This window comes from Myotis myotis, unplaced genomic scaffold, assembly GCF_014108235.1.
Source record: "Myotis myotis isolate mMyoMyo1 unplaced genomic scaffold, mMyoMyo1.p scaffold_m19_p_2, whole genome shotgun sequence".
NCBI classification, from domain to species: Eukaryota; Metazoa; Chordata; class Mammalia; order Chiroptera; family Vespertilionidae; genus Myotis; species Myotis myotis.
This window is the reverse complement of record NW_023416324.1, coordinates 45,638,718-45,707,635: the sequence shown is the minus strand read 5'-3', so window position 1 is coordinate 45,707,635 and position 68,918 is coordinate 45,638,718. Positions and strand designations below refer to the sequence as shown.

General features: G+C 44.1%; 1 protein-coding gene and 1 pseudogene across 10 annotated transcripts; both read left to right on the top strand.

Annotated features, from left to right (window-relative positions):
• The first annotated feature begins 20,156 nt into the window (after positions 1-20,156).
• LOC118676467 lies at positions 20,157-21,748 on the top strand (annotated as a pseudogene).
• Positions 21,749-34,668: 12,920 nt separating this feature from the next.
• Positions 34,669-44,361, top strand: LOC118676752. Of its 10 annotated transcripts, none has more exons than XR_004974209.1 (5): positions 34,669-34,785; positions 35,127-35,375; positions 35,563-35,682; positions 35,796-35,866; positions 43,503-44,361. XR_004974209.1 is itself a non-coding variant. In XM_036351163.1 (4 exons), exons 2-4 carry the CDS (start codon positions 35,190-35,192, stop codon positions 43,719-43,721), a joined length of 408 nt encoding a protein of 135 aa, XP_036207056.1. In that variant the 5' UTR covers positions 34,669-34,785; positions 35,127-35,189; the 3' UTR covers positions 43,722-44,361. The 10 variants fall into 10 exon arrangements, 2 of the variants coding, with proteins under 2 accessions (XP_036207056.1, XP_036207057.1); XR_004974208.1 differs by lacking the exon at positions 43,503-44,361 and adding an exon at positions 36,739-40,139; XR_004974212.1 differs by lacking the exon at positions 35,563-35,682.
• Positions 44,362-68,918: the final 24,557 nt, after the last annotated feature.

Below are 68,918 nucleotides of genomic sequence, written 5' to 3'. Positions count from 1 at the left end.
ATCCTCTCAATTCACCATGTATGCCTTACTACCTAGTGAATAACAGAATGTGTTTTTTTTAATATATTTTTTTTTATTGATTTCAGAGAGGAAGGGAGAGGGAGAGAGAGATAGAAACATCAATGATGAGCTCAGCTGGCAGTTAGCTGATGGCTAAGTGGTTGAGCATTGACCTATGAACCAGGAGGTTCAATTCCTGGTCAGGGCACTTGCCTGATTTGCAGGTTTGATCCCCAGTAGGCAGCCGATCAATGATTCTCTCTCATCATTGGTGTTTCTATCTCTCTCTCCCTCTCCCTTTTTCTCTGAAATCAATGGAAAGAAAGAAAGAGAGAGGGTGTGGTGGGAGGAAGGGAAGGAGGAAGGAAGGAGAGAATCACTGATCGGCTGTCTCCTGCACACCCCCTAGGGCAGTGGTCAGCAAACGCATTAGTCAACAGAGACAAATATCAACAGTACAATGATTGAAATTTCATTTGAGAGCCAAATTTTTTAAACTTAAACTATATACGTAGGTACATTGTTATTAACTTAATTAGGGTACTCCTAAGGTTTAGAGAAGAGCCACACTCAAGGGGCCAAAGAGCCGCATGTGGCTCGCGAGCCGCAGTTTGCCGACCACGGCCCTAGGGGGATCGAGCCCAAAACCTGGGCATGTGCCCTGACCGGGAATCCAACTGTGACCTCGTGGTTCATAGCTCAATGCTCAACCACGGAGCCACACTGGTCAGGCTATCAGAATGTATTTTAACAGTCAGTTTCCCTCTCTCCCTCATTAGATTCTATATTCCTGAGGGCAAGAAAAATGTTCCATACCTAGTAGGTACTTAGCTAGATGAGTCAAGCTGTGATTCTGTTTGGTTGTAAGGGTGGCATTCATACACATGGATGGACCCAAGGAGTGAGTTTGCCTTCACCTGGTGGTTTTCCCAGACTCAAGATCTACAAGCTCAGCCTGACTTCAAGCCAAATAGAGGAAAGAAGTCCTTTTATCATGAGGCCCCAGGACCCTCAGATCTACCCTCAGAGAGTGCCCAAACCCAATACAGCTTTGGAAATTGACTACTCCACTCCCCAAGCCCACTCCCCTCTCTCCAACTCACTCTGGCATCTGACCCTAGCACTAGGAACCTGTCAATCCAGGTCTCTGGCTGCAATAGAGAATAAATAAGAATGGTCTGTCTTTGGCAAATGTATGTGACACTTGATAAGGGAGGGAGGCATATATTTCATTATGTACTTGACTGGGAGAGAAAACACAAAAGTGCTAATAATTATCTCTGAAAGGTGATATTGTGGATGATTTTTATTTATTCTGTAGAATAGGTTGCATTGTCTAAATTTCTACAAAGAGCATGTTTGACTTGTATAATTGAAAATAAAGACGCGTTATGAAGAAAATAAAGCCCCATCATAGCACTCTAGGGACCATAAAATTCAATTGCTTAAAAATGTGGGGTCTTGGTATTGTGAGATTATTGAAATGACTAAGGCAAGCTAGAGCAGCCAGCCAGGGGAATTTTGGGTTGTTGATTGCCATCCACATCTGTCCCTGCCTGGTTGTGGTTTGGCACTTCCTACTGGGGATGGACAACAACAGCAATTTGCAGACAATTCTAATTAGCTGACCCTCATGTTTTCAACATGAGGGCACCCTTTTCAAAATGGAGCTATCTGTCTTCCTATACACCTCCTCAGGGGAAAAGTGGGGAGATGTTGCAGGAAGTGGCAGGCAGGGTCAGTTGCATCATCTCTGAATTTGTGTTATGGGAGTTGTGGCTACCACAAAGGAGCATCACTCAGATCTCCCTCCAAGGAAGAAGTTGCTGCTCTGCTTCAAGGAGTGCAGTTAGCTGAGAACTTGCAGTTAGCTGATAGCTTTTGAGCTCCTAGCCAACAACTAAGCATGGTAGGAATACTAGGGCCTGACTGTTTTTGCTCATTGTGGGACTCTTCTAATGGGTGATCCTGTTCCAGAGCTTCCCAGTGGGTCATCCAAGACTTTTCAGATCTACATCATAGTCTGAGACTCTGCCTGCACAATCCTGCTTCTTCCCCTTTTTATGTTTTATAGGCATTATCTGCCACAAACCTCTAGCATCATAACTCTGGCTCAGAGGACCCTACTATATATATATATATATCTCCTATCTAATAAAAGAGAAACATGGTAATTAGCCGTACCTCCACTACCCTTCCCATTGGCTAATCAGGGCGATATGCAAATTAACTGCCAGCCAAGATGGTGGCCGGCAGCCAGGCAGCTTGAAACTAACATGAGGCTTGCTTGCTTCAGTGACAGAGGACTCCAACGTTCCCTGCCTGCCACTGCCGGCCTCTGAGCTTGCAGTTTGAAACATTGTTACAAATATAGAAGCTAAACAAAACCCCAGAAACCTGCTTTCAGCCAGCCGGGATCTCAGAGCTGGAGTTGAAACAGTGTTTCGATTATAGAACCCAAACAAACCAGATACCTGCTTTCAGCAGCGGAGGCCTAAGAGCTGGAGCCAAGCCTCAGAGCTAAAGCTGGCCCAGAATTAAAAAAAGAAAAAGAAAAAAAGGAGCAGTTGGGAGCTTCAGTCACCCGCCAGCCTGAAAACAGCCCTCAGCCCCTCACCCAGACTCGCCAGGCACCCCAGTGGGGACCCCCACCCTGAAGGATGTGTGACCAGCTGCAAACAGCCATCATCCCCTCATCCAGGCTGGCCAGGCACCCCAGTGGGGACCCCCACCCTGATCCAGGACACCCTTCAGGGCAAACCAGCTGGCCCCCACCCATGCACCAGGCCTCTACCCTATATAGTAAAAGGGTAATATGCCTCCCAGCACCGGGTACAGCGGAGCCGCGAGGCCTCCCGGCACTGGGATCAGCGTGACAGGGGGCAGCGCCCAAAACCCCTGATTGCCCTGCGGCTCTGTGTGTGACAGGCTGTGGTGCCCCAACCCCCTGATCGGCCCTGCTCTGTGTGTGAGAGGGTGTGGCGGCCCCCCACGGGCCCTGCTCTGTGTGTGACGGGGTAGAGCCATAACCTCCCCATCGGCCCTGCCCTGAGTGTGACAGTGGCAGTGCCCCAACCCCCTGATTGGCCCTGCTCTGTGGGTGATAGAGGGCGGTGCCCCAAACCCCCCCCCCCGCCAGGTGCTGGGGTCCTGCCCCAGCAGGTCCAGGGGTCCCCAAAGGTGTGGACGGAGTCGGCAAAGAAGGAATGACATGGAGGCAGCGTTCAGTTGATCAGCAGCCTAGCCAGGATCTCCAGCCAGGATCTCCAGCCAGGATCTCCAGCCAAGTTCTGGTCTGGATCTCCAGAGAGGTTCTGCTTCAGATCTCCAGCCAGGTTCTGTATCCATGTTCTCTTGCTAGGTTCTCCAGCCAGGTTCTGTCCAGGTTCTCCAGCCAGGTTCAGTAGCCATGTTCCCTCGCTAGGTTCTCCAGCCAGGTTCAGTCACCAGGTTCTAGTCAGGTTCTCTTGCCAATTTCTGTAGTCAGGTTCAGTCCAGGATCTTTTGCCATGTTCTCTCAATCTAAGTTCTGTGTTCTAAGTTCTGTGTTCTAAGTTCTGTGTCTTGCTGTCTTATTACATCTGTATTTATACCAGTTGATTCAATCCTATCAATCTCTATTACAAAGGTTAGGGCGTTTCTTATCTCCATTCCAGGGAGTAAAGATTATGTAGCTTAAGCATGATTGTTCATAGTTAAAGTGATTAATTACCCACCTGGCACTTAGTTAAGAGGTTTTATTCCCTCCCTAACTTCAGGGGAAAATCCCTACCTGGGGAAACAACCTTTCTCAGAGACCTTGGTTAAAACACATAGTGCCAAGAAGGTGAGCAAACATATTAAGAACAGTATGCCATATATGCCAGGTCCCTTGAAACAGCAAGCATGGACCGGCTCCCGGCAGCCAGGGGCCCTGCTCTGTGTGTGATGGGGTAGAGCCATAACCTCCCCATCGGCCCTGCCCTGAGTGTGACAGGGGGCAGCGCCCCAACCCCCTGATGGGCCCTGCTCTGTGCGTAACAGGGGGCAGCGCCCCAATCCCCTGATGGGCCCTGCTCTGTGCATGACAGGGAGTGGCGCCGCAACCTCCCTATCGACCCTGCCTTGAGTGTGACAGGGGGTGGTGCCCCAACCTCCAATCGGCCCTACCCTGAGCATGACTGAGGGTGGCATCACAACCTCCCAATCCACCCTGCTCTGTGCATGACAGGGGGCAGCGCCCCAACTCCCCAGTCAGCCCTGCTCTGAGCCCGACCAGGGGCTGCACCTAGGGATTGGGCCTGCTCTCTGCCACCCGGGAGCAGGCCTAAGCCAGCAGGTCGTTATCTCCCGAGTGGTCCCAGACTGCGAGAGGGCACAGGCCGGGCTGAGGGACCCCCCCTCTCTCCCCCGAGTGCACAAAGTTTTGTGCACCGGGCCTCTAGTATGTATGTATGTGTGTGTGTGTGTGTGTATATATATATATATATATATATATATATATATATATATATATATATATATATATATATAAAATAAAAGACAAAAATGGTAATTGACCATACCTTCGCTACACTTCCCATTGGCTAATCAGCAGGATATGCAAACTAACTGCCAACCAAGATGGCAGCCAGCAGCCACGCAGCTGAAACGAGCAGGAGGCTTGCTTGCTCCAGTGATGGAGGAAGCCAAGGTTCCCCACCTGCTGTGGCCCGGCTCTGAGCTCCGTAAGCAACCTAAGTTTCAATTATAGAAGCTAAACAAACCCCAGATACCTGCTTTCAGCAGGCCATGGCCTCAGAGCTGGGAGCGAGCAGGAGCCCGGCTCTTAGCTCCAGTGACAGCAACAAAGTTTCAATTATAGAAGGTAAACAAACTCCAGAATAAAAAAATAAAAATAAAAAAAGGAGAGGCTGGGAGCTTCAGTCGCCGGCCAGCCTGAAAACGGCCCTCGGCCCCTCATCCAGACTGGCCAGGCACCCCAGTGGGGACCTCTAACCTAAAGGGGGCTTGGCAAGCCTGAAAACAGCCATCAGCCCCTCACCCAGGCTTGCCAGGCACCCAAGCAGGACCCTCACCCTGATCCGGGACACCCTTCAGGGCAAACCAGCCAGCCCCCACCAGTGCACCAGGCCTCTATTCTACATAGTAAAAGGGTAATATGCAAACTGACCCTAACAACAGAAAGACTGGGAATGACTGGTCACTATGACACACACCGACCACCAGGGGGCAGATGCTCAATGCACGAGCTGCCCTCTGGTGGTCAGTGCACTCCCACATGGGGGAGCTCTGCTCAGCACAAGCCAGGCTGATGGCTGCCAGTGCAGCTGTGGTGGTAGGAGCCTCTCCTGCCTCCTCAGCAGCGCTAAGGATGTCTGACTGCAGCTTAGATCTGCTCCCCGCTGGCAAGTGGACATCCCTCAAGGGCTGCCAGGCTGCCAGAGGGATGTCTGATTGCCAGCTTAGACCCAATCCCCTGGGGAGCAGGCCTAAGCCAACAGGTGGTCATCCCCCGAGGGGTCCTAGACTGTGAGAGGGCACAGTCTGGGCTAAGGGACCCTCCCCCCCTCCACCGAGTGCACACATTTTTGTGCACTGGGTCTTATATATATAATTTCAGAGAGGAAAAGAGAAGAAGAGAGAGCATTAGAGCATTAATAGTCTGTCTCCTACTGGGGACCAAGCCAGCAACCTGGGCATATGCCCTAGACTAGAATTGAATCTGGGACCCTTCAGTCTGCAGGCTGACACTTTATCCACTGAGCCAAACAGGCTAAGGACCTGGCAGAGTTTTACACAGACACACTCACAGATATAAGACCCATGAGTATGGCTAATACTCAAGCCATCTATGGAGCTTGGAAGACCCTACTCATGTGGCTAACATATGTTAAGTACCTACTCTGTGCAGGAACATTAATCCTACACTTAACAAAGCCTTCTCTAATGGGGGAGACAGAGAAAAGTAGATCAGCAAAATACATTGTGATAGCTTTGTGTATACAAACAGCTTTGGAAGTTGACTACTCCACTTCCCCAGTTTCTAACTGTTTAAGTAAATGAACACCTCTAATGAGTTCCCAGTGTTCTCTCCTACTGTTTTCTTTAGTTGAGTAAATGTTGCTCTTACAATTTTGTTTATTATTTTGCTTTGCAGAGCCTTTTGCTGTTGACACAACAAAGTTAAACTGGAATACACATCCAATTGAGAAATTTTAATGAATTCTAAATTGGGGATTTGAAATTGTGAATTCCTGAATAACAGAGTTGATTTTTTTATTGTCCTTAGCATTCCAGTTGTTGGGTTTTGGCCTTGAAATGACAGATGATCAGCAGACCTAATAATGACAGTAATAACCAACATCCAGGAATAATAGAACTTAAGCCATTGCCATATTCAAGCCAAGAGTAGCAATGAGCCTCTACCCATACATAAAGCCTTGGCTCACTCATTGTACCTGTAACCTAAGAAGCTACAGCCAGCAACTTCTGAGAGGAGAACCAGGAACACGACAGAGGAGCCAGTATTTTCTAGCATCACAGTGGGGTTGTCTCTGTTCTAAGAAATTCTAAAAGAATTGGTTGCCACCCTGGGGGAGTTCACAGGGAGGCAGAGGTTGGGCCTGATATTAGTTTTCTGAATCACTTATAAAAGGGCCAGAATTGTATCTTTGTCACAGATGTATCCAAGCATACCAGCCCTCTGGCAGATATATATCTGTTCTCTAGGCTATGTGGAAGTCCAGTACCCCAAGATTTATTGGGGATCCTCCTAAGAGAGTGGCTAGAAGTCTTCCTTCCATGGCTCACTCAGCCTCTCCGCCACCAGCTTGATCCCTCTTGGCCCGCCCCCCCCCCCCCCCCGGCCAATACACCACCAAGCCTCCTGAGACTGCTCTTTCTGCCCCTCTGCACCCCTGCATGCCACATTTTTCTTCCCCTTCATCTCCACAGTGGTACCAACACTAGGCTATTGTAAGTAACAGACACCTACTGACTGTGTAAGAGTAACAAAAGCAGGTACAAGACAGCACAAACAGGAGTCAGCTAAAGAATTCCTCCAAATCCTATATAATAAAAGGTTAATATGCAAATTGTCCCCTAGACCAGGAGTTCCACCAGGGGGTGGGGCCATCCAGCCAACCACCCACAGCCCCTCCCCTCAGCCCACCCAGCCCCTGATCAGCCCCCCCACCCCAATCATGGCGGGCTGACCAGACCCCACCCATGGTGCACGAATTCATATGCCAGGCCTCTAGTCAATAATAAAAAGACAACCTGTTTTTTTTTTAAAAATGGGGAAAAGCCTTGATTTCAAAACAGATATTTTAAAAAAGAAGGTTATGGATCACTAGCAAGCACACAAAACAGTATTCATTGGTGTTCACATAAATACCATGTCAATTTGTATTACCATTTCTCACTGACTAGATTGACTAAATTTTATTTTATTTTATTTTTTAATTTTAATATATTTTTATTGATTTCAGAGAGGAGGGGAGAGGGAGAGGCAGATAGCAACATAAATCATGAGAGAGAATCATTGATCAGCTGCCTCCTGCAGGCCCCCTACTGGGGATCGAGCCCGCAACCTGGACATGTGCCCTGACTGGGAATTGAACCGTGACCTCCAGGTTCATAAGTCAATGCTCAACCTCTGAGCCATGCCAGCTGGGCCTGTTCTCTATTTTAATTATCATGGCGGTCACAAGGAGATAAACAATTGCTAAAACTCATTGAACTATACACCTAAGATATGTGCAATTTATTGTATATAAATTGTACTTTTAGAAAAATCCTAATGCCTACAACACACTGTAGTCCAATTAAGTCAGTCTCTGTGGGTAGAATCTAGGCACAAGTATTTTTTTAAAGCTTCCCAACAGGGGCCTCATCTTCCACAACGAAAAACTCCACCATGGTGTTTCCATTTAAAAAAGAAAAAACAAAACAAAAAACCTTTATTGGGGACGTCTCCACACCACACGCGCTTGTGTGCCTCGGGACATCAGTCAGCAGTGTCAGGGTGATCCGATCCGCTGTGGTGGTATCACAGTGCTCATGTTCAAGCCCCTCCTATTTTACTTACTACAGGCCCCGAAGCGCAGGAGGACTGATGCTGTAATTCGGACATGCCCAGGAAAAGCCGGGAAATGCTTCCTTTCGGTGAAAAGATGAAAGTCCTCGACTTAATAAGGAAGGAAGAAAAGGGTGTGCTGTGGCTGCTGACATGTACGGAGCCTGTACCGGTGATATTTTTAGGGAAGAATATTGACTGCCATCCATCCCACTGTTGAGTGTTGACCTAGAACTACAGCTGGTATCACAGAATAGCAGTCATGCATGGGCTTTGGAGTCAAATAAGGATTTACAAAGATTTCACCCCAGAACTGCCAGTGTCCATCTCTATGACCTCAAACAAATAACATCACTCTTTATATCTTAGTTTCTTCATATTTAAAATGGAAATAATAACTTGCAGGATTATTTTAAGAGCCGGAAATATTATAGGAAGCAGCAATGAAAATGGGAACCCCAAGAGCTTGAGGAACCCACAGCTTGAAGGTGACTTAGATGCCTGGGAATGGAGGAAAGAAGCACTTCAAAGGGATTGGGGCAGAGCCAGAAGCAAAAGAAAGAAATGACCAGAGACAGAAACAATAAGATGGACAAAGAAAAGCAGGAGCAGAAAGGTTAAGAAAGTGGCAGACAGTGATAACAGAAAACCAGCAGAGGCAAAGGGACCTGGGTGGCAGCAAATCCTTCGGCAGAGCAGTGCTGGGAGGCCAGGCTTGAAGCTGCAACCAGCCTGCAGGGGGCGCTTGAGCCACACCCTCCTTAGCACCCCCTGCAGGCAGCACCGGGCCTGGTAAAGTGTCACACGTGGAAGTGACCTTGTTTCTCTTTTCATTAGAGAAAATAAAAGGCTCACTGCCATTACTTGTCCTCTGGGACTTGGTGCACCCCTCCTCCCACGGGTGCCCCATCTTCAACGCTACTTGAAGTGCCTTTTTCGCTCTTCTAGATAAGTTGTAAGTCCCTTCTCTCTGCTTCTGCACTTCTTCCCTTACACCTGTACTAAGACACTGTACTCATGTGTTTCCCCAGGATCCATCTATGAACTTGTGGAGGGCAGGCCTTCTTCATGACCTCAGCGCCTGTGACTTGATCTAGCACACCCCATTCTCACCATGATGCTTAATGAAAGTGGTTGAGAAGGTAGGGAGAATCTTCTGAGATTTTGCAATTCTAATGGATCAGTACTTAGATGATTAAGACAGGTATTCCAAGGACCCACTTAATTCTGAGTGTGCCAGACTCTCCTCTGGACAGTGGGGAGCATTTCAAGTCTGTATTAAAGTTGATGATGACAATGGGTAACACTGGGTCACGCCTGCCCTGGGCCAGGAGCTGTGCTATGAGCCTTACATTTACTGTTAGTTCATCCTCACAGCAAACTGCCCTCAAGGAAGGCAGATAAATACATTACTAATAAACAACAGATAAATTATAATACAATGCAGCAGGCAATATAGAAGCATGGGAACTAAGGACTGGGGCTGAGCAACTTAGCTTCTTTGCACTTGGGGAGGTGTCTCTGTAATTTTTAAGTTATTTATTTGGACACAAATAGTCCAAATAAACTGGGAAAAGTCCGTCCCACTCTCCCCCCCCCCCCCCCCCCCCCGCCCCACAAGCCCCTACGGAGTGTTAGCCTTGCAAAAAGCAAATTAAAGCCCAGCAGTGTATTTTCTCCCACTGAAAAGCAAAAGCTCCGCGTTACAGTCTCATTGTTTAGGAAGGATTCATGAATTGCTTAAATGTGCAAATATTATTTATGATGTATATATTTAACTAGGGTGATAGTATTACTTCCCTTATTTCTCTGTTTATTATAGATTGGTACTAAGGCATGATGATAAAGCTCTTTGAATAAATCATTTCAATTGCCTGGTTAAAAAAAAAACAACTTTATTTTTGTATCCTTTAAAGGAGCTAACTCAAACCAGAACCAAGTTAAAAAATAATAATTACTGTTTCTCCCACTCCATTCATCTTTTTTAAAAATATATTTTTGTTGATTTTAGAGGGGAAGGGAGAGGGAGAGAGAGAGAGAAACATCAATGATGAGAGAGAATCATCAACCAGCTGCCTCCTGAACACAACACACTGGGGATTGAGCCTGCAACCTGGGCATGTGCCCTGACCAAGAATTGAACCATGACCTCTTGGTTCACAGGTAGATGCTCAACCACTGAGCCACACTGGTGGAGCCACATTTTTTAATGGATCATCTACATTAACAAAAGACAAAGATGCTAATTGTCCATACCTTCGCTACACCCTAAGCCACGCCCACCAGCCAATCAGAGTGACTATATGCAAATTAACCCAACCAAGATGGCGGCCGGCAGCCACAGAGCTGGAGCAAGCAGGAGGCTTGGTTGCCCGGGCGATGGAAGAAGCCAAGCTTCCCGCCTGCCCTCAGCCAGCTGTGGCCTCCACTCATGGCAACAAAGTTTCAATTATAGAAGACAAATAAATCCCAGATACCTGCTTCCAGCCAGCCTCCACTGGGAGCTTGGATGGCTGGGGGTTGTGCAAACAGCCATCAGCCCCTCACCCAGGCTGGCCACACCCTCATGGGGTGAGGGTCCCTGCTGGGGGGCTTAGCCAGACTGAAAACGGCCTTCAGCCCCTCACCCAGACTGGCCAGGCACCCCCAGGGGGATCCCCACCCTGAAGGGGTTGTGGCCAGCCTGAAAACAGCCATTAGCCCCTCACCCAGGCTGGCCAGGCACTCCTATATAATAAAAGGGTAATATGCAAATTGATCCTAACAGCAGAACAACTGGGAATGACTGGTCACTACGACACACACTGACCACCAGGGGGCAGATGCTCAATGCAGGAGCTGCCTCCTAGTGGTCAGTGCGCTTCCACGGGGGGGGGAGCTCTGCTCAGCCACAAGCCAGGCTGATGGTTGCCAGTACAGTGGTGGTGGTGGGAGCCTCTCCCGCCTCCTCAGCAGTGCTAAGGATGTCCGACTGCAGCTTAGGCCTGCTCCCCACTGGCAAGTGGACATCCCCCGAGGGCTCCCAGGCTGCCAGAGGGATGTCTGACTGCCAGCTTAGGCCCAATCGCCCAGGGAGCAGGCCTAAGCCAGCAGGTGGTCATCCCCCGAGGGGTCCCAGACTGTGAGAGGGCACAGGCTGGGCTGAGGGACCCCCCCCCCCCAGTGCACAAATTTTTGTGCACCAGGCCTCTAGTTGACAATAAAAAAGGAAAGAAGAGAACTCACATTTATTGAGCATTCACCATGTGCCAGGCACTATATACTTTATACTAATAATCTAATCTTTGGAACAATCTTTTTGGTAATTATTATCTCCATTCTGGAAAAGAAGTCAAGTCCAAAAAGGTAGGTAATGTACTAGAAAATATTTTTCCTTTAGTTCTGGGAATTTTTAAATTATTTCTTTAAAATTTCTGCTACTCCTATTATTTGGAATACCGGACTTCTTGGATTAATCCTTTTATTATTTTTCTATTGGCCATCTTTCTTCTGTTTTCTGGGAGATTTCCTCAATGTTATATCCCAATCCATTTACTATGTTGTTATGGTCCTTTTCTTTCTTCTTTTTTTTCTTTTTAAATATGTTTTTATTGATTTCAGAGAGGAAGGGAGAGGGGGCGAGAGATAGAAACATCAATAATGAGAGAGAATCATTGATCGGTTGCTTCCTGCATGCCCCTTACTAGGGATTAAGCCCACAATATGGGCATGTGCCCTGACTAGGAATTGAACCTTGACTTCCTGGTTCATAGGTCGACACTCAATCACTGAGCCATGCCAGCCGAGCATAATCCTTTTTCTTAAAAAAAATTAAAAAAATGTAAAGAGTGCTTTCATGTTCCCTGTTTTTTCTTTTTCTTTTAAAATGTTTTTGTTCTCTCAATTCTTTTTTTTAAAGATTTTAAAATTAACTTTTAGAGAGAGGAAAGAAGAGGAAGAGAAACATTGATATGAGAGCAAAACATTGATCGGCTGCCTGCTGCATTGAACCAGCAATCTTTTGGTGCATGGGATGACTCTCAACCAATTAAGCCACACTGACCAGGGTTGTACCTGACACTTTTTTGTGTGTTAAATATATTTTTATTTATTTCAGAGATGAAGAGAGAGAGAGAGCAATAGAAACATCAATGATGAAAGAGAATCATTGATGGGCTGCCTCCTACACACCCCTCACTGTGGATTGAGCCCACAACCCCGGCATGTGCCCTGACTGGGATTGAACCATGACCTCCTGGTTCATAGGGCAACACTCAACCACTGAGCCACACCAGTGGGCTTGCCTGACACTCCTGATCCTGAATTCTGGAGGCTGAGAAGTCCAAGATTAAGGTGCTGGCAGATTCAGTGTCTATGAAGGTCTGCTTATTAGCTCTTAGGTTGTTATCTTCTAGCTGTGTCCTCATATGGCAGAAGGGCACCAAATTTTTTTTATTAATGTATGGCAGAGAATAAAATTCAAGTTTTTTGACTTGTAAGGTTTTGTATTATGCTCACACAGACACTTTTTAGAATATATGACACATAATAATTTGAAAAAAATCAAGCTTTGATTCTTAGCTGCTCTAAGGCATCAGCTTTTGCATTGTTTGTTCTGTGAAGATCACACCGTTAAGATCTGGGATTTCTTGTCCTGCCACACATAAGGAGCGTTGTGATTTGGCAAGCAGTATGTGGCTTTCACCACAGTGAGTCTGAGATTTCATATCTCAGCTGATCATTGTGAGGCAGACTATTTTCTCATAGAAACAGCATTATCATTGGTGGTTGCATTCTTGAGCTATGTTCTCAGCACCAAATAAATAAAAGGGACAAGCAGTGATAAAAACAAACATAAACCTTCATAATCATTTTGAACAATCAAACTGTGCTTTCCAGGATATAAAATGATCACAATCTTTTCAAAGGTCCCTATGGTGTTCTCATAAACTGTACACACAACATATATGTAACATACAAGTCTAGGTTATAATAAAATAAATCCACAATTAATAACCTAGCCATAACATATATTAATTACACACTTAAATAATTATTTTGCTGATATTTTCAGAATTTTAGAAGGGTTTTAAAATATGGTTTAAATGAATCATAGCTCTGCAAATTTTCAGTTACCAAACAGGCTTATATCTACAAGCTTTTGGACACATCTTGATAGAGGGATGGAAGGAGCAGATGAAAACATGTGTACAAGATGAATGTCAATAAAAGACATTGCAACAAATACTTATTGAGTCATGCACTGCATTACACATTCTACTTGTGTTATTTTATTTAATTCTCACAACTTTATAAAGAAGGCACTATTATGATAATTTTAAGATGAAAAAATTAAGGTTCAGAGAAATTATATAACTTGTCTAAGGATGCAGAGTTAAGAAATGACAAGATGAAGATAAAGGCCAAGCCATTGTCTAAAGCCCTTGCTTTCCCAAATAATGATGACTCACTTTCCGGGGCACATACTCTGTGCTGGGCACTGTTCTAAGCACATTGTTTAACCATTTAATCTTTTCAACTGTCTTATAAGCCCACCCGGTGTGGTTGTGGTTGAGTATCTACCTATGCACCATGAGGTCACTGATTCAATTCCCTGTCAGGGCACATGCCCAGGTTATGGGCTCCATCCCCAGTAGGGGCTGTGTAGGAGGCAGTCGAGATGTTTCTTATTTCTCTCTCCCTTCTCCCTTTCCCTTCCTCTCTCTCTAAAAATCAATAAAAATATATTTTAAAAACCAACAACAGTCCAATGAGTTGGGTACTCCATCAGCCTAATTTTATGCAGAGGAAAAGGAAGCACTGGTAAGTCCATGTGTATCTAACTAAGCAACCATTTCTAAAGAATGTTAATTGCTGATCACAGGCAACCAAGGGGGAAGGTCTCCAATAGCATGCCACAGTGATCTGTTTCTGCCCTGAGCTTTTAGTTCAGACTTTTCTTGGATATAGACTGTGATCTACTGCCCAAATATGGGAAAGCATAAATATGGTAGGATACATTACACTGAATGGCAAACAAATGAGTATGTAAAAAAGGTCTCAGTAGTCTGAAATAATGAGCTGAATCTAACAAGATGTAACTGGAAGAGAACTAACCATAAAGTCCTAAGCAAGTTCATAAAATAGATCAATTGGAGGTTAAATAAATTAACAGTGATATGTGTAAAAGAGTTGTATAGAGTTTAAATGACAAAAAGTATGACTTGAGTAATGGATGATAATTGAGTGCTATCCCTAGATATTCACCCAACCCCTGCATGTGCAGTCACATGTGCACACACGCACACACACACATGCTGCATTTGGAAATTAAAAATAAGAATGCCTTTTCAGAGTAAAACTATAAAATAAGTAATGGATCAGAGCAGACAAAGATAGCATAAGTAGAGACAGAAAACTTACTGGCAAAGATTTTAATTTAAAATGTATTATCATATCTAAAAAGAAGAGTATGGCCCTAGCTGGTTTGGCTCAGTGGATAGAGCATCAGCCTGTGAACTGAAGGGTCCTGAGTTTGATTCTGGTCTAGGGGGCATGCAGGAGACAGCCAATCAATGATTCTCACTCATCAATGATGTTTCTATCTCTCTCCCATCGCCCTTCCTCTCTGAAATCAACAAAAATACATTAAATAAATAAATAAATAAATAAATAAATAAATAAATAAATAGAAGAGTATGGCCATCATAGGATGATTGGTCAACAACTAAAGCAAAGATATAGGCAAGTCACAGAGTAAAAGGTCAAAGGATCCTAGATGCATGAACACAAGCACTTGGCTCTTGTGATACGTATATCTTTGTATGGGAGATGAATGTGGAAAATTACCCTGACTGGAGGTCAATGCTACTGTTAGCAAGACATTCCAGTCTTTAGGAGGAATTTAAGGACATGCTATTCTATCCCCAGAGAAGGAGTGTCTGACATTACCAAGAGTAAGGAATATTTGGGGGCTATGGTGTTGCATACTAGAGGAACTGAGAGGGTTAATTTAAATGCAGTAAGCAAATAATTAAAAAGTTATTGTGATTCTTAGGCAACATGATCTTGTATATAATTAATTGCAAAGGGAAACCTTGTACACTGTTGGTGGGAAAGCAAACTGTTATTACCACTATGGAAAACAGTATGGAGGTACCTCAAAAGATTAAAAATAGAACAATCATATGATCCAGCAATCCTACTTCTGGATATATATCCAAAGGAAACAAAATCATTATCTCAAAGAGTTATCTTTACTCTCATGTTCATTGCAACAGTATTCACAAGAGCCAAGACGTGAGAACCTGAGAACTACCTAAGTGTCCATCAGAGATGAATGGATAAAAAATGCCATATATATCCTATATAATAAAGGGGTAATATGCAAATTGACCCTAATGGCAGAATGACCAGGAACGACTAGTCGCTATGATGCGCACTGATCACCAGGGCGCAGATGCTCAATGCAGGAGCTGCCCCCCTGGTGGTCAGTGCGCTCCCACAGGGAGAGCTCCAAGGATGTCCTACTGTGGCCATCAGTTGGACATCCCCCAAGGGCTTCTGGGCTGTCAGAGGGATGTCTAACTGCCAGCTTAGGCCCAATCCCCCCAGGGAGCAGGCCTAAGCTGGCAGGTGGACATCCCCCTAGAGGTCCTGGACTGCGAGAGGGCACAGGCCGGGCTGAGGGGACACCCCCCCGCCCTGAGTGCACAAATTTTTGTGCACCAGGACTCTAATATATATATATATATATATATATATATATATATATATATATATATATGATGTATATATGTAGATATATGTATATATGTACATACTTAATGGAATATTATTTAGGCTTTAAAAAGAAGGAAATCCTGCCATTTGTGATAACAGAGATGAACCTGGATGGCATTGTGCTAAATAAAATAAGCCAGACAAAGACAATATTGCACAGTATCGCTTATAAGTAGAATTTTTAAAAAGTTATAAACAGAGACAAAAACTAAGATGGCGGCATAGATAAACACCGGGAAATTGCTGCCTCCCACAACAACTTCAAAAAAACAACATAAAGACAAAACTGATATCATCCAGAACTACAGGAAGGCTGGCTGAGTGGAAATTCTACAACTAGAAGGAAAGAAAAGCACACTGAGAGCCAGAGGAGCTGCGGAAGTAAAGTGCAGAGGTACGGAGGCTCGCCCGCACGTGGAAAGGGGCTGGTACCTGAGGATTCGGCTGTCTGTTTGAATCGGGAGGGAGTCACAAGCTCCTGACTGCTCTGAACTCCGGTTCCGGGAAGTCTCTGGGGACCCAGGACTCATACGGGGAGAAACTGGACTGTCTGGCAGCGGGCAGAACTCGGAACTTGAGGTCGGCTTTCCCTCAGAGGTGCTTGCAGCAATTACCGGGACACTGAGACACGCGGCCCCTTAGGGCAGGGCTGAGAGTCCGCCATAGTGGCTTGCTCCGCCCTTTGATTCCCTGAGACCCCGCCCCACCCAGGCTGCAGCAGAGGCTTTTGCATATGAATGCCCTGGCCCTTTGCAACCTGAAAATTACCTAACCGCAGCTGGACCAGACAGACCCAGAACTTCCAAGAGAAGGCCCAAGGCCCCACAGCAGCTTGCATTGCTTCACAGCTGGGCCTCATCAGGGTACCTCCAAACTCCAAAAAAGGAAGGGGAATCTGCAGTTTTCTTCGTAGCTCCTGCCGGGTAACCTCAAGCAGAGGCTAAATTAGCACCTCCTTAGATCCAAGAGCCAGTGTACCCAGTGGTCAGAGGGGGACCATCCAGATTACAACTCTTCAGATCCATAAGGGACACACTCAGGGTGCAGACTCAGTGAGCACCAAAACCCCACTGAAGCAAGTCTTGCCCCAGAAGGGTGTCTTCAGCACAGAAGTTCTCCCACTGCAGACACAGCTGATTCTCACTGCCAATTGGCCTAGAGGTCAATTCCTCCCAGTGATAACTACAACAATCAAGGCATAACTACAACAAGACTGTGCACAAAGCCCACAAGGGGGTGCACCAAGAGTGTCCACCTCAGGTAACGGGGGAGGCTGAGCCACTGGGCCCTACAGGACACCTAGCACACAAAACCACTCTACCAACACAGGGAAGCATAAAAAATGCGGAGACAAAGAAACAGGTCACAAATGACAGAAATGGAGGAAAGAAAACGACTGGATATAGAGTTCAAGGCCACATTTATAAGGTTTTTCAAGAATTTTATGGAAACCGCCAATAAATTTAGTGAGACCCTCGATAAATCTAGTGAGACTCTCGAGGATATGAAAAAGGACCAACTAGAAATTAAGCATACACTGACTGAAATAAAGAATAATATACAGAGATCCAACAGCAGACTAGAGGATCGAAAGAGTCAAGTCAAAGATTTGAAATACAAAGAAACAAAAAAGACCCAACTGAAAAAGAAAAAAGAAAAAAGATTCCAAAAATATGAAGATAGTGTAAGGAGCCTCTGGAACAACTTCAAGCGTACCAACATCAGAATTATAGGGGTACCAGAAGAAGAGAGAGGGCAAGATATTGAAAACCTATTTGAAGAAATAATGACAGAAAACTTCCCCTACCTGGTGAAAGAAATGGACTTACAAGTCCAGGAAGCGCAGAGAACCCCAAACAAAAGGAACCCAAAGAGGACCACACCAAGACACATCATAATTAAAATGCCAAGAGCAAAAGACAAAGAGAGAATCTTAAAAGCAGCAAGAGAAAGAAACTCAGTTACCTACAAGGGAGTACCCATACGACTGTCAGCTGATTTCTCAACAGAAACCATGCAAGCCAGAAGAGAGTGGCAAGAAATATTCAAAGTGATGAATGCCAAGAACCTACAACCAAGATTACTTTATCCAGCAAAGCTATCATTCAGAATAGAAGGTCAGATAAAGAGCTTCACAGATAAAAAAACGCTATAGGAGTTCATCACCACCAAACCAGCATTATATGAAATGCTGAAAGGTATTCTTTAAGAAGAGGAAGAAGAAAAAGGAACTCTTACCATTTGTCACAGCATGGATGGAACTGGAGAGCGGATAAATACCACATGATCTCACTCATTTGTGGAATATCATGAACAACATAAACTGATGAACAAGGACTGATCCAGAGATGGAGAGGCATTGATTGGACTGTCAGGCCTTGGAGGGAAGGTAGGGGAGGGTGGGGGTAAGGGGGAAAGATCAACCGAAGGACTTATATGCAAGCATATAGGCCTAACCAATGGACACGGACAACGGGGGGGTGAGGGCATGAGCGGGGGGTGGGGAGGGTAGAGGGTAACGTGGGGATAAGGACACATATGTAATATCTTAGTCAATAAAAAATATATTTTAAAAAAAAGATATAAACAGAGAGTATAAAAGTGGTTGCCAGGGGCTAGGGAATGAGGGGAATAGGGAGAGGCTCATAAAAGGGTACAAAGTTTCAGTTATAAAATGAATAAGATCTGAGGATTTAATTTTTAACATGGTGACTATAGTTGAAAATACTGTATTGTAAAACTGAAACTTGCTAAAACAATAGAACCTAAGACTGTTAAAAAAATATGTCTTTATTGAGTTTTTAGATAGAGAGGAAGGGGAGGGAGAGAGAGAGAAACATTGGTCGGTTGCCTTCTGCATGCACCCAGATAGGGAACCAAACCTGCAACCTGGGCATCAACCAGGAATCAAACTGGTGATCTTTCAATGCTCAAATATATTAGCATTTATTAATTTACTAGAGGCATGGTGCACAAAAATTTGTGCACTCGGGGGTAGGGGGTCCCTCAGACCAGCCTGTGCCCTTTCACAGTCTGGGACCCCTCGGGGGATGACCACTTGCTGACTTAGGCCTGCTCCCTGGGCGATTGGGCCTAAGATGGCAGTCAGACATCCCATGGCAGCCCGGCAGCCCTTGGGGGATGTCCACTTGCCAGCGGGGAGCAGGCCTAAGCTGCAGTCGGACATCCTTAGCACTGCTGAGGAGGCGGGAGAGGCTCCCACCACCACCACTGTACTGGCAACCATCAGCCTGGCTTGTGGCTGAGCAGAGCTCCCCCCTGTGGGAGCGCACTGACCACTAGGAGGCAGCTTCTGCATTGAGCATCTACCCCCTGGTGGTCAGTGTGTGTCATAGTCATTCCCAGTTGTTCTGCTGTTAGGGTCAGTTTGCATATTACCCTTTTACTATATAGGATAGAGGTCTGGTGCACGGGAGGGGGCCGGCTGGTTTGCCCTGAAGGGTGTTCCAGGTCAGGGTGGGGGTCCCCACTGGGGTGCCTCGCCAGCCTGATGATGGGCTGATGGCTGTTTGCAGCTGTTCACACCCCCTTCAGGGTGGGGGTCTCCACTGGGGTGCCTGGCCAATCTGGGTGAGGGACTGAGGGCCATTTTCAGGCTGGCGGGCGACTGAAGCTCCCAGTCTCTTTTCTTTTTCTTTTTTAATTCTGGAATTTATTTACCTTCTATAGCTGTCACTGGAGCTGAGAGCCGACTCCAGCTCTGAGGCCGTGGCTGGCTGAAAGCGGTATCTGGGGTTTGTTTAGCTTCTATAATTGAAACTCTGTTGCCATCACTGGCGCTCTAAGCTCTGGGCCCACTGCGGGCTGAAAGCAGGTGTCTGGGGTTTGTTTAGCTTCTATAATTGCAACATTGTTGCTTTCGGGCTCAGAGACAGGCCACAGCAGGCGGGGAACCTTGGCTTCCTCCATCACTGGAGCAAGCAGGCCTCATGTTCGCTTCTGCTGCATCACTGCCAGCCGCCATCTTTGTTGGCAGTTAATTTGCATATCCTGCTGATTAGCCAATGGGAAGCATAGCGGAGGTATGGTTAATTACCATGTTTGTCTATTATTAGATAGGATTAATTAAATGTTATTTAATTAATGTTAAATCATAAAATATATTACAATTATATTTGTCTATTATATCTCAATATGGCTAAAAATGGCTTTAGTTGCAAAGAATCTACAAAAAAACTACTAGAACTAATAAGTGTGTTTAACAAGGTTGTAGGATACAAGATGAATATACATAAACAATTGTATTTTGTTTTTTCACAACATGTTTGCACAAGAACACAGGTGTTGTGAAAACCACCACTAAATCAAAGCCAAAATGGGAAAGGAAAATACTCATGTCAACACTATTGTTATTGGGCACAAACCCATAGATTCTGGCAAGTCTGCCACTACTGGCCATCTGACCCACAAATGTGATGGAATTGACAAAAGAACCATTGGAAAACTTGAGAAGGAGGCTGCTGAGGTGGGGAAGGGCTCCTTCAAGTATGCTTGGGTTTTAGATAAACTGAAAGCTGAACGTGAGCGTGGGATCCCCATTGATATCTCCCTGTGGAAATTTGAGACCAGCAAGTATTATTTGACCATCATTTATGCCCCAGGACAGAGACTTCATAAAAAATGGAACAGACTGACGAATCTCAGAGGGAAGGTGGGGGTGGGATGGGAGAGAGATTAACCAAAAAATTTATATGCATATATGCATAACCCACAGACACAGATAGTAGTGTGGTGAAGGCCTGGGAAGGGGGGTGGGTGCAGGGTAGAGAGAGCTAATGGTGGGGGGGACATCTATAACACTTTCAACAATAGAGATAAATTTAAAAAACAACATTACAGGTACACCTCAGATTGACTCTGCTGTCCTGATTGTTGCTGCTGGTGTTGGTGAATTTGAAGCAAGCATCTCCAAGAATGGGCAGACCCTCTGTGAGCATGCCCTCCTGACTTACACACTGGGTGATAAACAACTGACTGTTGGTGTTAACAAAATGGGTTCCACTGAGCTGCTCTACAGCCAGAAAGATACGAAGACATTGTTAAAGAAGTCAGCACCTACATCAAGAAAATTGGCTACAACCCTGACACAGTAGCATGTGTGCCATTTTCTGGTTGGAAGGGCAGTAACACGCTGAAGTCAAGTACTAAGATGTCTTGGTTCAAGGGATGGAAAGTCACCTGTAAGGATGGCAATGCCAGTGGAACCAGCTGCTGGAAGCTCTGGATGGCATCCTGCAACCAACTCATCCACATGACAAGCCCCTACATCTACCCCTCCAGGATGTCTACAAAACTGGTGGTATTGGTACTGTCCTTGTGGACCGAGTGGAGACTGGTGTTCTCAAACCCGGCAGGTGGTCACCTTTGCTCCAGTCAATGTTACAACTGAAGTAAAATCTGTTGAAATGCACCATGAAGCTTTGAGTGAAGCTCTTCCTGGGGACAATGTGGGCTTCAACGTCAAGAATGTGTCTGTCAAAGATGTTTGCCATGGCAGTGTGCCTGGTGACAGCAAAAACTACCCACCAATGGAAGCAGCTGGCTTCACAGTTCAGGTGATTATCCTGAACCATCCAGGCCAAATCAGTGCTGGCTATGCACCTGTGCTGGGTTGTCACCCAGCTCACATTGCTTGCAAATTTGCTGAGCTGAAGGAGAAGACTGATCATCATTCTGGGAAAAAGCTGGAAGATGGCCTAAAGTTTTTGAAATCTGGTGATGCTGTCATCGTCAACATCATTTCTAGCAAGCCCAAGTGTATTGAGAGCTGCTCTATCCTCCTCTGGGCTGTTTTGCTGTTTGTGACTTGAGACAGTTGCTGTGGGTGTCATCAAAGCACTGGACAAGAGGGCAGCTGGAACTTGCAAAGTCACCAAGTTTTCCCAGAAAACTCAGAAGGCTAAATGAACATTATCCCTAATACCTGCCACCCCAGTCATAATCACTGGTGGAAGAATAGTCTCAGGACTGATTGTCTTAATTGGTCATTTAATTTTTTTTTTTTTAATACTAGAGGCCAAGTGCACAAAAATTTGTGCACTGGGAGGGGTCCCTCAGCCCAGCCTCTACCCTCTCACAGTCTGGGAGCCCTTGGGGGATGTCCAACTGATGGCTTAGGCCCTCCCCGACCCCCATTGATCCCCATCACTGCCCCGCCACTGTCAGTGGCCTTCCTCTGTGGGAGGCAACCAGGGACACGCTGGCTGGCGAGTGGCCAGACCCACCCCCCATCACCCTCCCCCCGCTGCCAGTCACCCCCCCCCCATAGCTGTCCCCTCCCTCTGCTGGCTGGCACCCACCCTCCGCCAATTGATCATTCCAACGTTCAGTTGATTTGCATATTAGGCTTTTATTATATAGGATATTTTTATTGGTTTCAGAGAGGGAGAGAGAGGGAGAGAGAGAGAGAATCATCAATGATGAGAGAGAATTATCGATCAGCCACCTCCTGCATGCTCGCCCCACCCCCCACCCAGGGATCGAGCCCACAACCTGGGCATGTGCCCTTGACCAGAATTGAACCTGGGACCTTTCAGTCCACAGGCCAATGCTCTATCCACTGAGCCAAATCAGCCAGGGCGGTCATTTAAGTTTAATAGTAAAGACTAGTTAATGATTACAATGCATCATAGAACCTTCAGAATGAGCCCTGGCTGGATAGCTAAGTTAGTGCATTGTCTCAGTACGCCAAGGTTGTGGGTCTGATCTCAGGTCAGGGCATATACAAGACTTAACCAATGAATGCATAAAAAGGTGGAGCAGCAGATGGATGTTTCTCTCTCTTCTTTTCCCCTCTAAAATCAGTAATAAGTAAATAAATTTTTTAAAGCTTTCAGAAGGAAAGGAGAATGTTTTGTGGGCCATTTGGGTGTGTGTGTGTTGGGGGGGGGGCGACAGTTTTTAAGTTATTAGTTTTTTAAAATCAGTACTTTTCAATGTAAAGAACTTGACCAAAAATCTGTCACAGAACTTTGAGACCCACTTTAAAACAAAGTTTAAATGAGAGAGAAAAAAAACAATTTTGTTTTCATAAACTACCAATAAACAATTTTACAATAAATTAAATTAATTCAATTATAATAGCACCACAAGAATAGAATACTTAGGAATAAATTTAACAAGGAAAGCACACAAAAAATCAAGTAAATAACATTGCTGAGTGAAATTAAAGAGTATTTATTTAAAAAATGGGGAGATAAACAATGTCCATGAGTTGGCTGATTCAATGTTGTTAAAATGGCAATTTCCCCAAATTGATGTATAAGATTTAATGTAATACCTATCAAAATTTCATGGGCTGTTTGTGTGGAAATTGACAACCTATTTCTAAAATTTATATGAAAGTACAAAGAACTTAGAATAGCAAAACAATTTTTAAAAAGAAATTGTTGGAGGGCTTCATTTTATTTTAAAACTTAGTACAAAGCTAGAATTATCAAGAAAGAATAGATATTTATATGGATAGAAGAGAATAGGAAGTCCAATAAAAGAGCTGGTCAATTGATTTTCAAGAAAGATGCCAAGTAATTCAACGGGGAAAGAACAGTCCTTTCAACAATAGGTGCTCAGACAATTGGATAAACACCAACAAAAAGATGACACTCAACTCTTACTTTACACAACTTAAAGAAAATATAGGATGAAATATTTGCAACCTTGGACTAGTCAACGAATTCTTATGTATGACTTCAATAAGTATGAACAATCAAAGGCAAAAATCAACAAATAAAATTTATCAAAAATAAAACATTTGCTCTTCCAAAGACACAATTAAGAAAATGAAAATACTTGCAAAACATATATCTGATAAAGGACTTGAATCCAGAATATATAAAGAACGTTTATAATAGAACAATAAGAGAACAAACAACTCTATTTTAAAAAAAGGAGCAAAATACTTGAATAATTACCTCACCAAAGACAAATAAATGGCAAATAAGTACACAAAAAGATGCTTAATATCATTAGTCATAAGAGGAATGCTAACTAAACCAAAATGAGATACCATGACACACCTACTAGATTGGCTAAAACAAAAAAGGCTAAGTGTTGGTGAGGACATGGAGAAGCACACACATTGCTAGTGAAATGTAAAGTGGAACAGCCATTTTGGAAAACTGGCACTTTGTAAAAAGTTAAATATACACTTACTATTTGACTTAGCAATTAAACTCCTAGGTACCTATCCAAGAGAAATGAAAACCTATGTCCATCCAAAGACTTGTATACAAACATTCATAGCAGTATTAGTCAGAATAGCCCCTAAACTGGAAACAAGGTCTATCAAGTGCTGAATCAATAAACAAAATGTTGGGTATCTGTAGACTGGAGTATTACTCACAATAAAAGCATTATACTACATGGAAGGAGGCTGACACAAAAAAACTACATATTGTATGATTCCATTTATATGAAAATTTTGGAAAAGACAAAACTGGAGAGACAGAAAAATCAGGGGTTGCCTAGGGCTGGGGGTGGAAAAAGAGATGGATTGCAAATGAGCATAAGGGAACATTCTGTGGTGATGAAAATGTTCTAAAACTAAATTATGGTGATGGTTGTAAATTTCAACAAAGTTTACACTTAAGGTGCATGAATTTTATGGTATCTAAATTAAACCTCAATAAAGATATTTTAAACAAAACAAAACAGAAACCTATTGGCATCCTCCTGGCATCCTGTTTGGCTCATCTTTGAAATATCTGGTGCCTGCACAACTCTGTGGTAAATTCTCCTTGAGCTCTCTTCTCTGCACCCTCTGGAGGCCTTGCAAGAGACCCAAGGTAGACATTTTAGTAAGCAATTCTAACCTTGGGGCAGGATCTTCTTTCTCCTGGCAGAGGTAGCAAGAGAAAACTAACAAACAGGAGGACATATGGAAGAGCACGATCAGGCTGGTGAAGACCTTAAAATCATATCTTAATCATTCATTACTGTGGCTATAAAATAACGAGTGTTACAGCAAGGTTCTTGCTGTGATGGAGCTAATGTTCTAGTGGTGTGAAACGAATGGATGGATGGATGGATGGATGGATTTTTAATTGTTTTGATTGATTAATTTTAAAATATATTTTTATTGATTTCAGAGAGGAAGGGAGACGGCGAGAGAAATAAAAACGTCAATGATGAGAGAGAATTATTGATCGGCCACCTTCTGCATACCCCCTACTAAGGATTGAGCCCACAACCTGGGCATATGCCCTTGACTGGAATCGAACCCAGGACCCTTCAATCTGTAGGCCGACACTCTATCAACTGAGCCAAACTGGCTATGGCTATTTATTTTTGTTCATCCTCATCTAAGGATATTTTTTCCATTGATTTTTAGAGAGAGTGGGAAAGGAGGGAGGGAGGGAAACAGAGAGAAAGTAGGATTGATGTGAGAGAGACTCATCAATTGGTTGCCTCCTCATGCACCCTGACCCCAGTGGGGATAAAACCTACAACCTAGCTATGTGCCCTTGACAGGGAATCAAACCTTAGACCCTTTGATGTGCAGGCTAACACTCTAACCACTGAGCACACCAGCCAGGGCAATAGATTTTTTTTTTTTTAAGTAATAAGGAAACACCTTAATTACTACTCTGAAGAGAGTTAAAAGGGCAATATCAGGGAATGACTGAACCAAACTCTAGGGAGAGGAGCATCCTACACACCTTTTCTTTTTTCCTTTACTGTCTCTCGCCCCTGGAGTCCTTCTATTCCCTCTTAGCTTAAAATTTAGGGTCAATAAATGTAATCACCCCCAGTAAACTCCCTTGATCACCTTAGTTCTGTCACCAGACTGCTGGCAAAATCACAACCCCAGTAAAATCCAACTTTTCATCTACATTGGTCTGATTTTAAACCTGTCACCCAGAACGTAACGAGACCCTTACTATTCCCCAGCTAACATCCTACATCTCCCTGGCCCACTCACTTGCCCACATTCCTATATTCACTTTCTGCTAAAGGACTGTTTCACCCCTGGTCCTCTCTTTTCCCTCATCCTCACTTTCCACTGGTGATGGCTCCTCTTTCCTCTGAGAAACTCAAGAACCAGAAGGGAACTTCTAGTCACTCTTACCACATCCATGTGTCCATACTGGTGTACCCAGACCCTGCCTTACATCCTGCCTGTCAGGCGGCACTCTTGAGTGCTCCTATGTAAAAGCTTTCACTTGCGAATTGGATCCCACTCTCTTGCAGACTCAAGAACTTAAGACCAGTCACTTCTCCCTCTCCATTCTACATTATGAATTTCTCTTCTACTGGACCTTTTCCATTAGTACGCAAACAAACCATTCCAAGCACTTTATTGTTGTTGTTAATCCTCACCTGAGGATATTTTTCCATTGATTTTTAGGGAGATTGAAAGAGAGAGGGAAAGACAGAGAGAAACATTGATGTGACATCAATTGGTTGCCTCCTGCACAAACCCTGACCAGGGCCTGGGCCAGGGAGGAGACTGCAACCAAAGTACATGCCCTTGACTGAAATCAAACCCAGGGCCCTTCAGTCCACAGGCTGATGCTCTATCCACTGAGCCAAACCAGCAAGGGCCATTTCAAGCACTTTAAAGAAAAGTTAAACTCTCCCCTTGACTCTATTTTGCTCATTTGGTTATCATTATATTTTTCTAACCCTTTGTAACCAAACAGTTGTCTATACTATCTGTTTCTAATTCCTTTTCTCCTGTTCTCTCTCAAATTCCCTCCAATCTAGCTTTTGTGCCACCATTGATCTGAAACTGGTCTTTTCAAGACCAACAAACCAAACCAAAGTAAAACCCTACCAGAAAGGAAAATGAATGAGGCGGTCGTGAGTACTAGTAAATGATGATGTCTGAGACTTTGCTGCCTATGTTTTCTTCTAGGACTTTTATAGTTTCATGACTTACAGTTAAGTCTTTTATCCATTTTGAGTTTATTCTTATGTGTGGTGTAAATTGGTGGTCTAGTTTCATTTTTTTTTGCATGTACCTGTCCAATTTTCCCAACACCATTTATTGAAGAGACTGTCTTTACTCCATTGTATGCTCTTTGCCTCCTTTATCAAATACTAATTGGCCACATTGGCATGGGTCAATTTCTAGGATCTCTGTTGTGTTCCATTGGTCTGTATGTTTGATCTTGTGCCAGTACCAGGCTGTTTTGATTACAATGGCTTTATAGTGTAATTTGATATCCAGTACTGTGAGCTCTCCAACTTTGTTCTTCTTTCTCAAGATTGCTGATGCTATTTGGGGTCTTTTTAGTTCCATATACATTTTTGGAATTTTGTGAAATATGCTGTTGGTATTTTAATAGGGTCGCATGAATCTGTAGATTGCTTTGGGTAGTATGGACATTTTAATAATGTTAATTCTTCCAATCCATGAACATGGTATATGCTTACACTTATTTGTATCTTCCTCTATTTCTTTTTCTTTTTTTCTTTGGTTAATCCTCACCCAAGGATACTTTTCCATTGATTTTTAGAGAGAGTTAAAGGGAGGGGGAGAGACAGATAGAAACATAGATGTGAGAGAGACACATCTATTAATTGGTTGCCCTCTGCAAGGGCCCCAACCAGGGCCAGGGATCAAGCCTGCAACTGAGGTATGTGCCCTTGACCAGAATTGAACTTGGGTCCCTTCACTGAGCCAAACTGGTTAGGGCTATTTCCTTTTCAATGTCCTCAAGTGTCCCTACAGGTCTTTTACTCCTTGGTTAAGTTTATTCCCAGGTATCTTTTCTTTTTTGTGTTGCAAGTTTGTGAGACTCTAGTTTTAATTATGAAGAGGTGTGTCCTGGACCATACAACTAAAAATTCAAACATTAAAGCAACAGCCACTGTGACTGAATGCACTAATGAAAATTATGTAGAGGACATGTGGAAATTTTCCACATCATCTCACTAGGCATGAGCAGAAGCAAGGGAAGCCCAGAGCACTTTAGAGAGGAGCTTCCATGTACAAGATTAGGTGACGAGCTTAAAATTTAGTCTCTAAATTAAATTACCTTCGGAAAGACTTTAGACTTTACAAACCACTTTTACTAACTTGATCTCATTTGAGTCTTTTTTCCATTCTTTGTAGTAGACAAGACAGGAAGGAGGCAGGCTTCAATGATCCATCCAATTTAAGCCAGGATCCCAGCTCCCCGCTGGGAAAAAGAATCTAGCTCCATAGCCTCAGGGGGAGAGTTCACAAGGGTGAAAAATTTTGTGGGGTTCCAGCCAAGTAAACTGGAGTTCAGGGCAGAATTCCAGTTCCAGGAGGGAGAATGGAAAGGATGAACAGGAACTGGGGAGTTATTAAACAAGGCACACAGGTGGCCAGGCCCATCCCCAGCACATGGATTCCAAACTCCCATCTGCACTGTTCCAGAACCCCATGACTGGCTTTTGAAGAAGCAGCAGAAGATTAGCATGTGGATAAGGAGCAGGGTGGAGAAGTTATCAAGCACTTAACCGTGGCATGAAGAAACTAGTGTGAAATGGCATAAGGAGGCTTGCCAGATAAAATACAGGATGTTTACTTACATTTGGGCATCAGATAAATAATGAATATATTTTAGTCTAAGTATGTCACATGCAATATTTGAGACACATTTAGATCCCAAAAAGTGTTGTTTACCTGAAATTTAAATTTAACTGGGCATCTTGTATTTTTATTTACTAATCTGGCAAACCCTACATATGAGTTATGGAGGATGAGGCTGGAAAGTTTGGCAGAGCAAGATCACAAATAGTTTTGTGTGCCATGCTATTTTTTAAGTGAGGGAATAAGATAATCGGGTTTGCATTTTAGAATCATCATTGCCATAGTCCTTGGGAGGACAAAGCAGTTCAAAAACACAGGAACTGAGAAACCAGAAAGGTATTGAAATAGCCCAGACCCAAGGAGAATTGAATATAACTGCTCACTTCACAATTTTACCTAACGCTAGAGAGAGTCCCTAGTTCACTTGGCTGTAGAGACCAAACTATTCTTTCAAGAACTGCTCTTTGTTTTGATGGGTGGGGGGTGTCACTTGCACACTTTTGAGGCAGCTGGAAAGATGTATTTATCAGTCTCCTGCAAATAAGCTGAATGTCTTGTTCACCACTGCATCCCCTAGTAGGTAATCAATAAACACTTGTTGAATGAGTTTCTTATGGGCAAAGTCTATGTCTTCATTATTTTTGTTTCTTTAGCACCTGACCCAGGCCTGGGACTAAATTTCTCAGAAATGGCTCTTGATTAAAGTGGTCTAATTAATTAACAACTAGAAGTGCTTCTTATTAACTACATCTTCCAACAGTACCTCAAAGTACAACCTACATATTTTTCACACACATGCAAAAGAAGCCTGACTTTTATACTGGGCCAGAAAACTGTTTCTAAAAGCTGCAGAACGACACTGATTAAATGGAGTTTTAAAAGTAATCTCATGTATGTGAAAATGTGAGCATTTTTTGTCTGTTTGGGGGTTTTCCTTGGGCATTTTCCTAACTACTTCCATGAGCTTTGTCATTGCCTGGGTATTAGAAAATCTAGATCTTAATTAAATACTTCTCAGGTAGGTCATCATAAAGTGGTACAAACCAAGTGCTTGTCTTCAGTCCACCAGCATCAGTAACTTACATATGTGTTTTTTTCTGAGGCTAAAGTGCGAACTTATTGAGGACAGAACCTATTCTTTTTTTAAAATATATTTTTACTAGAGGCATGGTGCACGAATTTGTCCACAGGCGGGGCCCCTCTGGGTGGCCTTCAGGGATCGGGCCAAAACCCACAGTCCAACACCGCCTGCAGCTCCTATCTGCCGCCCCCGCTCATACCGGCCCCACTGTGCCTGCCATGGGCTCGTGCCCTATCAGTCGCGATCAGGAGAGGCTCTCGCTGCCACAGCAGCACTCACAAGCTATGAGCCCTGCATCTGGCGCCCTCCCAAACAGAGTGCCTGCGGGATCAGGCTGAAACCGACTCTCTGACATCACCCAGGGGATCCCAGATTGGGAGACGGTGCAGGCCAGGCTGAGGGACCCCACAGTGCACAATCGGGGCCAGGGAGGGACCACGGGAGGGCTCCAGGGCATGTCCGGCCCATCTAGCTCAGTCCTGATCGGCTGCACCCCAGCAGCAAGCTAACCTACCAGTCAGAGCATCTGCCCCCTGGTGGTCAGTGCATGTCATAGCAACTGGTCGACCAGTTGACTGTCTGCCCCCTGGTGGTCAGTGCACATCATTGTGAGCAGTTGAGCAGCCTTAGCATATCATTAGCATATTACGCTTTGATTGGTTGTTCTGCCATTCTGTCTATTTGCATATTACCCTTTTATTATATAGGATTGATTTCAGAGAGGAAGGAAGAGAGAGGTAGAAACATCAAATATGAGAGAGAATTATTGACGGCTGCCTCCTACATGCCCCATACTGGGGATCAGCCTGCAACCCAGCCATGTGTCCTTGACCAGAATTGAACTTGGGACACTTTAGTCCACAGGCCAATGCTCTGTCCACTAAGCCAAACCAGATAGAGCAGAACCTATTCTTATTTATTTCCATAGGCACAGAACTTTCACTAATAGTATGTTTGTTGAATGTTCAAGAGCAGAAAGCCAAAAGGGATAGACTAATTATAGGAAGTGCATGGGGCAAATAAAAGCACAATTAAAAAATTATTACAGCTATTCATTAAAGATTATGCCATAAGTATCATGCTAGGTCTTTCTAAATATTTTATTAAACTTCAATCCTAAAAACTTGAGCAAGGTGTTATGCTCATTTTATGAGTAAAGAAACTGAGAATCATTTTATGAGTAAAGAAATTGAGAATCAAAACTGATAAATAACCTTAGCTGGTGTGGCTCAGTGGATAGAGCGTTGGCCTTCAGACTGAAGGATCCCAGGTTCGATTCTGGTCAAGGGCATATGCCTGGGTTGCAGGCTCGATCCCCAGTAGGGGGCATGCAGGAGGCAGCCGATCAATGATTTTCTCTCATCATTGATGTTTCTCTCTCTCTCTCCCCCTCTCCCTTCCTCTCTGAAATCAATAAAAATATATTTTTAAAAAACAAACCTGATGAATAGCTTGCCTGGGATGACACAGCTAATGGATTGACACAGCTGAGATTAGCACCTGATTCCAAAGTCCATGCTCTTACTAGTATACACCACAAATTGTCATTTTTCAAGTGTGTATTGGAGAGCTAGAAGATTGTTGGAGTGCCCTTAACAACTCTCTTTAAACAGCAGCTAGATGATACCCCCCAAAGCAGTGGTCACCAACCTTTCAGGCCTCATGGACCACTGGTTGGCGACCGCTGCCCCAGAGAACCAAAGTTTGATCTTTTTTGTAATGTGTGAGGGTGCATATCTGGAAGACGAGAGCCCTGGAGGTATTTCCTATATTTTTGAGCAATGTTCCTTTTATCTCTGTTCAGCATTGTATTTAAGGGAGCATAGGACTTTACATATAATTAGGTTTCATCTCCACCTTACTGGAAGGAGATATTGTTACACTTAAAATTATCAGATTATTATTACTTGGGATGAATATAGGCTCAGTAATGTTATGATCAGTGATACCAACTTCATCTGTCCTACCCAAAGGAATACATGCAGTTCGTGTTCAAATATGCAATGGAATCTCATTGGTCTGGATGTGTATGAACCAATGTGTGACAATCCAGACCCTTCACCGAGCTGTAAGTAAAACTGCAAACATCAGTTATTCTCCAGTCTTTTAAAGTTGCAAATGAGCTGTTTGGGTCCAGATGTTGACATCTTTTCAGTAGCCCTCTTCAGCTTGCCTGTCAACTAACTGCCAGCCTCCTCACTTAGTTCACAGGGTTTCAGAAGGAATCAGTAAGAATGCTGCCTCACCCTAGCCGGTATTTCTCAGTGGTTAGAGCGTCAGCACTTGGTCACAGGATTGATTCCCAGGTCAGGGCACATGCAGGAGGCAACCAATGGATGTATGTCTCTCATATGGATGTTTCTCTATCCCTCTCTCTCTGCCCCCCTCCTTCCATTTTTCCTTCCACTCTCTCTAAAAATAAATGGAAAAATCATCAAGTGAGAATTAAAAAAAAGAAAAAAGAATGCTGCCTCTTGCCCTGGCTGGATAGTTCAGCAGTTTAGAGCATCGTCCTGATATGCCAAGGTTTCAGTTTGATCCCCAGTCAAGGCACAAGTAAAAATCAACCAATGAATGCATAAAAAAGTGGAAGAACAAATCAATTGATGTCTCTCTCTCTCTCTCTTTCTCTCTCTCTCTCTCTCTCTCTCTCTCTCTCTCTCTCTCTCTCTCTCTCTCTCTCTCTCCCCTCTCCCCTTCCTCTCTCTAAAATCAATCAAAAATTTTTTTAAAACAAAATGCTGCCTCTGATCATTTGATTCCAGGATGGGCAGGATTAAATCACAGCTAAACTTCACCAACCTTTTGGAGTCTAAGAAAGCAAAAATCAAAGGGCAAGTGTTGGCGTTACTAATTATATGAATTCAAAGGAATCTGAAGAAGAGCAACCAAACATGGTAAAAAAATAAATACATAAATAAAAAGGGAGGAGAGAAAGCACTTAGTTTAAAAAAAATTAAGAAAGCAAATTATGTTTTGCTTGGCCCTGTGAATTAGAAGCCTGCCAAAAACGGTCTGCAAAGGTGCAAGAACCAGAAAGCTTCTCGAGTGTTCTGCCTTCACCAGAAACATGGAAGGAATTTCCTACAGATGGTCAGGATGGAATTACGGGGGAAAAAACACCCTCATCAGGCCTTTGTTTGCTCATTCATTGCCAGGCAGGGTGCTAGACATGGGAGATATAAAATGAACACGGCATGGCCCTGGCCCTCAAAGCTTACCCTCTAGTCCAGAGAGATACAACAACTATTCTGCACACTCAAGTGTTGAAGTCACCAGGAAATAATATTCAAAGGACACAGTGGATGCACAAACAGGGAGCGGTCCATTGTGATTCTAAAAAAAAAAAAAAAAAAATTCAGCAGGGCTGCAGTGGCTCAGTGGTTGAGTGTTGACCTGTGAACCAGGGGGTCATGGTTCATTCCCAGTAAGGACATATGCCTGGGTTGCAGGCTCAATCCCCAATGGTGCAGGAGGCAGCTGATCAATGATTCTCTCATCATTGATGTTTCTATCTCTCTCTTCCTCTCTGAAATCAATAAAAAAAATATTTTTAACAATAACAAAATGAAACAAATCATGGCAATCATGTAGGGCTGTTCAATGAGATGACAAACTTTCCCAGGAAAGGTAAAGTGGAATCTGAATATATAAGAAATATATGAGTCAAACCTTAAGATACCAGGTGAGTGGGGCCCCATCTGAACTCCACTCTAATCCAAAGTGACCTTGAGCAACTCCCATCACTACTCAGGGCCTTGGTTTCCTCCCCGGTAAAATGAAGATCCCTGGTGAAGTCTCAAGTCCATTTCTGCTCCGAATTATGAAATCGAGACAAGAAACAAGAAAGGGAACTCAAGAGAAACAAAAGTGAAAGTGCCCAAAGGAAACACAGTAGTAAACAAATGTACAAAGTGTTATATCTCACTGAAAAACGTGGCAGAGTTCCCAAATACTTTTTACCCCCAGCAACCCCGGACAGGAGACTTGGGAAAGAATGAAATGTCTGTCACGCCCTCGGAATGTGAATAAGATCAGTGTAACCCGAATCCACCTTGCTTCATGCCACTGCCTTAAACAACGCTCCCGACCATTTATTAGAACTGTCTTCCAAATCAACCAGTCTTTGATGTATGTATGGTCCGTTCCCATATAACACCCCCCCACCACCACCACCATGGAACACCACACAAGGGTGTGTCCTACTTTGGGAAGAGAAAGGGGGGTAAAGAAAGAGGGAAGGATTAGATGCTGCCTTGCCTGGCGTGGCCACGCGGTTGTCATCAACAACAGCATCGAAGCAAACTATTTTAAAACTTGGGAAAGACGTATCATTTCTTTCCTTAGGTAATAGCGAGACTTCTCTGAATGTAACCCAAAACGGTACCCTCGCTCGGGAGCAACAGCGCGAGCTCTGGGATGGACCGGCAAGTGGAGGCCGCCAGGAAGGACCAGGCTGACAGCTCCGCCGAGTCCGTGGCGGGTGTGAGACCAGAGCAGGCGACTGCCAAGGCTGACGGGTGCGATCTGGACCCACCGAGGGTCCCCCGGCTCACTAGGTTGGAGGATGCGCCCTGTCCGCTGCGGAGTCTCCTTTCACCGAGCAGAGGAGGGAAGGGAGCACACGCGCGCGCACGTGTACACACACACACAGGCACACGCACACGCACGCACACACACGCGCGCACACCCTTCCCTGGGAGTTGTGTCTCGTCTCCCTTTTGTTTTTCTCCCTTCTCGGTCATGAGACCCGGAAGTTTGTGTGTTTTTGAATCCCGTCTCTCTCCCTTTTCCACCCTCCTCCCCCTCCCGCCCCGGCCCCCCCAATCTATCACATGCCAGAGATAGAATAAAAACAGAAAAATGGCGACGGTCACGTTGTGGCGAGCCTTACTGCGTCATTAGATAATCCTCATGCAAATAGCGGGGAGAACAAAGGAAGGGGGGCTCGGGACCCCGGGGGCGCAGGTGGGGGTGGGGGTGGGGGTGGCGGGCCCGGCGCGGGGGCGGCGGTGCCTGCGGGGGCCGGGCGCCGGCGGGAGGCGCGTGGCTGCCGGGCGCCGCGCCGCCGAGTGTCTGCGTCCGTGTGCGCGCCCTGCGCCGCCCGCCGCGGAGCGTGGGCCGTGGGCGCCGGAGCCCGGCCGGGGGCGCAGCGAGCGGCGGGGGAGAGGCGAGGCGCTGGCGAGGCTGGCGCGGCGCGTGCACACGCACACACACCGCGGGGCCCGGCGGCTCGGCGCCCGCGCGGGGGGCGGGCCGAGGGCGGGCCCGGCGGTGGCGAGGGCCGCGGGGTAGCCACTGCCTGGCGCCCGCTAGCCTTCGGCCACCTGGGGACCGCACGCACCTCGTCACCTCGGGGTAGGCAGCGGGGCGGGGGCGCGGGGCGGGCCGGGGCTCCGCACTCCGGCGCGGACTTGGAGCGTGTTGCTGGGCTGGGTTTGTTGTTGTTGGGGTGTGTTTTTCTTCCTGCGGGTTGGGGGGGTGGGGGGACCTCGCCCACGGGCATTTCCGCGGTTTCCCTCGGCCCTTGCCGGGACGTCGGGCACCGCGCGGAATGGAGTGGACGAGGGTGCCCACGGCCCCCAGGCGCCCGGCCCCGGCCCCCTGGAGGGGAGCGGCGCGGAGCGGCGGGGCGGGGCGCCCGGGTGTGTGTGTAAATGTTGCGCACTCGCTTTTCCTCGGCCCCCGCCTCCTCCCAGGGTGCTGGCGTGGGTCCCTCGCGGTCCGGCGGCGACTGTAAATAGAGCCTGGATGTTGTTTACATGAAGGATCCGGCGGGAGGAGTCTGCGAGGAGGAGGCGGAGGAGGAGGAGGAGGAGGAGGAGGAGGAGGCAGAGAGGAAGACCGGAGTCCCCGCCGCGGCGGCGGGCCAGGGCGAGGGTGAGCCCGCGCGCGGGGTCCGGGGACGGGCGCTACCACGAGGCTGAGACGAGACGCTGGACCCTGGGGTAGGAGAGAGAATGGGCTCGGAGCGGAGAGATGGGGGCCTGTCATCATGGCATTTGTAGCTTGCAACCTGCCACGCAGATTCTCTGGGCTTGGAGGGAAGTGGGTGTGTAGGGAGGGCGGAGAAGCCTCAATTTCTCCCGAGCGCGTTCATTCTCCCATCTCTGGTCTCTTCCCGCTTCTCTTCAGGTTCACCTGTTTATTTTCATCAGCCGGAGCTTGCAGTGTTTTACGTAGTCTTGAGAGGCTGTTTCTTTTATTAGAAGCATTGGGGATGGGGCCGTATTGCTGTAATTTATGCCGGTCCAGGTCGGTTTTCAAGAAGGGGGAGGGGACTTGGCGGACACCGCCTGCTCCTGGCCTTAGCTGACCCCAGGCTGCTCCCTGCCTTCCCGGGCCAAAGAATCCTTTCCTTCGCTCAGCCGCCTGCTCGCCAGAAGCCACCTTCTTGGAGAAGGACCACACCTGTGCTTATTCCCGCTTTGGAGGAGAGGTGAGCCAAGAAACCAAGGAATCCTGTGTTCCCCCAGAGCTTTTAGCCAGCCCCGCATCCCGGAATTGGCCAGAAAGTGCTGCTTTCACCTGTCGGTTGCACTGGGCACATCCATCCCCTGCCTGGCAAGTAGTGGTCTACAGATGTGTTGGGATTTCCTTTTTCCTGTGGACCTGCACCCCTACCAAGGAGCAACTACCTACTGCGTTTAGATTGAGAGAGTGAGGTCCCCCCCCCCCCCACGCACCCCTCTTGGCCCAGTGCTGTTATTTATTCCGAACTGGGTCTTCTAATGGAATCCTCAGCTGTCCCCTTCCAGTCCCCGTCATTCTTCCTCTAAGAGCTAACCCAGAATCAGGCCTGAGCAGTCTCTGGCTCTCTTTCCCTCGGCCCCACCCTGGCCCCTCTTCCTTTTCCAGAGCCAAACAGGCCTCCCAAAGCAGAAGGCACACCCAGCCCCAATTCTAACCATACAAAAGGGAGGAGAAAACAGTGGAAGGGAAGAGACCCAAGGGTGTCCCTTCTGTCGTGAATATCCCCCACAGTGTCTCCCTCTTCAAGTTTCCTAGGTCTGTCACCCCTTTATTCTCCGCGGTGCCTCCCACCCTCTTTGCCCCTAGCCCTATGATAGATATTTGGGGAGGTGGGGATGGTGGGTGGAGAACGAGGTTGTCACCCTTGTTCCCTGGTTTGAGCCAGTTTCCTTCTCCCAGTCTTTTCATTTCTGAGATGCTTAAAGAGTATAATATGTAAATATGTTTTCGTGCCTATTTGAACTTGTTTTGTTGCTGGCTAAGGAATAGCTGGGACTCAAAAGGGGAGGGAGGGGAAAGAGATGAGGAGTGAATATTCCCCCTAATTTCCACCATCAGAGCATCCCTGGAGTTGCCAGAGAGGACCCTTCTGTAAAAGCCAGCGTCTCCCTTCCGTGACATCACACCTAAGCCCTTCCAACTTTAGCTTCAGAACAGGAAGAAGGCTCAAAATAGAACTACCTTAGGAATCCAGCGCCTTTAGAAGATCAACTTTTAAATCAGCTGCAGGGGGAACACTGAACTTGGACATGGGGAGAGAATGCTGTAGTGTTTGTAATTGGTTCCTTTGGGTAAGGGTGGGGGCATGTATATTCAAAAAAGCTTTTCTCAAGACAACTTAGGTACCTAGACCAATGAATGATTAATAGGATGGTTCGAGATTCATTTATTGAATTATTCATGTTTCATTACGTCAACAACAAGCACTGTTCAGAATGAAGTAGGGGGGCTCCTGGAATGTGGGCTAGAGAGGATGCTAGAGATAAAGGAGGTTGTGGGGCGGGGGTAGAGTAGGCAGGAGCACTTGAGGAAGGTGAAGAACCCATGGGTGTGGTGACAGCTACTGTGCGTATGGAAGTCCAGAAGCTCAATATAAACAATGGCCATAACTTTGAAGGGTGACTAACCTCCTGGACAGAGAAGTAACAAATGTTAGTCAGGATTTTCCACCTTTACCTCCAAAACAACGCCTTTGAATATCTTTGAATCTCAGTGTCTCCATTCTTTCTTTGAATTGAGATGTGTCTTTCTCCCTGAGCTAAAAGAGTTGTTCAGTCTTGGGAAAAGTTGCTTAATAAATGACCATCACTGAAATATTGACAATTTAAGTAAGGATTAGTAGTTGGGCAGAAAGTATTTGGCATAATTTGAGCACCTGGTGGGTGATGTAGAAGGAGTTGCTGTTGAATGGGGTAACTTCTTTTAATCTGGTTCAGGTTTAAAAGAAGCCAGGTAACAAAGACAGGGTTGGCTATACCTGCATTAATGCAGTAACCACTTAGACAGGTGGCTGTCAAGCACCTGAAATATGGCCATGGTGATGAGGAACCTAACTTCAAATTTTATATCATTCTTAAAATTGATATTTGATTCAGGTATTGGAAAATTTAAATACATTTGGAAACAATTTGGGCACATGCATGTACTTTTTAAACTGTAAATCTTAATCCAAATAAGGATTTCTGATGAAACTTAGTGTTCAAATTGAGATGCATTATAAGCATAAAATATGCTCCATATTTCAAAGATTTAGTACTAAAAAAGAAAGTGAAATATCTCATGAATAATTTTAAGTTGTTTACATGTTCAAATGATAATATTTTGGATATACTGAGTTTAAATATATTATTAAAGTTAATTTCATCTCTTTATTTTTTAATGTGGCTATTAGAATATTTTAAATTACATATATAGATTACATTTTCTTCTGTTGGATGGTGTGGGCCTATAACATCACTCCTTTTGATCCATGGATTAATTACAAAAGAAGTGACTGCATGACAGTTATAGCAAGTTTGTCAGTCATCTACTTTTTTCTGTCTTTTTCCTTGTGGAGATTTGGGAACCCCCAAGAATTGTTATTATAATACGTGAGACCTCATAGTGACTGCTTTGCAGATTGTTATTCAGGATGTGTGCTCTAATCAAGAAGGTCAGTAAAACGTGAAGGGTATGAGAAGGGTTAGTGGAGGCAGCATGGGAAAATTTAGGCACCCACACATCTGGCTATAGCTGCTTTTGTAAAAGACTCCTAGGCATGCCAGAATATATCCAAGAACAGTGTGAAGCACAGAAACAGTTTTGACAGCTGGTGGCATCTTAGTGATCCCACTCACCACTCACCTTTGTTTATTTTCTCTTCCTCCTTCATTTACTTTCTATCCCCAACCACCATCAGAGCTCCATTGGTGTTAATTGTGCCCAGAAGGTTGTTGGCACCCCTCCCCCCCAAAAAAGTACGATGCTGATTGGAATAGAGAGAATGCTATATTGGGGGTTTGGTTTTGTTTCATGAATTAGTATTGGTACAGGGAGGGACTTATGGGACATTTAGTACTATCCCTTTATTCTATCATTGACAAACTGTCAAGTACCTTGTCTAAGAGCATACCTACAGAGGCTGGAATTAAATACACACTTTTGTTGATAACTTGTTTAGAGAATCCCTGGGAAATAAAGAGGTTCATCAATTAATCACATGTTTGTTGAGCTTGCATTGTGTGGAAAGGACTGTTACTCGTGTTGTGAAAAACATGAAAACAGCCCCTGACTTTAGGAACAGTCCTGTTGATTTGAGTAAATAAGTAAATAGTGCCAAATTAAGTTGCAGGATACGATATAACACTTAATGATGAGTGCAACCCCACTGTGGCATATGTTACAAGTAGAAATGTGTTCATTTCACAGATTTAGGAATAGAAGCTCTGCGAATGGTAGACTCTGCAGAAAAGGGGAATATGATTTTGTTTCTGGAACAGCCCATGGCTCTAGAATTGGAGGTCAGCACAAGGCTTTGGTATTGCCCCTTTAGCTCTCTATTAAGGGAATTTGAGGATTTCAGACCCAGCGTTTTTAAATGGCATGGCTGCACTAATGAGGAGATAATGGATTAATTGGAGACTGTCAAGGCTTTTAGAGACGGTTAACTAGGGGTGTATCATTTTGACTAGTTATTCTAAAAGGATAGAATGCTGAGGTGAAATTAGAGTAAAACTGACTTGTGAGCAGACCATAAAACCTAACCTCTGGGGAAAAAATGGAATTTAGAGCAAAAGCAGAAAGTAAAATAACGGTGGTGTAGACAGACTATAAAAGTATGTATGCTGAGTGAATGTGTAAGGGGTAAAGGCCTGTGTAACAGAATTTATGGGCCAGTCCACTTACTTGTAAAGTTTAGTCTCCTGAAACCTTTTTGGACTAAAACCCCAGTCAGCATAAGCAAGAAAGCACGTTCTTCTTTCTGTCTCTGCATTACTGTGTGCGTACTTTCCTATCATAGATCTTTTCCTCTAGGTGGGCCCACATGCTAAGGAGACCATTTAGCCGTCAGTGCTTAAAGTAAGTAACAGTGACACCCCCGGTTAATGCTTCTCTGGGAGAATCAGGGCAGACTTTGCGCAGACAGTGGTCCTTAGCTTTTTCTTGCCTTTCAGCCAATTTCTTTCTCCTTTAAAAAGTTTCCTACCAAACTTTGGCACCAGTTCTTAAACACTCTTAATATAGCAAAGCTTTGCAATAAAATGCTAATATACATTCGTTGTACCTCTGACAAAGCAGTAGTTGAAATTTGAGCATTTTTGGTTGACAGTACATTCTTATAATATCACAGTTTGATCAAATTTGCATACATTATAATGTCACTGAGTTGGATTATGGTTTTCACATGGGGGGGGGAGTCGCACCTCAGTAAAAGACTGGTGGATTTTTTTTTTTTTTTTTACATTTTTTTTTTTTTTACATTTTTTTTTTTTTTCAAGACTGGTGGATTTAAATTAACCTATTTAAACTATTTTTGTTTAAAAGTATTTTCAAATATTTTGTATTGCCAGCAGCTTATTAATACCTCTACTTATTTAATATGTAATCGGGTGCTTAAAGGTTCAAAATAATTGTATTTTCATTTTCTATTCATAGATAAGAGGGACATGACATGGTTTTTGGGTGTGTGTACTACACAAGATTTAAAAGCAAATTCTTTAGTATACTAGTTTGTCAGAAGTACTCAGTTTTCTTGAATCTAGGTAATATTTGGTGCATGCATCATGAAGAAATTATTCTCAGTTGTATCATAGAACTGAATTTAAAAACAATTTACTCTCTAGAGGAAAACATTTTACATCACTATCTCCTCTCCCTCTCTTACTGTGCAGTATGCTTTTCATGCTGTGGCATGAGCACCTGCATTTACTTGTTTTAAAATCAGAACAATTTTATATTTGTAAGAAAGTTCTATGGAAAAAGAAATGTTTTGGATAGATTTTGTTTTTTAAAAAATACACATTCATAAGGAATAATTTCTAAGAAGAAACAAAACTTACATTTGTGAAGCATTTATTACTATTTATGAAATACTAGAGTCCCGATGCATGTAATTCATGCAAGAGTAGGCCTTCCTTCCCCCGCCTGCCGGCACCAGCCTCCCTCTGGCACCTGGATCCGGACTTCCCTCACAGCCCTGGCTTCGTCCGGAAGGATGTCCAGTCTAATTAGCATATTATGCTTTTATTATTATAGATAATTCTGAAAACCCATATTTTTCTTGAAACTGCTTTAGAATTTTTCTGAGAGAATATTAATTTCAATAACTAGTCACAGAATAACAATTTGCTTATTACTTGGTCTCTTGTTTTTTAACCCCCAATTTAGATAGAAAAAAAATGGAAATGAGGGAAAAATAAAGAAATACGCTTTACTTATTGTACCAAAAATGTTCAATTGTCTGGTTTTTTGGTCTTAGCTAATAGAGTGAATTTCACCTTTGTAGTGCATTACAAACATTAAGTTCATCTTTGTATACTTAATACTTATTTTTTAAAATATATTTTTATTGACTTCAGAGAGGAAGGGAGAGGGAGAGATAGAAACATCAATGATGAGAGAGACTCATTGATTGGCTGCCTTCTGCACACCCCCTACTGGAGATTCAGCCTGAAATCCGGGTATGTGCCCTGACAGGGAATCGAACCTGAGACTTCTTGGTCCGTGGGACAATGCTCAATTTACTGAGCCACCACAGCCGAGCAGTATAGTTCATGTTTAGATACTCAGTTTCACTAGTATTTAATCATAGTGAAGAACAGTCTAATAGCTAATAAGTGGATCAAAATTATTTATTTGTTCCCATACTTACCCTCCCTGGAGTACTTCAGAGTGAGTATTCATCTTTTCCAAAGCAGATAGAACTTGTGGCCAGAAGGTGTTTAGGTAGTAATCTTTTTATCCTTTTTGATGGATTAGCTATCTTACATTGTATTCTCAAATAATCATAATATCTTTGTTCATTTAACAGATGTTTATAATTTGGGTGAAAATGTGCAGCTATTTCCAGGAATCTTAGGTTATGGGATCCAACTTTTTCTTTTAAAAAAAATCTTCATTGCCCTCTCGTGTTTCAACTTTGTATTACATCAGTTGGCTAAGACCTAGGCAATGACCTCTAACTTGTAGATATTTTTGCACTTTAGAGAATGAATGTTGTTTTAATTTGTGTGTGGGTGGATTATTTCATTGGATATGACTTTTCTGAAGATAAGGTCAGTTTCATAGTACATAAATGTTAATAATTGAGCTAGAATCGTTGTACTCTATTTTTTTGACTCCTGCTGATCAAAAGAATTTATTTTTCTGACTTATATGAAGTACTGTGCTAAGATCTAATTTGCATATAATGAGTCTTTGAAACTGAGCAAATGCCTAATTGAAACCATAATTATTTTTCAAATATCTGTCAAGTTTCACTCATATTGAAGTAGCTTGAGAACTTATGGCCAACATGGAAAAAAGCCAAGTGAATCATAGTTTTAATAAGTTGGTATTCAAAAAGACTGAATTCCAATTTCAGAATTTTTTTGTCCTTTTTATTTAAAAAATACATCTCTGAAATGACTTCAGGGTGTACATCTCAAAGGTACAGATAATTTCAAAGCATATGTTGATTTTTTAAAAAGGCATTCTAAAGTTTGTTAATGATTCTTGCACCACCATAACCATAGGATTGACATTAACTTGTGTGAAAACCACCCCGCAGGTATGCTAAATATGTAATCACCAGTGTCATCAATTTGAGTACATTCTTAGCACTCAGAATAAGAACAGTGTCTTTTTTTATATATAAATGTACATTTCTTCTTAAAACTCCCACTAGTTTCTGCTTTATGATCTGAGATACTGAGAAAAGTAAGAATCTTAAGCAAAAAGTATATGTTTTCAGAAATCCTTTTGTTTGTGTAAATTGTGTAATCTGAATATCTACTTGATGGAGTTGGATGGCCAGATTGAGGTAGAGAAAAAAAAAGCACTGTCATTAGACATGGATTTGAGTCCGGGTTCACCATAATCTCAAGTAAATCACCTAACCTCTCTTAGGTTTTTATTTTCTATCTGTAAAATGGGCTAATGATATCTAACCCATTTCCAGAATCCTGTTTTGATGAATTAATGAATAATTCATTGACAACCCTGTAGGGTTCTTATGGAAAACCAAATGAGGAAGCACATAGAAAATTCTTGAATGTCAGGCAGAAGTGAAATATTGCTGTTTGATAGGGAACATTTGGAGAACAGGGACCATGTTTTACATATCTTAGTTTCTTGAACGTCTAGAAGAGGTCTTACAACATTGTAGTCCAGTCTGCATAGTTCAGTGGTTGAGCATTGACCTATGAACCAGGAGATTACAGTTCGATTCCAGGTCAGGGCACATGCCTGGGTTGTGGGCTCGATCCCCAGTGTGGAGCATGCAGAAGGCAGTAGAAGATCAATGATTCTCTTTCATCATCATCTCTCTCTCTCTCTCTCTCTCTCTCTCTCTCTCTCTCTCTCTCTCTCTCTCTCCCTCTCCCTCTCCCTCCCTCCCTCCCTCCCTCGCCCTTCCTCTCTGAAATCAACAAAAATATATTTAAAATAAAAAAATAAATATCTGTTTCACCAGTGACTGAATCAAGAGGATAGTGTCAGTGAATCTATGCATGGAAGAAATACACCGTGAAACATAGATGGAAAGCTTACTGCCTAAACATGTTTGCTCATCCTCGTTAATGTGTATAAATCATGTGTTTGTCTTTCATTCTATTGTAATTCAGCTGGGCCTCTTACTATTTCAGCATCACCATGCGCTGGGCTATGACCCCACTTTTCCTTCTGCTTCTCCACACATTGAACCAGAAGGGGATCTTTCAGTCTTTCACTTCATGGGGAGCCTTCTGAGGGAGTCGTGCGGTCACCCGGAAAGGACGCCACCAGCCCGCACAGAGACTGACAGGCTGCCCTGGCTCAGTTATCACAGTGCTGATGCTGTCCATTCTAAAGGTACAGTACTGTGATAACTGAAGGATGGCAGCCAACTTGCCTTCCATCAGAGGATCGAGTCCCAGCGTGGCCAAAGGAAGACAGTTGAAAGAGGCACGTGAAATAGGTGCGGGAACCCCAGGACCCTCCTACACTGTCCCTCTATTGTACCTTCTCTTGCAGGTAGAGAATATTGTTCTGTCTTTGCCTTATTTTTTAACATGGGGATCAAGGGAGTTGGGTGGCTGTTTGCATAGCAGCATGAAGACTTGTACCAAATGGACATGGAGTAAGATCTTTGACATTTTTAAGAGACTGATATTTTGGACGTTTGTTAAGATCTTTGAAACTTGTAGGAGACTGGTATTAGATTAGTAGTGAGTGTGAATTAGTATTTTTGGAGTGATTGTGCCGTTTTTAGAAATGTAAATGGTAATCTAACTAGAGTAGCTTGGCACTTGTCAATATTAGATGTTCAGAGTGAAATTCAACTGAAACAGGGAGAGAGAAAGCCCTACATGTTGAACAGCATTGATATAATTCAGAGATTTTCAACCCTTTTCATCTCCTGGCACATAAACTAATTACGAAAATTCTGCGGCACACCAAAAAATCTTACATTTTTTGCCGATCTGACAAAAAAAATAGTTATAATTTTGATTCATTCACATCAGATGGCTATTGTGTTGGCTGTTGTCATTTTATATTTGACAACCTATGGGAAAAGAGGTTAGTGCCCCTAACTAAATAGTCAGGTATTGCATGGTTTAAAAATTCTTGTAACACACCAGTTGAAAATTACTGATATAATTGCATGAATAAAATTACATCTTTGTATTTAAGGAATGGATAGGGGCATAGCATTTTGTTTTTTAAGAACATGAATATTAAAATGGAATGTAATTTAAAAAATGTTTGTTGAATGTCCATGTTATTGCTGTCAGCGTCACCTTTACATGGAAATTTAATTTTTTCAACTAGTTAAGGAGCACACTGCAGTGTCATCTAGAAAAAATCAGTTTTACAGATATGAAGCTATAAATACCAAACCAATGGAAGATGTACATAAAAGACTAGGAAATTTTAGAGAGCACACATTTTCACCTTGCTTCCTACTTGAGAGAGTATTGTTGGGGTGGGGTTATTAAAGAAGCCAGGGTTTCCCCCATCCCTCCAGACTCCTAAGGAAGCTGTACCCATGGAATAGCAGATGAGAATAAAAGTGCACAACTTCATCATATGTTAGATCACAGTTGGCTGCGAGGCTCAGGTAATTTCATGTTGTTTAGGCTCAAGGCCTAAAAAGGACCTCTTACCTTTTCCCAGGTACATGTCTATATCTGGGAACCTTACCACTGGATGACTGACTGTTGAGCATCCTAAAGCAGTGATGTTACGCTCGGGCAAAGAATAAGGCCTACTAAGGGCAGGCCCTACTTGGTTCTGCTACCCCAGGGTGAGCAGCCAGGGTGAAGGAAAACAGTATGTGTGATGTTTTAACATACAAGTGTCCTGGTACCTGCTAATCAGCACAGCCCTGTCATTGTCTTAGACTTGGGCCATCTATAATAATAAATGGGTAATATGCTAATTAGACAAGACATCATTCCGGACGTCCTTCCTGACGAAGCTGGGGCCAAGGGAAGCCAGCCCAGGTCCTGGGTGCCAGCAGCCGGGAGAAGGAAGGCCTACTTTTGCATGAATTTTCATGTGTCGGGCCTCTAATGTGTATTATAAAGCCCTTCATTGGAACAGAGTACAGGAAAAGGGAATGGGAAGCATGTGGCAAGGTAAAGCCATGCCTCCCCGTCCAGAGAGGCTCCGTCTCACCTTCATCCAGTCCTCAGACATTCCTGGTCATTGCTCCTTTGCTGGTTCACACAATTCTCTTTAATCTCTTTCCCCTTCTGCACCCAAAGAAGTAACCCCTTGAACCACACCTTCTTGGCCCTGAATTGTTATTTTTCATATGCCATTGACCACATTATGGACAGTACCTTCATGTGTCTTCCTATATTTAGAATTTCTCTAAACTGCAGGCTAGACAATGTTGTTGTTGTTTTTGGTTTTCTTTTTGTTTGTTTTTTAAATTTTTCTATAGATTTAAGTTATTACATATGTGACCTTATCCCCATGTTACCCCCCAGCCCCCCACTCATGCCCTCACCCCCCTATTATCTGCGTCCATTGGTTAGGCTTATAGGCTTGCATATAAGTCCTTTGGTTGATCTCTTCCCCTTACCCCCACCCTCCCCTACCTTCCCTCTGAGGTTTAATGGTCTGATCGATGCTTCTCTGTCTCTGGATCTGTTTTTGTTCATCAGTTTATGTTGTTCATTATATTCCATCAATGAGTGAGATCATGTGATACTTATCTTTCTCTGACTGGCTTATTTAACTTAGCATAATGCTCTCCAGGTCCATCCATGCTGTTGCAAATGGTAAGAACTCCTTCTTTTTTACTGCAGCGTAGTATTCCATTGTGTAGATGTACCACAGTTTTTTAATCCACTCATCTACTGATGGGCACTTAGGCTGTTTCCAAATCTTAGCTATGGTGAATTCTGCTGCTATGAATATAGGGGTGCATATATCCTTTCTAATTAGTGTTTCTAGTTTCTTGGGATATATTCCTAGAAGTGGGATCACTGGCTCAAATGGGAGTTCCATTTTTAGTTTTTTGAGGAAACTCCATACTGTTCTCCACAGTAGCTGCACCAGTCTGCATTCCCACCAGCAGTGCACGAGGGTTCCTTTTTCTCCACATCCTCACCAGCACTTGTTGTTTGTTGATTTGTTGATGATAGACATTCTGACAGGTGTGAGATAGTACCGCATTGTCATTTTGATTTGCATCTCTCAGATGATTAGTGACTTTGAACATGTTTTCATATGTCTTTTGGGCTTTCTTCTGTCTTCTTTAGAAAAGTATCTATTTAGGTACGTTGCCCATTTTTTGATTGGATTGTTTATCTTCCTTTTGTCAAGTTGTATGAACTCCTTATAAATGTTGGAGATTAAACCCTTATTGGTGATAACATTTGCAAATATATTCTCCCGTGCAGTGGGCTTTCTTCTTGTTCTGTTGATGGTATGCTTTGCTGTGCAAAAGCTTTTTATTTTGATGTAGTCCCATTTGTTTATTTTCTCTTTAGTTTCCATTGCCCTAGGAGCAGTATCAGTGAAGAAATTGCTTCGGCATATGTCTGAGATTTTGCTGCTTGTGGATTCCTCTAGTATTTTTATGGTTTCCCGTCTTATGTTTAAGTCTTTTATCCATTTAGAGTTTATTTTTGTGTATGGTGTAAGTTGGTGGTCTAGTTTCATTTTTTTTGCATGTATCTGTCCAATTTTTCCAACACCTTTTATTGAAGAGGCTGTCTTGACTCCATTGTATGTTCATGCCTCCTTTGTCGAATATTAATTGAGCATAGTGGTTTGGGTTGATTTCTGGGTTCCCTATTCTATTCCATTGATCGATATGTCTGTTCTTGTGGAAATACCAGGCTATTTTGAGAACAGTAGCTTGGTATTACAGCTTGATATCTGGTATTGAGATCCCACCTACTTTGTTCTTCCTTCTCAGGATTGCTGCAGCTATTCAGGGTCTTTTTTTATTCCAGATGAATTTTTGGAAAGTTCGTTCTAGGTCATTGAAATATGCCGTTGGTATTTTAATGGGGAGTGCATTGAATCTATAGATTGCTTTGGATGGTATGGACATCTTGATGATGTTGATTCTACCAATCCATGAACACGGTATGTTCTTCCATCTGTTTATGTGTTCCTCTATCTCCTTTTTCAGTGTCCTGTAGTTTTCTACATATAGATCTTTTATCTCCTTAGTCAAGTTTATTCCTAGGTAGCTTAATTTTTTTGGTGCGGTGGTAAATTTTTTAGTCTCTCTTTCTTTCTTTCTTTCTTTTTTTTTTTATATTGTTAAAGCTTTTTTTTTTTTTAAATAAGGTAAGTTTTTTTTTAAATTAAATCTTTATTGTTCAGATTATTACATTTGTTCCTCTTTTTTTCCCCCCCATAACTCCCCTCCTCCCAGTTCCCGCCCCACCCTCCGCCCTCACTCCCCACCCACTGTCCTCATCCATAGGTGCACGATTTTTGTCCAGTCTCTTCCCGCATCTCCCACACCCCTTTCCCCCCCAAGAATAGTCAGTCCATTCCCTTTCTATGTCCCTGATTCTATTATAATCACCAGTTCATTCTGTTCATCAGATTATTTATTCACTTGATTCTTAGATTCACTTGTTGATAGATGCATATTTGTTGTTCATAATTTGTATCTTTACCTTTTTCTTCCTCTTCCTCTTCTTAAAGGATACCTTTCAGCATTTCATATAATCCTGGTTTGGTGGTGATGAACTCCTTTAGCTTTTCCTTATCTGTGAAGCTCTTTATCTGACCTTCAATTCTGAATGATAGCTTTGCTGGATAAAGTAATCTTGGTTGTAGGTTCTTGGTATTCATCACTTTGAATATTTCTTGCCACTCCCTTCTGGCCTGCAAAGTTTCTGTTGAGAAATCAGCTGACAGTCGTATGGGTATTCCCTTGTAGGTAACTGAGTTTCTTTCTCTTGCTGTTTTTAAGATTCTCTCTTTGTCTTTTGCTCTTGGCATTTTAATTATGATGTGTCTTGGTGTGGTCCTCTTTGGATTCCTTTTGTTTGGGGTTCTCCGCGCTTCTTGGACCTGTAAGTCCATTTCTTTCACGAGGTGGGGGAAGTTTTCTGTCATTATTTCTTCAAATAGGTTTTCAATATCTTGCTCTCTCTCATCTTCTGGCACCCCTATAATTCTGATGTTGGTACGCTTGAAGCTGTCCCAGAGGCTCCTTACACTATCCTCGCATTTTTGGATTCTTTTTTCATTCCGCCCCTCCGGTTGGGTGTTTTTTGCTTCCTCGCATTTCAAATCATTGACTTGATTCTTGCGCTCCTCTGGTCTGCTGTCGGGAGTCTGTATAATATTCGTTATTTCAGTCCGTGTATGCTTAATTTCTAGTTGGTTCCCCAACATAACATCGAGGGTCTCATTAGTTTTCTTGTAGATCTCATTAAGTTTATCGGCGGCTTCTAAACAGTTCTTGAGAGACCTTAAAAGTGTGGTTCTGAACTCTATATCTTCCATTGACAATTTTGTCCTGTTTCTTTGTCTCCGCATTTTGTTATGCTTTCTTGGTGCACCCCCTAGTGGTCTTTGTGCACAGTCTTGTAGTTAAGCCTTGATTGTTGTAGCTAATACCAGGGAGGGTTTGACCTCCAGGCCAAGTGGCTATGAGAATCAGCTGTGTCAGCAGTGAGAGAACTTCTGTCCTCTAGGGAGGTACTAATCCAGCCTTTGCCTGAGGCTATCCAGCAAATGCCTCTGTGCAGGGCTTGGGCGGGGCGGGTCGCACAGGATCAACAGGGTGGGCCGGAGAGAGCAGTTATGGCGGCTCTCAGTCCTATCCCCAGGGGCTCTGCCTCTCTGAGTCCCAGCACCCGCTGCAAACCTCAGAGAGAAAGCTGCACTCGCTCTGACCGAAGCCAGACAGTCCCGCTTCTCCCGTTTGAGTCTGGGTCCCTAAAGACTCGCCCGGATCTGGAGCTCAGAGTCTGCAACTCCCTCCCGATTGAAAACGCCAACCGCGCCCTCCGCCGCCAGCCTGCTCCACGCACTCCGCACCTCAGAATTTGACTTCAGCACTGCGCTTCCTCTGAGTGTCCGTATGCGTTTCTCTTTCCTCCTAGTTGTAGGACTTCCACTTAGCCAGCGTTCCAGTGGTTCTGGGTGATGTCCGTTCCGTCTTTTAGTTTCACTTTTGAAGTAGTTGTTCAAGGTAGCAAACTCTGGCGTTAACCTATGCCGCCATCTTGGTTCCTAGTCTCTCTTTCTGTAAGTTCATTATTGGTGTATAGAAATGCCATAGATTTCTTGGCATTAACCCTTTGCGGTCGTATTAAATTTGGACATGGGTGTCGTACTGGTCGGATTTAATTTCCATTGAAAGAGCAGTGATACATAACATGCAAGATTATGAAGGATAAACAAGATTTATTAATTCTTTTTTTTAAAGTATATTTTATTGATTTTTTACAGAGAGGAAGGGAGAGAGATAGAGAGTTAGAAACATCGATGAGAGAGAAACATCGATCAGCTGCCTCCTGCACATCTCCCATTGGGGATGTGCCCGCAACCAAGGTACATGCCCTTGACCGGAATCGAACCTGGGACCTTTCAGTCTGCAGGCCGACGCTCTATCCACTGCGGTTTATTCTAGCCAAACCGGTTTTGGCTATTAATTCTTTTTTGGAACTATGTCACTACTAGTAGAATCACTACAAATGTTATCACTTTCTACGTCAGAGTCAGTATTCAAGGTGCCAAAATAAAACTCTTCATCGTTACTTTCAGATTCGCAGTACACTTCTTTCAGTAACTTTCTTTTTGCCATTTTGGAGTATTATTTTGAAATATCTTAACAAGCTAGAATGCCTAATTACAGTTAAACGTAATTTGTAAAGCTTTATTTGAAATTCTGCGAAGTATCTCCGAAGCTTGTCGATTTCTTCACTCTCAAAAAGCGACTGACTCGCCATGGTGTTTTGCATGGCGAGTGTGGAACGACCGCGTTTGTTTATATTGAGTTTCGATATCTCCGATTTGTCAGGGCAATGTTTTGGTTCGTGACAAGTTCGCTTAGACACTTAAGAGCTTTCAGAGAAATTATGAACTGATACATGAATGAATAGAGTTAAGATTCGTACAGTTCCTTGCTGTGGTGGCTGAGAGCAGACATACGACCGGAACGGTAAAAAAGCTTTGGTGACTGAGAGTAGACAAACGACCGCAAAGGGTTAATTTTGTATCCTGCTACATTGCTGAATTCATTTATAAAGTCTAATAATTTTTTGATAGAGTCTTTAGGGTTTTCTATGTACAGTATCATGTCATCTGCGAATAAGGACAGTTTTATTTCTTTTCCAATTTGGATGCCTTTTATTTCTTCTTCTTGTCTGATCGCAGTGGCTAGTACTTCCAGTACTATGTTGAACAGGAGTGATGAGAGTGGACATCCCTATCTTGTTCCTGTTCTTAGGGGAAATGGTTTTAGTTTTTGCCCATTGAGTATGATGTTGGCTGTGGGTTTGTCATATATGGCTTTTATTATGTTGAGGTATGATCCTTCTATTCCCACCTTGCTGAGAGTTTTTATCAGAAATGGGTGTTGGATTTTGTCAAATGCTTTTTCTGCACCAATTGATATGACTATGTGATTTTTATCTGTCAATTTGTTTATGTGATGTATCACATTTATTGATTTGCAGGTATTGTACCATCCTTGCATCCCCGGGATAAATCCTACTTGGTCATGGTGTATGATCTTTCTGATGTACTACTGGATCCGATTTGCTAGAATTTTGTTGAGGATTTTGGCATCTATGTTCATGGGGGATATTGGCCTGTTATTCTCTTTCATTGTGTTGTCTTTATCTGGTTTTGGAATTAGGGTGATGCTGGCTTCATAGAATGTGCTTAGAAGTGTTCCTTCCTCTTGAATTTTTGGAATAGTCTGAGGAAGATAGGTTTTAGTTCTTCCTTGAATGTTTGGTAAAACCCCTGTGAAGCCATCTGGTTCTGGGCTTTTATTTGCTGGAAGCTTTTGGATGACTGCTTTAATTTCTTCCATAGTTACAGGCCAATTGAGACTTTTAGAATCGTCCTGATTGAGTTTTGGAAGGTTGTATTTTTCTAGGAATATGTCCATTTCCTCCAGGTTGTCTAGTTTGTTAGAATAGAGCTGTCCATAGTATTTTTTAACAATCCTTTGTATTTCTGTGGGGTCTGTTGTTATTTCTCCTCTTTCATTTCTGGTTTTGTTTATTTGGGTCCTCTCTCTTTGCTTCTTGGTGAGCCTGGCTAGAGGTTCATCAATCTTGTTTATCCTTTCAAAGAACCAGCTCTTGGCTTCATTGATCTTCTGTATTGTTTTTTTTGGTCTTTGTGTAATTCATTTCTGCTCTGATCTTTATTATCTCCTTCCTTCTGCTCACTCTGGGATTGTCTTGTTTCTCTCTTTCTAATTCTTTGAGTTGTAGTGTTAGATGATTTATTACCATTTTTTCTTCTTTTTTGAGGTAGGCCTAGAGAGCTATAAACTTCTCTCTCAGGACTGCTTTCATTGTGTCCCATAGATTTGGATTGTTGTGTTTTTACTGTCATTAGTTTTCAGGATGTTTTTAAATTCTTCTTTGATCTCTTTGGTAACCCAATCATTGTTTAATAGCATGCTTTTCAGCTTCCAAGTGTTTGAATTTTGGGGATTATTTTTATTGTAGTTTATTTCTAATACTATGCCATTATGGTCTGAGAAGATGCTTGGTATGATTTCAGTCTTCTTGAATTTGGGGAGACTTTGCTTGTGACCCAATATGTGGTCTATTTTTGAAAATGTCCCATGTGCACTTGAGAAGAACGTATATTCTGTGGCTTTGGGGTGAAATGTTCTGAAGATGTCAATTAAGTCCATTTGCTCTAGTGAGTCATTTAGGATTGCTGTTTCTTTGCTGATTTTTTGTCTAGAGGATTTATCCAGTGATGTCAGTGGTGTATTATAGTCCCCTACTATGATTGTATTGTTGTCGATCTCTCCCTTGATATCTTCCAGGAGTTTTTTTATGTATTCGGTGTATATATGTTTATCAGGGTTATATCCTCTTGTTGTATCAATACCTTTAGTATTATGAAGTGGCCTTTCATATCTTTTGTTATGGCCTTCACTTTGAGGTCTATTTTGTCCAATATAAGTATTGCTACCCCACTTTTTTTTTCATTTCCATTTGCCTGAAAGATAGTTTTCCATCCCTTCACTTTCAGTCTGTGTGAGTCCCTTATTCTGAGGTGGGTCTCTTTTAGACAGCATATAGATGGGTCATGTGTTTTTTATCCATTCAGCCACTCAATGTCTTTTGATTGGAGCATTTAGTTCATTTACGTTTAAAGTTATTATTGAAAGGTACTTGTTTGTAGGCATTTTTATTTTTTGTGCGTTTTCTTTCTTAGATTTTTATATCTTCTTTTTACACCAGTCCCTTTAGCATTTCTTGCATTGCTGGCTTGGTGGTGATAAACTCCCTTAGCCTTTTTTTTTTTTTTTTTTTGTCTGTGAAGCTTCTTATTCCCCTTCAATTTTGAATGATAGCCTTGCTGGATAGAGTATTCTTGGATTCAGTCTCTTGCTTTGCATCACTTTGTAAATTTCCTTCCATTCTTTTCTGGCCTGATGTGTTTCTGTTGAGAAATCATTTGATAGTCTAATGGGAGATCCCTTGTATGTAACTTTCTGTCTCTCTCTTGCAGCCTTTAAGATTCTCTTTGTCCTGAACATTTGCCATGGTAATTATTATGTATCTTGGTGTGGGTCTTTTCAGATTCATCTTGTTTGGGACTCTCTTTACTTGTGTGACTTTTTTCTTCCCCACGTCAGGGAAGTTTCCTGACATTATTTCTTCAAATAGGTTTTCTAACCCTTGTTCTTCTTTCTGTTTTTCTGGCACCCCTATTATTCGTATGTTGCTTTGTTTCATGTTATCCCATAGCTCCCTTAGGCTCTCCTCCTGTCTTTTAATTTTTTTTCTCTAATTGCAGTTCCGTTTGGGTGTGTTTTACATCCCCGTCTTCTTATTTGCTAATTCGGTCCTCCGCTTCTCCTAGTCTACTGTTGAAACTTTCCATGGTGTTTTTTATTGCAGCTATATCACTTTTCATTTCTTCTTGATTCTTACATAAGTTATTGATTTTTTTCATCTATTTCTTCTAGATTCTTACATAAGTTGTTGATTTTTTTCCTCAGGTTTATGAACTGTATAACTTACTCTGAATTCTTTTTCTGACATATTGCATGCCTCTGTTTCACTTAGCTGCTTTTCTTATGATTGCTCCTCTTCTTTCCTTTGGGGGTTTCTTTGTCTACCCTTTTTGGGTCTCACTGACTGATCTAGATGTCAAGTGGTGCACAGTTTGCTCCTTGGGTGGCAGTGGCTCCTCAGGCTGCAGTTGCTCCTCGGGTGGTTGCAGAAGTGGCTGCTTCTCAATTGGCAGCAACTCCTCTGGTGGGTGCTTTTCACAGCAAACAGTGGTGTCACCTCTGGCTGGTAGGGGAGGTTGCTCGCACAGCTGCTGTTCCTTGGGCAGGTGTGGGCTGTTCACATGGCTTCTGCTCCTCAGATGGGAGCAGACTGCTCACGTGGCTGCTGCTCCTTGGATCGGGGCTGGCTGCACATTGCTGCTGTTCCTCAGATGGGTGTGCTGCTCGTGCAGCTGCTGCTCCTCAGATGAGGGGCAGACTGCTTGCTTGGCTGCTGCTTCTCAGGCAGGAGTGAGCTGCACACACGGCTGCTGCTCCTCGGACAGGGGTGGGCTGCTCACCCAGCTGCTGCTCGTCGGACAGGTGCAAGCTGTGTGTGGCTGCTGCTCCTCGGACCAGTGTGGACTGCACAGGGCTGCCACTCCTCAGACATGGGCAGTCTGCTCGTGTGGCTGCTGCTCCTCAGATTGGGGTGGGCAGCTCAGGTGGCTACTGCTCCTCAAATGGGGGCAGGCTGCTAACAGGGCTGCTGTTCCTCGTACAGGTGTGTGAAGCTCACACAGCTGCTTCTCCTCGTTTGGGGGCAGGCTGCTCGTGCAGCTGCTGCTGCTCGGATGGGGGCAGGTTGCTCGCACAGCTGCTGCTCCTCAGACCGGTGCAGGGTGCAGGCTGTGCAGCTGCTGCTTCTCAGATGGGGGTGGGCTGCATGGGGCTGCCGTTTCTCAATTGTGGGCAGGCTGCTCATGCGGCTGCTGCTCCTCAGACAGGGGAGCAGGCTGCTCACACAGGTGCTGCTCCTTGGACAGGGGAAGGCCATGTGAGGCTTCTGCTCTTAGGCCTGGGGCAGGCTGCTCATGGGGCTGCTGTCCTTGGACAGGAGTGGGCTGCTCATGTGTCTGCTCCTCATGTGGTTGCAGTGCCCTGGGCTAAGGCATTGGGCAGGTCAGAGGGGATCATGCTTCAGAACTCACAGGAGCCTGCGCCTAGGGTGGCTGGAGACTCGTTGACTGTGGAACCACAGCCTAGGTAGCAGTTCCTGGCAGGGGTGACTGTAGAGTCCCAGGTGTTATCTGAGGGCACCCTGGGTGGAGGTGAGGCTGGGCTTCCAGTTACAGCAGCTCTCCCCTTCAAAAGGCTAGGCCTCTGAGGATGAGCTGGCTCCCAGTACTGTTTACTATGGTAGCAGATGCTGCCTAGTTAGGCGAGCTCAGTTAGCCTGCCCCCAAAGGTCCTGTGGGATCTGACTGTGTCTCACTCACATATACACACATCACACATGACCACACACTCCTCTTTTGCTCACTCACGCTCTCTCCCTCACTGCCACCTTCTTCCTGCCTCTGTATTTGGGTCTGGGGTGTTATTGACCTGTTCGTAGATGTAGTTTCCTCTCCAGGTGTCTGGTTATGAGGCTTGCTCTCTAGCACCTGGCCAGACAGGATAAAATTCACCTCAACAAGACAAAACACAAAGGGAACAAAGCACGAATGTACTCAAGACAACAGTAACCCCACGATAAGTGACCACCTGAGAAAAGAGAATTAGGGGAGAGAAAAGAGAGCATAAGTGATATTGAAGACAGAGAAAAAGAGAAAAGAAAAAGGAAGAAAAAGGAGAATATATGTATATGGGGGAAAAACACCACAGAACCAATAGATAAACAAACAAAAATACAAACACCAAGCCCCCAGCAAAGAGGGTGGGGGCAGAATCTGTAGAGGCTGAGCTTACATACAGAAAATAAGGTTAAGAATTGGATGAATATGGGGAGGATCTCAATTCAGTATAGAAGAAGTAGAAAGGGGATGGGTGGATAAGAGGAAAGAGAACAAGAAGAAAATAATAATAATAAATTTACCAAAAAAATTTCAAAAATGCTATAAAAATAGCAAATAAAAATAATATAAAATAGAGTGATGGAAAAACAATGAAAAAAGAAATAGAAAATAAAGCAACAAACAAAAACAGGAAAACCTAGAAAAAAGAAGGAATAAAAGATAAAATAATAATAAAAAAATAAAAATGAAAAAGTGAAGTGTTGTTCCTTTGGCTGGCTTAAAATCCCAGTCTTCTGTACTGTACTGTTTCTCGGGTTCCCATTGCTGGGATGGGAGGTCTCTCTTTAGGCCAGTCCCTTTGGACTCTCAGGGACTATTTAGATTTTTTTTAATCCTTTGTACCATTCAGGGTGGAATCTCAGTGTGGCTGTATTGGTTGCCTGGATACTGAAGGGAGGGGCTATCTCTTCAGGACAAAATGGCTGCCCAGGTCCTGGGCTCAGGCATGACTCAGCGCCAAACTCGCTGCCACTTCTTCTGGACCCCTCTCTCTCCCCAGATTCCACAAGTCCGCGCCTTCTTCCGTACTTCAGCCACTGGTAAGTGTCTGTATCCGAAAGGTCCAATGCACTAGGCTCAGTGAAGAAAGGCACAGGCCACAGAGGGGGGAGAGGCTGTGCCTCTGTGTGCTCCACTCCTGCCAGCACTCCTCTTCAGCCTTTCCTGACTGTGGACCCAGATCTAGAGTCCCCTGCGGTCCAGCAGTTCTGCAGACCTTTCCACAGTCAGACACTGTGCCTGTCCCAAGGGACGCGGCTCGGTGCCCTGTGGATTCCCTCTGACCCTCAGGGCTCAGAGGTCTGGTAGATTCTCCTTCCCAGAGCCTTGATTTTATCTTTCTCTAGGGATCCTCTGTCCTTCCCGACTGCAAACCATCTCCCAGCTGAGTCTCCTTTGCCAATTCGGCTGGATGTTACTCGTTTCAGCTGCTCACCATATCAGCTCTGGAACAAGGCTTGGGACACGTCTGTCTATATCGCCCCCATTTTATCTCCTCCCTAGACTATATGTTTTTGATTAATTGTAGTTAGTAATGGCTCTGCCCATTTGTGTATTAAACTACCAGCCCTGCTCCCTTAAACAGAAAAGGAATTTCTGACAGAAACCTTGGAAGAACTAAGTAAGGAAAATTCTGGATTGGTGAATTCTCAAGTAATGGGAAACACTTCTAACTTTTAGTAGTATAGCAGGTGGAAAAAGTGCTACAGGGAGTGAGGTGTTGTGCAATCATTGGCCTTAGTGAGGATTTCACCACCTTCCCCAATCTTCCTGTTTTCCCATTACTAGTTCCATAATAATTCAGGTTTTATATTTACCTGACCTTGGCCCCAGGATCCACCTGAGTGTGTGGGATGTTGCAGAGGTGAGTTTTGGGTGTAGTTTGGAATCGCCTCTGTATTTCTACAGACGGAACCATACTGGGCCCCACTTCTGATCCATAAAAGCCCGAGACTCAGTCTGCTGCAGGAGCTCCAGGAGGCTTGCCTGGGCCTGGAGGTCCTTGGCATCTTCAATGCAGTTCATACGTGTAAGGTTTCTAACAGGTTAAGTTACAAGAGAAATCTGATGGGGGTTTTCCACTGCTTTGATTGATACACAGTGCTTTGGTTGGTATATTCATCACATTGTTTGGTTTAGGTATGTGAAAATGGGAAGAATGGAATAAAACAGAAATACCATAAGATCCAGCAACTCCACTTCTGGTTATATACCCAAATGAAGGATCTCAAACATAATTACACACCACTGTTCACAGCAGTATTATTCACAAGTCAAAAAATAGAAGCTATCCAAATGCCCGTTGATGGATGAATGGGTAAACAAAATGCAATTGCATACAACAGAATATTCAAAAAAAGGAAGAAAATTCGATGCTGCAAAATGGATTGTTGAGGGCCACTGGCAAAACACTCAGGCTTCTTTAATTTTGTCAGCCGAAATTCAGAGCGAAGGCAGCGCCACATCCTGGGGGTGGACCCGTCAAGAGATTGGGACGACACTCAGTCTGACTTTCCCCGCCCAGTGTTAAGGGGGTGGATCTCATGATGTCGCCAGGAGCTCAAGGCCCACCCAGATGTGATGTAACTTCCTGTAATTCGAGTATAAATCTTCCGGTGCTGGCTTGCTCTCTCTGTCCCTCCATGAGAGGGCAGAGCCATAGAGGTGTCTGTCCCTCCATCAGAGGGCAGATGCCACACCCAGGCCCAACTTTCTCTATTTCTGTCTCAGTCTTGTGTTTTATTCATTTTCCTTAACCCTGTAGCATTCTATTCAAGATTTCATCAACCCCTGCATTCTCTCTCTCTCTCTGCACTGGTCGCGGGAAGAGAGAAAACCCCCCTTCCCATAATGGATGTCATGCATTCACAGATCCAGAAAATGGAATGGTAGTTGCCCAGGGCTGGAGGAAGGTGTGGGGTTGGGAAGTTCATGTTTAATAGCTACAATTATTGGGAAAGAAGAAAAAATTCTGGAGATAAGTGGTAATGGATTCTCAACAGTGTGAATGTACTTAATGCCACAGAATTGTGCACTTGAAAATGGTTAAAATAGTAAATTGTAAAACATTTTACCACCAAAAAAGGCATTTCAGGGGTCATAGCACTGTTACAGCCAACAACAGGATTGAATTGATTGCTGTCTTAGTCTTTATGGTGAAGATTAATTGCTCTTTCATGCAAGCAATTAAAATGTAACTTCCAAGCCCTTAGCATTTAACATGTAATTTCTGGACTTTTAGAGATATTTCCAGAATTTCTGACATAGAGCTTTAAAGTTTCATGAAATATAAAGAAAACTAAGTGTAACAGTGAAAGTATTAAATTAGAAAAAGGCCTCAACTAGAAGTCAAATGATGGAGCATTTCTTGATGGTTTTATGCCTGTTCTAGGTCTCTTCATGCTCCACCTCTTTGGAGTTGTGGTGAAGATGAATATATAAATACTAGAGGCCCAGTGCACGAAAATTTGTGCACTTGGGTGGCGGGTGGGGCATCCCTCAGCCCAGCCTGTGCCCTCTAGCAGCCCGGGAGCCCTCAGGGATGTCTACCGGCCAGCTTAGTAGTGCCCAGGGGCCAGCCCATGGTGGGTCTTCCCAGGAGATCAGGCCTAAGCTGGTAGTCAGACATCCCTCCGGGAGCCCTTGGGGGATGGCCGACTGATGGCTTAGGCCCGCTCCCCACAGGGAGCGTGCTTAAGCAGTCAGTCAGACATCCTTAGTGCTGCCACGGAAGCGGGAGATGCTCCCGCCACTACCGCTGCTCTTGCCAGCCATGAGCCAGTTTCTGGCTGAGTGGCACTCCACCTGTGGAAGTACACTGACCACCAGGGGGCAGCTCCTGCATTGAGCATCTGCCCCCTGGTGGTCAATGTGCATCATGTGACCAGGGGGTGACATGTTCGGCTGTTCGGTCAATTTGCATATTACTCTTTTATTATATAGGATATACACACATGTATATACATGACCATTTTGATCACTAAAGCAGCATTCGAATGTGGCATATTTATCCTCAGAATATAGAAATACACTGAAATAAGAGTAGCAGTATTTCTAAATTGAAGTTTTAAAAAAACATTCTAATAAAACTAGCAACTCAAGTGTTATCAGCCTCATTAAAAAGAGCTTGCTCTGGATCACAAGAGATTTTTCTATTTGTTACTGTATTTTTCAATTGAAAATAAGAGACATTAAAAGCATATGGACTAGAACTGGACAGCAATAATCTTCTCTAAGGGCTCACATGCTTTATTAGCCATGGGTAAAAGTATTCATTTGTGACCCTGTCTACTTCATCACAAAGCTCTTACTTGGGGCCATGCTTTAGAAGTCAGATTTAGTTGTAGGAACTGCCCCTACCAGATTTTGTGTGTATTCTACCTTGATCATACCACATAGTTGGAGCTGAGACTGAGCTTTATCCATGCCACACCAATTTCAAATATTTTGCTACGCTTGGTACATTTTTAGCTTCCCTGAAAAAATCAGCCAATTATAAGTGTGCCACCAATTTGTCTATACCCTTCTTAAATTGATTTATTTCTTGAGATTGATTGTTCCTGTGCTTTACACAGGGGACTTTTTCCCTTAAAAATTGCTTTCTTAAAACTCTGCATTCATATTTACATTACTAGAGGCCTGGTACACGAAATTCATGCAGGTGGGTTTTCCCTCTCCAATTGGGGACTCCTTAGGGGTGGGCAAACTTTTTGACTCGAGGGCCACAATGGGTTCTTAAACTGGACCGGAGGGCCGGAACAAAAGCATGGATGGAGTGTTTGTGTGAACTAATATAAATTCAAAGTAAACATCATTACATAAAAGGGTACAGTCTTTTTTTTTTTTTTTAGTTTTATTCATTTCAAACGGGCCGGATCCAGCCCGCGGGCCATAGTTTGCCCACCGCTGCCTTAGGGGGATGTCCAACTGCTGGTTTAGGCCCAATCCCACAGGGATGGCTGGCTCCTAACCGCTCACCTGCCTGCCTGCCTGAACACCTCTAACCACTCTGCCTGCCTGCCTGCCTGATTGCCTCTAACCCCTCTGCCTGCCTGCCTGATTGCCCCTAACCTCTCTGCCTGCCTGCCTGATTGCCCCTAACTGCCTCTGCCTGCCTGCCTGATCACCCCTAACTGCTCCCCTGCTGGCCTGGTTGCCCCCAACTGCTCTCCCCTGCCAGCCTGGTCACCCACAACTGCCCTCCCCTGCCGGCCTGATTTCCCCTAAACCCCGGCTGGACTGATCTTGCCCCCAACTATCCTCCCCTGCTGGCCTGATCGCCCCTAACTGCCTCTGCCTCAGCCCCCACCACCATGGCTTTGTCTGGAAGGAAGTCAGATTTCCAGAAGATTTCTGGTCGACCTGGCCTAATTAGCATATTACCTTTTTATTAATATAGATTATATAGGACTAGAGGCCCAGTGTATGACATTTGTGCACTTGGGGGGGGGGGCATCCCTCAGCCTAGCCTGCGCCCTTGCACAGTCTGGGAGCCCCCGGGTTATGTCCAACGGATGGCAGCTGGTAGTCAGACATCCTTAGTGCTGCCACAGAGGCAAGAGAGGCTCCCGCCACTGTCGCTGTGCTCACCAGCCATGAGCCTGGCTTCTGGCTGAGCAGCGCTTCCCCTGTGGGAGCGCACTGACCACCTAGGGACAGCTCCTGTGTTGAGCATCTGCCCCCTGGTGGTCAGTGTGCATCATAGCAACTGGTCATTCTGCTGTTTGATCAATTTGCATATTAGCCTTTTATTATATAGGATAGAATTGCTTAAATGGGCGGGGGGGGGGGCCTTTTTCAGCAGGAGGAGATGCTCTTGACAGACAAAAATACTTAATCCCTATACCTGGACTGATAGCCAGCCATATGCACTATACTGTCAAACCAGTCATTAAACAATTGAACTGCTTTCTTACACCTTACACCAAATAGCTATTGCCCTTAAAACCCCTCCTCAGCCCCCACCTTATGTTCTGCCTTTGCAGTTCACCCAGATTTGGTTCTGATTGGTCGGTTCTATGCCAGTTAGCATCTCTTGGCCTATCTCCGGGCCTCCAGGCCTGATCCGCAGCCTCTGTGGTGGCTGCGGATCAGGCCCCACCTCTCTCTCTCTCTCTAGGCCTCGCCAGCAGTCGCAGTGGCAGCTGCAGATCAGGCCCTGCCTCTCTCTCTGGGCCTCTTTCCAGGCCTGATCCACAACTGCTGTCCCCGCCCCTCCCTCCCTCCCCCCACCCCCCACTGCCCCACCTGCCTGCCAGCCACCAGCCTTGCTATGATAGGAGCCTGTGGGTCACGGGGGAGAGACCGAGAGGTGCTCCATGCACTTCCTGGTGACCAGTCATCTGTTTGGTCGTTTAGGTTGTGATGGCCCCTGGCCTTTTATAATGTAGATATATCCTCATATAGCATAGTTCATTCTCACCATTACCAGTTAATGTTTCACCACATGCATTCTTTTAAAAATATATGTATATTTTTATTGATTTCAGAGAGGAAAGGAGAGAGAAGCATCATTGGTGAGAGTCATTGATCAGTGGCCTCCTGCATGCCCCCCACACAGGATCAAGCATGCAACCTAGGCATGTGCCTTGATCAGGAATCAAACTGTAACCTCTTGGTTCATAGGTCTATGCTCAACCACTGAGTCATACCAGCAGGGCTCAGCTGGAGTACTTTATATGTAAAATGTTTGAAAGGGTTTTGGGTTGTTATACTTTCCTCTAGTATAATCCATGTTAAAACAATCCACATAATTGAAAATGGAGTAAAGTAAGATAATTACATCTTGCTTTATGCATTTGGACTATTACTCTTATTTTCCATGCAATTGTGAAGAGATGGATAGTGAAGTTAAAAAGTAGGAAGACATAGAAAACAGTTTTAAATTAGTCAGTGGGAAATTTGTTTTCACTATCTTTGTTTGTACTACTATCTTTGTAAATGAAATTCCAGACATATTATTTAGATTCCCACTGCTTGTTTTTGGTTGTTTCCATTTTCCACTTTGAAAATGAGTATCTTTGGACTAGGAATGTCTTAGGGTCAGTTGGGGTAATGCAGAGAGCCCTTTGCTGAAAAGACTCTGAGGCCACCCTGGGCTCCACCAAAGGGAATGCTGTGACCATCTGTCCATGTCCACCTATTATTAATTTTCAGTGTCTGTCGTAGGCACCAGATCGAGAAGCAGTGGTACATTATCTGATCCTCTTCTAGAATATAGTATTTTTAGTATACAGGTGTAAATCTTCTAGCAATGCAGAAATTCTCAAAATTATATTGATAAGGACTAGATTTCTGGGAAGCTATGTCATTAGGAATATAGACACCCTTTATGGAAACAGCATTATAAACTTTTAATTAAAAAGTCTACCAGTGTAATGTATAGTGTTATGTCTAGACATGAATCCTTCCCATTTATTATCACTCATTGATTTCTTTTTTGAAAAATCCTGACTCACCCATCAGGTCTCAAATTATTCTAGTATGATAAAAATTTGCTATTCTGTCGTAAGTGCATTTTGTGCAATCCTTTGTATAATTTACATGCGTAGCATTTTGTGTAATAGTATCAGATAGCTACAAGAAGCATTTTCTTTTTATTGTCTTTCTAATTGACAGGATTATTTGCTTGAGACGAGTCAATATTTGTTGAGTGCCTTTGTACCAAAGCACTCATTTCGTTCTAATTCAAATCTTCAAAGAGTAGAAGAGTTCTCTACATTTCACAGCTGAAGAACCTGCCTCACAGGCTCACAGAGGGTCCCCAAGCCACACAGCTAGTAAGTGGGAGAGGAAGGGTGAGTCCAGAACAGGAAAAGGTATAAGAAATTAATGTAAGGTAGAGTTAGTTCAACTTTGTTCTGGAATGTTGGTTAGCTGGTGAGGCTTTGAAAAGGAATTAGACCCAAAAGCACTTCAAAACTTACACACCACCATCTGTACTACCTTCCCACTCTGGCCTTTTTCTGATGCCGTCTAAGCTGTGCAGCTAGAATTACCTTTTAAAATGAAAATTTGATCATGATGCCACTTTGCTTTAAAACCCTTTGATGGCCTCCTTTACTCTTGGGATGAAGACTACTGCCCTTAACATGCCCCATGAAGTCCCAGGCAGTCTTGTTCCCCCCTCCCTCCCAAGTCCCATCTCCTGCACCCAGCTGATCTTTGTCCAGGAAATCAAGCTGCTTTCCACCTCAGGTGCATTTCCTTCTGCCTAGGATACCCTTACCATTCATTTCATCCGTTATCTCTTTTCCTTCAGTCTCTGGTTAAGTATTAATTTCTCAGACCCTTTCTCTGACACACTTAACTATGTCCATCCTCCTGATACTCCATGCTTTTCCTTCAGAGCACTTGTCACAATTGAATTACATAGATTGGGATGTGTGTTTCATGTCTCCTTGGACTGTGAGTTCCAGGAGGGCAGGGACTATGGTTCTATGCATTGATACATTCACAGTGCTGGGCACAGAACCTGGCACGTAGCTTGCAGCAGAAATCTAACGTGGTGTGAGATGCTGAATGGAATCTTTCCTGTTTTCTAAGAATGAGTGGAAAGAGCCCAGAGCTAAAAACCAGGTGCTGAAAATCCCCATTTTTCTATGGCCAGAGACCTGCAGCTCTGTGGCCATCACTTCCTCAGAGCTTTTTCTAAACGTCATTTCAGCAGAGCCAACTTTTGAATTACCCTCATCCCTCACACCCAAGTAAGAGGGCTGGAGGGGGCAAAGATGTCACTTTCTGTCTGACAATTGGTGAGCCACTGTCTCATAAAGAGTTCCCCAGGCCTAGGCCCAGGTCCCGTGAAGCTACGAAAAGGAGTAGGAGGAAAGGGAGATGCCACATCTGATGGGACAAGGATGATAGGTGTCTTGGACACCATGGTCTCAAGTGAATTCGTAGAAGTGTCTTGGACTTAAGCTTTCTGGTTAGTGTCCCACAGGAGAGCACCCCTTGCCTTCCCCACAGCACATGAGTGGACCCATCAATGCCTCTCAACAGAGGTAACAGATGTGCCCTGAGAGCCAGGATATAGATGGTATTTCAAAGTACCGGCCTTTGGCCAATCATAAAACGCCCCTGCCAAGGTGGGGTAATTCACATAGGGAGGGACTCTTTTGAACTTCATGAAAAGGAGAGCCGACATTTCTTGCAGAGCATTTTTGAGAGATTTTATTTCAGCAAAACCAGCTCTCAAATTCACTGTGATGGTCATGAAAGGAAACAACTAAAGAATAACCTCAGGGAGAGGGGGAGGGATGGTGGAAAGAGGCCACCTCACCTCCACCCCAAGCCTCACTTCAGCTGGACTGAGGCACAGAGCTTTATGTTGAACATGAGATTAAAGTCTTCATCGAAATGAAACATTTAGCTGGTAATAGGGCGATTGAGATGTTCTTCTCGAAAGGGGAAGCTAGACTACAACTAAACATTTGTGGATATAAGATAATTTCATGTTCAATTCCTCAATTGAAATTCAAAAGAGTTAAAATTACTCATTAAAGGGGAAAAGGAGCCCTAGCCAGTTTGGCTCAGTGGATTGAGCATCAGCCTATGGACTGAAGGGTCCTGGGTTCAATGCCAGTCAAGGTCACATACCTCGGTTGCAAGCTCCTCCCCTGCCCAGGCCCTGGTTGGGTTATGTGCAGGAGGCAACCAATCGATATGTTTCCCTCACATCGATATTTCTCTCTGTTTTTCCCTTTTCCACTCTCTCAGAAAATCAATGGAAAAATATTCTCGGGTGAGGATTAAAAAAAAAAAAAAGGAAAAAGGACTATAAGATGTCCCTTCAGAAAGGAGGTTACATGTCAGTATTTACTTACCACTACTTATATTGTATGAGGGAATGGAAATACCCACTCAGTCCTAACACTTCTGGTGGCCTTTTGACACCCACTACTATCACCTCACCCTTCTCCAGAAAGCAGAAGGCAATTGAGCGAGACAGCAGAATCCAGTAAGATTTTCTCCAGCACGTGTGGCTGAAGGAAACTTGCATGAGGGTAGGTAGAGATTTCTCCAGTGATACCTAGGTTATCATCCACTGGTGTGAGGCCAAGACACCACATCTTTGACCTTGCTTCTTTGTGACCAATAGATTTACTAAGGTATGACAAAAATCTTCAGATGCACCTGCCTTTAATAATGTCAGTCTTATCTAGAAATCAAGTTGTAAATGACCAACAGAAACCTGCATACTAGTTGTTAGTCCCATCAGTATACCAGCAAGGATGGGAATCCTAGAGATCGTTTGCTCCAGTATTTTTCAAACTGAAAACTGATTTAAATGTGTCTTGGCCAGCATTTAAAAAAATAAAAGAGTAAACATATGTGGAATCTAATGAACAAAATAAACTGTTGAACAAAATAGAACCAGAGATATAGAAGCATAGAACAGACTGCATCTTAGGCGGAAATTGAGGGAGGGTGGGTGGGTAAGAAGAGATCAACCAAAGAACTTGTATGCATTTATGCAAAACCCATGGACACAGATAATAGGGTGCTGAAGGCCTGGGGTGAGGGATGAGGGTGCACTAAAAGGGGTTAAAGGGGTGAGGAAAAGGGACATATGTAATACTTTCAACAATAAACATTTAATTTTTTTTAAAAAGAAAATAGAGTGCCAGGCATGTAGTAAGAATACTGCTACTTAATGAACTTTGCAGGTGCTTGCTTGATGTCTGTGAGTTTATATACTGGGACACAAATGAATTCTTCACTCTGGTTTCAGCTGAGCCCATAAGTCACTGGTCTAGATGTTAGAGTCTAGATTCCAGATAATTTCATTACGTATTATAAATTTGGGAACTGAAGCCCAGAATGGCAAAGACACTTGTCCAGGGCCAGCAGGGACAGAGAACTCAGACCTACATCTCAGTCTCCTGGCTAATGTTTACCCCTCTTCTCACCAGCTGAGAGACAACAGCAATAGTAATAGCTAATACGCTGTACCAGACACTGCACTAAAGATATCAACTTATATCACAGAGAAGGGGGTAAGCTGGCTTTGGGTTTTGTTTCAAGTAAATGTTCGTGCCTAAACAGAGACTTAGATCAGTGCTGCAGTCCAAGGCGAGATTAAATACAGAAGTTGTAAGTAAACGTTTAAAGCTTTTGTAGCCATTTGTCAGAATAATTTTAGGTCTGTCAAATCTAGTAATAAAAACATTGGCCTGCATTTTGTCTTTAACTTTTTTCTAGCACTTCATTTTTATTGTATTATATAAAAGTACTAGAGGCTGGTGCACGAAAATTTGTGCACTCAGGGGGGGGTCCCTCAGCCTGGCCTACACCCTCTCGCAGTCCAGGACACCTTGGGGAATGTCCAACTGACAGCTTATGCCTGCTCCCTGGGGGATCAGGCATAAGTTGGCAGTCAGACATCCCTCTGGTAGCCCAGGAGCCCATGGGGAGCGGACCTAACCTGTTAGTCTGACACCTTAGCACCACCACAGAGGCGGGAGAGGCTCCCATGACCGCTGCTGTGCTGGTCAGTCATGAGCTGGCTTCTGGCTGAGCGGCACTCCCCCTGTGGAAGCACACTGACCACCAGGGGGCAACTCCTGCATTGAGCGTCTGTCCCCTGGTGGTCAGTGCGTGTCATAGTGACTGGCCGTTCTGCCGTTAGGGTCAATTTGCATATTGCCCTTTTATTATATAGGATTAGTCTATGATGGAGTGGCAATAAGAACAAACTGGTCCCTCACTGTGAATAGTTTGCAAAGCACTGGCTTAGACTCAGCAAAGTCGACTTCCTTGTCATTCAATGCCTCTTTCCCTTGTGTCGGGAGGACTAGTGGAAACTGCACTGACACCAATAAACACCCCAAAAGCTTTCATTTACTTCAGAATTTGCAGAGAGAGACTGATGGGGATGTGAGTTTACTTCCTTCTGGGAAAGCAGAAAGAGCTCCTTCCTTGCAAAGCTGTTGCAATGAGCCTGGCCGGCATGGCCAGCATGACTCAGTGGTTGAGCATCGACCTATGAACCAGGAAGTCATGGTTCGATTCCTGGTTAGGGTTATGGGCTCAACCCAGTGGGAGCATGCAGGAGGCAGCTGATCAATGATTCTCTCTCACCATTGATGGTTCTCTCTCTTTCTCCCTTCCCTTCCTCTCTGAAATCAATATAAATATATATAAATATATATATAAGTATATATAAATATATATCTATACTAATAAAAGAGAAACATGCAAATTGACTGTCCCTCCACTATGCCCACCAACCAGAGTGAGTATGCAAATTAACCCAACAAAGATGGCGGTGAATTTGCATACACAGGCACGGAGCGAAGACTGGTAGAAGGAAGCCAAGCACTGCAGAAGGGAGCAAAGAGGCAGAGAAGGGAGGGGGTCGAGGCAGCAGAGACGGGAGTGGAGACAAGGCAGCGGACACGGGAGCAGAGCCGAGGCAGCGGAGACGGGAGGGAGTGAGGCAGCGGAGAAGCTTCGCTCCCTTCTCTGCTTCACTCCAGCCGCAGGAAACCCTATTCTTGCAGGAATAGGCCCGAGGAAGCCCTATTCTTGCAGGAATCTTCCTGCAACGGGCCTCTAGTATATATATTAAAGTTGTCCCCACAAGAAAAAATTCAGCAGAGAACAAATTAAATTCTCGTTCCCAAGACTCTCAATTAGAGTGGTAAGAAGCAGAGGGACCTTGCCTGCTACAGAGGCCTCTGGAAAAGCAGGGCTGATTAAAGGGAGCCTGTGTATCTCCTTGACTTGCAAGCTCTGTGGAGAGAGCACACTTCATAAATCCTTTCGGACTGCTTGTTGGCTGCATCCTCGGATTTGTGTGAAGAACTGTTGTGAGTGAATCAGTGTGTCTTTGTTTGCATCTTCTGGAATTCCGAAGACTGCAGCCAAGGAGCTAGCAAGGCTGAGCACTGGACTGAGCATTGCATCAGCTGAATGAACCCTTCCTGATGTTTTCCTGGTTTGTTCTCATAACAAGTGACCTTAGTCCAACTCCTAGCAACATGTGATTGTGGAATGCTCCCTCCTGAGGAATACTGCCTTGTTTTTTCATTCTGAACACACTGAAAATCGCTGAACATTCAGATGAGTTTGTTTAGATAGTAATAATGTAAGCTAACTGTACCTGTCATGTGCCCAGTGTTTTATACATGTTACTAGAGGCCCAGTGTACACAATTTATGCATGGGGGGTCCCCTCAACCCAGCCTGAACCCTCTCCAATCTGGTACCCCTTGGGCAATGTCCGACTGCCGGTTTAGGCCCAATACCGGGGATCGGGCCTAAACCGGCAGTTGGACATCTCTCTCACAATCCTGGACAGCTGACTCATAATTGCTCACCTGCCTGCCTGCCTGGTCACCCCTAACCGCCCCACCCCCCGCCAGCCTGATCGTCCCTAACTGCCCCCCATGCCAGCCTGGTCGCCCCACACAGCCTGCTTGTTCAGTCGTTTGGCCATCCCTCACTAACCCCCCTGCTGGCATGGTCACCCCATGCAGCCTGCTTGTTCAGTCATTTGGCCATTCCTCACTAACCCCCCTGCCAGCCTGGTCATAGGCAGCCATCTTGTGAGGACACGAGGGTCAATTTGCATATTACCTCTTTATTATATAGGATTACAAAGTGTCGGAATTGCCCTGGTCAAATGGAACAAAACTAAGGCTTAGAAAAGTAAAGCCACTTACCTGATGTAATGCAGTTCAAGCCCCAGTTGCTGTGTTTCTAAACTTCCTTCAGGTTCTTGTCAGCATCCTTGCACAAAGGAGTCAATGCCAGAACCCCAAAGTCATGACATTTTCACTCACTCCTTCCATCTGAAGATAGTGTCAGGTT

Bases quoted from the DNA above. Each gene is read 5' to 3' on its own strand.
- LOC118676752 (XM_036351163.1), top strand. From the start codon at position 35,190: ATGAAGGATCCGGCGGGAGGAGTCTGCGAGGAGGAGGCGGAGGAGGAG. The intron at 35,308-35,795 runs GTGAGCCCGCGC...TCCTTCGCTCAG, and splicing joins GGCGGCGGGCCAGGGCGAGG to CCGCCTGCTCGCCAGAAGCC. The intron at 35,867-43,502 runs GTGAGCCAAGAA...TTACTATTTCAG, and splicing joins ATTCCCGCTTTGGAGGAGAG to CATCACCATGCGCTGGGCTA.